Source organism: Vigna angularis, chromosome 2 (genome assembly GCF_016808095.1).
Source record: "Vigna angularis cultivar LongXiaoDou No.4 chromosome 2, ASM1680809v1, whole genome shotgun sequence".
Lineage (NCBI taxonomy): Eukaryota > Viridiplantae > Streptophyta > Magnoliopsida > Fabales > Fabaceae > Vigna > Vigna angularis.
Window position 1 is genome coordinate 43,683,929 of NC_068971.1, and position 70,459 is coordinate 43,754,387.

Genomic DNA, 70,459 nt, shown 5'->3' on the forward strand with positions numbered 1-70,459 from the left:
ATCATATAGGAGAGATCTTAAGAGGGAGGGTAGCTTTCCAAGATATGAGGAAACAAAGGAGAGAGAGCAAGAAAGGACACAAGATAAGTTCAAAAGCAAAGATAGAGAGCTAAAAAGGGAAAAAGAAAGCTCTAAAGGAAAAGAACAAAGAATTCCAAGAGAGCCACCTAGAGATACCAGGGGTAGGGAGACTAGATGTTTCAAATGTGGGGCCAGAGGACACTATTCAACTGAGTGTCACTTTAAAAAGTCAACCTATATCCTTGAACATAAAAGTAATAGTGAGGAGTCGTCCTCTAGTGTGTCTGAGTTGTCCTCATCTGAAGAGGAACATGAAGCTCCACCTTGCGATGAAGATCTTCTCATGGTTAGGAGACTCCTTGAGGCAAAGCATGTTGAGTTAGAACAAACTCAACGAGAAAACCTATTCCACACTCGCTGCAAAGTTCTTGATAAAACATGTTCTATGATTGTGGATAGTGGTTCTTGTTGTAATTGTTGTAGCACTAGAATGGTTGAAAAGCTAGGCTTAACTCCTACTCCTCATCCTAACCCTTACAAACTTCAATGGATAAAAGAGGATGAAGGAATAGTTGTTAAGGAACAAGTAAGTGTTCCCATTTCCATAGGCAAGTATGAAGACCAAATCATTTGTGATATTGTTCCAATGGAAGCGGGTCACATTTTACTTGGACGGCCTTGGCAATTTGACAAACAGGCTTTGCATGATGGAGTCACCAACAAGATCACCATTCAACATAAAGGCAAAAAGATTATCTTGAGTCCTCTTACACCATCACAAGTGCGAGAGGATCAAATAATACTTAAGAAGAAGTTGGATGGTGAGAAGAAACTTTACTCTAATAAAGTTTCCAAAGAGAAGAAGTTGAGTTTGGTTGAAAGTGCCTCAACCAATGAAGTTGTCCCACTACACACTTCCAAAAATCTTTTCCTTGGACAACCTCACTTTCTTCTCTATTGTAAGGAGGCACTTCTTTCCATAAATCATCCACTTGATTCTCATCCAAAGGGGTTACAAAAGCTTTTGAAAGAGTTTGATGATTTATTTCCTAAAGAGGTTCCAAGTGGTTTGCCACCTCTTCGGGGAATTGAACATCAAATTGATTTAATTCCAGGAGCCAGTCTTCCTAATAGGCCAGCCTATAGGACTAACCCCACATAAACCAAAGAGATAGAGAAGCAGGTTAATGATTTATTGGGAAAAGGGTGGATACAGAAAAGCCTTAGCCCTTGTGCGGTGCCAGTGTTGTTAGTACCTAAGAAAGATGGATCTTGGAGAATGTGTACAGATTGCAGAGGTATTAACAACATTACAGTCAAGTATAGGCACCCTATTCCTAGATTGGACGACATGCTAGATGAATTACATGGAGCAAACATGTTCACCAAGATTGATCTTAAAAGTGGGTATCATCAAATCCGAATTAAAGAAGGAGATGAATGGAAAACCGCTTTTAAGACCAAATTTGGCCTTTATGAATGGTTAGTCATGCCTTTTGGCTTAACCAATGCTCCTAGTACCTTCATGCGATTAATGAATCATGTCCTTCAGGAATACATAGGCAGCTTTGTTGTAGTCTACTTTGATGATATTTTAATTTATAGCAAAGGTCTTAAAGAACATCTTCATCATGTGAGGAAAGTATTGATTTTGCTTAGACAACACCATTTATTTGCCAACTTTGACAAATGTACCTTTTGTCAAGAAAGTGTTATTTTTCTAGGCTTCAAAGTTGGGAAAGAAGGAGTACATGTTGATCCTAGCAAAATCAAAGCTATCCAAGAATGGCCTATCCTCAAAACAGTGGGAGAAGTAAGAAGTTTTCTAGGTCTAGCAGGTTTCTATAGACGCTTTGTAGAAAAGTTTTCTACTATTGCTGCTCCCCTTAATGAACTTTTGAAGAAGGATGTGCCATTCAAATGGGATGAGAAACAAAGTCTAGCTTTTGAGACCTTAAAGCATAAGTTAACACATGCACCCATTCTACATTTACCTAATTTTTCCAAAGCTTTTCAAGTAGAATGTGATGCTTCTGGGGTAGGAATAGGCGCTGTTCTTATACAAGAAGGTCATCCAATAGCTTATTTTAGTGAAAAACTTAGGGGACCTACTTTGAACTATCCTACCTATGACAAAGAACTTTATGCCCTCATTCGAGCATTGAAAACTTGGGAGCATTACTTAGTGTCTCAAGAGTTTATAATAAACACTGACCATGAATCTCTCAAGTATCTTAAAGGGCAAGGAAAGTTGAACAAGCGACATGCAAAGTGGATTGAGTACCTTGAGCAGTTTCAATACGTCATCAAACATAAAAAGGGGAGTACTAATGTTGTTGCGGATGCTTTATCTAGACGACATGCATTGCTAGTTACTCTAGGATCCCAAATACTAGGTTTTGATGACATTAAACAACTTTATGAATCTGATCCTACCTTTGCATCCACTTATGCATCTTGTCTTAAGAAGCCATTCGATGGATTTTATATTTCTGAGGGGTATCTTTTTAATAAAGGAAAACTATGCATACCCCAAGGATCTATTCGAAAGCTTCTTATCAAAGAAAGTCATGGTGGAGGACTCATGGGCCATCATGGAGTTGATAAAACTCTTCATACTTTGAAAAGCAAATTTTATTGGCCACACATGAGAATAGATGTCCAAAAGCATTGTTCTAGTTGCATAGTTTGTTTACAAGCTAAGTCTAAAGTAATGCCTCATGGACTCTATCTTCCTCTTCCCATAGCTAGTACCCCTTGGGAAGACATTAGTATGGATTTTGTCTTAGGTCTACCAAGAACTCAAAAGGGCTTTGATTCTATCTTTGTGGTGGTTGATCGATTTAGTAAAATGGCTCATTTTATACCTTGCCACAAAGTAGATGATGCTAGCTATATAGCAAAACTCTTCTTTAAAGAAGTTGTTAAATTGCATGGTTTACCCAAAACTATAGTTTCTGATAGAGATGTTAAGTTTCTTAGCTACTTTTGGAAAACACTTTGGGCTAAGCTAGGAACTAAACTACTATTTTCTACTACATGTCACCCACAAACTGATGGGCAAACAGAAGTAGTAAATAGGTCTCTATCTACTCTATTACGGGTAATGTTGAAGGGCAATATTAAAAATTGGGATGATCATCTACCTCATATAGAGTTTGCTTATAATAGAGTAGTTCACAAAACTACTAAACTTTCTCCTTTTGAGGTTGTTTATGGTTTTAACCCTCTCACACCTCTTGATCTACTTCCCCTTCCAGAAACATCTTCTTTTCTTCATAAAGAAGGTCTTTCTAAAGCGGAGTTCATCAAAAAGTTGCATGAAAAGGTTAAAACACATATTGAAAAACAAACTCAAAAGTATTCTGAATACAACAACAAAAGGAGAAAACAAGTACTCTTAAAAGAAGGAGACTTAGTTTGGCTTCACTTGAGAAAGGATAGATTTCCTTCTCAACGCAAATCCAAATTAAGCCCTAGAGGTGATGGTCCTTTCAAAGTGATCAAGAAGATAAATGATAATGCATATCAGTTAGACCTTCCTGAAAGTTATGGCGTCAGTCTTACTTTTAACATTTGTGATCTAATTCCTTTCATAGGAGATGCCCAACAGGGTTCCCAAGATCTGGGGACAGATCTTTTTCAAGAGGGAGGGACTGATGGAGGACCATCCAAGCTCAACATAGGACCTTTAACAAGAGCCATGTCTAAGAGAATCCAAGAGGAAGAGGGAGCACTCACTACTTTGCTCTTATGGAGTATTAATTACTAAAATCTTCCTCCTCTTTAAATAACTTTACATTGTTTTGTAGGTCATTAAAATAAAGCTTGGCAAACACTTGGAGGAGTAACCAAGCAAGGAAAAGCAAAGGGTACAGCCCAGCGGCACCGCAGACAGCAACTCCATCTTCCTCTGCAGTTCTGCTTAGCTGGCAAACTTAGCTTGCTTCCCAAGCTTCCTTTCATTGCATCACGTGCCTTTAGAATAGCTTGCATAACACGTCTTAGAAGTTCTCCTTCATCTATAAATAGGGGGCTTCATCCTTTGTAAATTCAACTTTGAATTGATAATGAAATGCTGTTGAGATTTCTCCAGACATTCTTTCAGAGTTCAAACACTTTGTGCCTATTCTGCACATTCTCCTCTAGCTTCCTTCCCTCTTGGAAGGCTTTCGGAGCTTGAGATTCCTTGATCCACTCATACACCTTCATTGAAACACTCATCAAACACTTACCGTGCCTCATCGTCATCCAACTAATCGCTGCCTTCTCTGGTTTTGGAAGTACTCGTGATTGAATTGCAAGGATGCTTCCATCAAATAGGCTGCAAGTGGGTGTACAAAACGAAGTACAAAGCAGATGGCAGTATTGAGAGATACAAAGCCCGTTTAGTGGCTAAAGGTTATACGCAACAAGAGGGCATAGATTATCTGGACACATTTTCCCCTGTGGCCAAACTCACCACGGTCAGATTACTTATTGCTCTAGCAGCTTCCAACAGTTGGTTTCTACATCAACTGGATGTAGACAATGCCTTTCTGCACGGAGACCTTAATGAAGAGGTCTACATGGAACCACCCCCAGGACTAAACACATACAATGAAGGACAGGTTTGTAGGTTAACCAAGTCATTATATGGCTTAAAACAAGCCAGCAGGCAGTGGTTTGAAAAACTTTCTTCCTTCCTAATAACTGCCAAGTTTGTTCAATCTAAATCTGATCACTCTTTATTTACTAAGAAAACACCTACTAGCTTTACTGCCCTTCTTGTGTATGTAGACGATATTGTGTTAACAGGGAATTCCATGATGGAGATCAACCACATAAAGGAACTTCTCCATAACAGGTTCTGAATAAAGAACCTAGGAGAACTCAAATACTTCCTAGGATTGGAAGTAGCTAGATCTAAAAGAGGGATCCACCAATGCCAAAGGAAATACGCTCTAGATATACTAGAAGACACAGGAATGTTGGGTTGTAAGCCTTCATCTACTCCATTTCTTAGTGACACAAGTTCCTTATACAAATTGGACAGCTATCTAGATGATCCGGGCCCTTACAGAAGGCTAATAGGGAAGTTATTATACCTCACAAACACTAGACCTGACCTGTGCTTTTCAGTTAATTTACTCAGTCAATTTGTTCAATCACCTACTGATTACCACCTTCGGGCCATCCAACATATTCTCAGGTACATCAAATCTAAGCCATCTGAGGGGTTGTTTTTCCCTGCTGACTCTCCTATGCAACTAAAGGCATTCAGTGATTCAGACTGGGCCACATGTCCCAACACCAGAAGATCCATAATAGGATTCTGCATTTTTCTTGGATCTTCTCTCATTTCATGGAAATCTAAGAAGCAGAAAACTGTCTCCAGATCATCTACTGAGGCTGAATATAGAGCACTTGCAGCCACTTTATGCGAGATACAGTGGCTCAGTTATCTACTACATGACCTTCAAGTAGAAGAGTCAGGAATCATGACCCTATATTGCGACAACAAGTCAGCCAGACACATAGCTCACAATCAGAGCTTTCATGAACGGACCAAGCATATTGAGCTTGACTGTCATGTGGTTCGTGAAAAGGTACAGGAACAACTCCTAAACCTTCTTCCCGTGCGCTTCGACGAACAGTTAGCTGATATCTTCACAAAGTTCCCTCATCGCGTCAGATTCAGATCGATTATTCCCAAGCTTGGACTGACGACCATCCATCGTCCAGCTTGAGGGGAGGCTATTAGGATTGAAACTAATTCTTTACTGTCATAAAGACAGTAACCATTTCTGTTATACTAGGTTTTACTGTTAGTAGTTTAGTTGTTAGTTTGACAGAGCTCTATAAATAGAGCTCTCCCCTTTGTTTTCTTTATGGTTTTCAATATAGAAAGAAGATCACTATCATTTGTAAGAACTCTAAAAGTAATCACAGAATAATAAAAGACGGTATTTTTCTTACCTCTTACGTTGTGCTCGTTCCTTTTCCCTTCTACACCGTCGTCCATAGCTGCCTCTGCGACGCTCAGCTTACGCGGACGCCATCGTTGCTTCTACTTCTACTGGAACCTTCAAGAAGCTCTGTTCTCTCTCTTTTTGCTCTCATATCGCGCACATAAGACTGCTTGCGTGGCATCTGTGGTTTATTCTAAACCCCGTCAGTGGCAAACTAATATGGGCTGGGCCACATACCAAATGCAACAGTGCTGGGCCAGTTCTCTTAAGGTTTTTTTTTTTTTTTTTTTAAGTTTTGAGAATGAAAATTATTAAAAAATTATTAAAATACCCTTAACCTTAAAACTTAGAATCTATGATATATAAGTGTATTTTTGTCTACTAAAATCCGGTACACATTGCTAAAATGTACCAACTGAACAACAGACGTACGCGCATTAGTAAACCCATATATATATATATATATATATATATATATATATATATATATATATATATATATATATATATATATATATATATATATATATATATATATATATATTATAAAGAGTTGAAACATTTACAGGTAATATTTGATTGTTTTATTTTCCTTTTTTATTTTTTGAATGCCTATAATATGTGAAGCAAACATAGATGCATCTCATGTTTAAGAGAAAGGGAAAAATAATATAAAATATAATTTTTTTTATTAGGAAAGACGTAAGAGATTGATCCTCTTTGATGTATCAATTAACACTGTATTTAACATAAAATCCTAATGCTTAATATTTGCGGGTCTTTTTTATTTATTTACCACTCTTTTTTTTATTTTATTTAACATAAAATCCTAATGCTTATTCCTATATTGATCTGGTACAATTTTTTTTTAAAGGTAATGAGTATATCCGTATCCACGGATTAATAAAAAATTATGGCAAATGTTCAATATGAAAAGGAGTTATTATCTTTTTTTTAATATCAAATATTTAGAAATAAGTTTAATGAAAATCAAAATATCTATTAAATTTCTAAACATTAATAAAAGAAAATTGGAAAATATTTTTAAAAAATTTAAAAATATATATATTCAAATTAAAAAATATTTTAATTTTTTTATTTTAATTCTTTAAATTCTAATGAAATATGATTTTTATACCCTACAAAATTATAATACACAACAAAATCATACACAAAAATAAAATTTAAACTAATAATAAATTAAATTTAGTATAGATTTTTCATTTTTTTTAACTTCAATATATTTGTAAATGATAAATAAGATTCATGATAATCACATTAAATGATTATATTATAATAAATTAAATTTATTTATATAATTGCATTGATAAAATTATTGATGATAATGAGTTTTAGAAAATAAAAATAATTATGTAAAAAATATCAAAACAGTATTATACATGATAAAAACAAACAACAGATAAAAATATTTAAAAAAATGTAAAAATAATCAAATGTGTGTTTTTGAAACAATAAACCATTGAATGGAATGGTATAAAGTAAAACAAATGTACAATTAAGTGTATGATAAGATAAAAAAACATCTTAGAGATTTAAAAAAAATTTCAAGTATCAAACTACTTGAACTTCTAAAAATAATGAAAATGACAATTGTTTTATTACATCATAAGAATTCTTGAAATGAAACAAAATTAAGAATAAGAGAATAAAGAATATTTTTTATATTACTTTAGTAAATAAAAAATTATGCTATTGAACGTTTAAAATGAAAGTTAAAAATTTCTATGTAAGAAAAAATAAAAATATTCAAATTGAGATATAAAAAATATCTAATTGACATATCATTTCAATATAATAACACAAAAAGTTGTGACAAGAGGAAAAAGATCCAAAATATGTGAATAGTTTGATGATGACAAACAATTATAAAAAAAAAAAGTTTTTAAGTTAAAGAAAAAAATATTATAAAACAAAAGACTGAGAACAAAATATATATATATATATATATATATATATTATTTCAATATTCAATTAAAAAAAATTAGATATTATCCATTCAGTTAATAATATCAGAATTTTTCATATGGAATAAGTTCCAATAATACTTACCCAAATAGACATTCTAATTTGGATTGTTAAATGTTTCATGAGTTGAGTTTAACTATAAATTTTATCACAGTAAAACATATTCATCTTATCTATCTATCTAAACACACTTTGGTTGATCTTAATTATAATTGAGTCTTACATACTTATCTTCACTTGAATCAGATATCAAAATAAACTATCATTGTTAAAAAAAAATTATTGAAAAATATGAGAGATCACTTCCCTTTAGTATACGGAATTGCTCATATAAGAATGAGATGAATTTTGTAGTTCTTTAAATAAGCTTTTATAAAAATATCAAAAATAAACTATCAGTTACGTTAAACAAATATTTAAGATAAAAATTAAAGACTAGTTTATGTTGTGAGTTTTTACTTGTTGAAAACTGTGAAATTGAGATTGAGAAAAAAAAAAACCTTTGGAAATGGTGAATTTAGTGCTGATAATTGTTAACAAACACGCGCGATGGTTGTTAGCTCGGTCTCTGCCACCTCAGCACCATCATAGACATGGGTCCTCAGAGATGACTGTGTCGTCAAGCCACGGGACCCACACACCACAGACCCAGAATAAAATCAAAATAAATACCCAATGTTATCTGTTATTGAATTTTTGATAATTGAATAATAAAAAACAAATCCAATGAACTATAAACAATTTAAAACTTAAATTATTATTGAACTATATTGATTTTCGAATTTATTTTTAGAAACTAATTCAACCCGAGATCATCGTAATCGCAATGTCCCAATTAGCAAAATAAAAATTTTCATCTATAAATCACTGAATTAGAAGATGTAGTTATATTTACAAACTCAAATATATAGTTTTTAGTTTAAAGAAATAATAATCCATTTCCTTATAAAAATATTAATAGCATTCGATTTCAACTATTCTATAAAATTTTAAAAACCTTAACCATTTAAAAAATAGTAATCAAAAGACTGTAAAATTGTAAGAAGGAATTTTCCGGTGACCTGTTATGAAGGGAAAATAGTACAATAAAGAATGAAACGATATTATCATTACTTGGTAAGATGAGAGGCTTACCCTAATGCACTACACATGTAGCAATAGACAATCTTGTATACTAAGACAAATACATTAAATAAGACCGACTTTGATTTTCACTAAGTTCGTTGTAAAATTAATTATTAGTTACCTGAATCAAATCCAAAGGATGAAATTACTTTTTTTTCAAGAAAACTTTTATAGTACCAGATCTATTATATAGTTTACTAACTTTATAAATCCTTAAGTATTAATCTCTTTTATAAAATGCAGTTTTATATCAATGTTTACGAAATTTGGTTTATTAAAAAAAGTATATGATACTATTGTCATAACAATAAAATCTGACACTCTTAATTACTCAATTTAGTTACGACTTTTGTCACTACTTCAATCAAGGTAATGTGACAAGTAGTGTTTAATGCATTTTTTAAAACATTTTAGCAGTTGTTTTATGATTTGATTCATATGACTACTTAAATAAACGTATATAATTATACTATTATAATATTACTCGGATTAAATGGATTGGCTAGATTTTTATGTAATGAAATCGATGGTGTTTGAATTAGTTAAATATGATTAATGGGAATATTAATAATTATGATACAAATTTATAATAGGCAGTGTAGAAATTATAGAACGGAAAATAAATGATTATTTTAAATATCAGGCACGTCTTTTTGGTACATTATTTGTTGTATTATTTAGTGTAGAAGACTGCGAGCAACAGAGGAAAAGCGATGCCAACTTCTATCATGGTATTTATGTCCGTCTCCGTCTGAGTATAGTGAAACTTTGAGACTAACTCAGTTTCTTGGTTGGGTTGGGTTCCGCCATTTTTTATGGTTTCATCTCAGCAAAGCCTCGCATGCTAGAAAATGGAGGCTACTTTACTCTTTCTCTCCTTTCTCACGTTTATACTCTCATTCCCACTCCATTCACCTTTTTCTTCTGCTCAGATTATGCAAGGTATCTTTCTTACTTCATTTTGCTCTCTCATTGCCTTTTTTTACTTCATAACCTTTATATACGATGCAAATGGTGTCTTGTTTTACTACTTATCTTAGTTTTTTGTTCCCTGCCACCGCTTGTTAATGTTTCTGCCTTTTGTTCTCGTTTCTGTGTTGTGCCCTATGCTGCTCTTTAGCGGTTTTTCTTGTCATTATTTTTCTATATAAAAAAATGTCTTTTTGGTTTATTCTTCGAATCCGGGGTAGCAAAATTACCATCTTGTTTTAGAGGGAGATTTGTGATTATTGAAGCTTTTGTGAAGTGCTTACACAAACAATAAAATGGATTGCAAAAAAAGCTAAGATCTAAGCCTAAGGGATTTTGATTCATATCGGTTCAGTTGGATATGAGATCGGTTCTGATTAAGGTTTATGATGGTTTAATGAATTTTTTTTATCCTGTTGTTTTTTCAAGCTTATTCTAAGGTTTTGTTGTTCAGAATTTTTTTTTTTAGTTTGAACTTTTAATTGCTTTGATATTTATTTTTACTTGCAACTAATCTCTTGGATTTTCAGCAAAGTGTCTTTTATCCTATTTGTTTTGTTAATTCAATTAGTGTGTCAAGAGTTTGGAATTAATCTTGGTTGTAATGAATAACAAAAACATGTCATCTTAAGCAGGTTTTGTAAGTTTGGACTGTGGAGGTACAACAGAATTCACTGATGAAATTGATCTTCGGTGGACTCCTGATAATAAGCTTACTTATGGACAAACAAGTACTATATCAGTTGCAAATGAGACACGGAAGCAATACACGACACTCAGACACTTTCCTGCTGATTCGAGGAAATACTGTTACACACTTGATGTTGTGAGTAGGACGAGGTATCTGCTCAGGGCCTCTTTCTTGTATGGGAACTTTGACAATAATAATGTTTATCCAAAATTTGACATTTCTGTTGGGGCTACACACTGGTCTACCATTGTTATATCGGATGCCAACAGCATAGAAATGCGAGAGCTTATATTTCTGGCTTCAAGTCCTACAGTGAGTGTTTGTTTATCAAATGCAACAACCGGACAACCATTCATCTCTACGCTTGAACTTCGCCAATTCAATGGTTCAGTTTATTATACACAATTTGAGGAACACTTTTACCTTAGTGTCTCTGCAAGGATAAATTTTGGTGCAGAGAATGATGCTCCAATTAGGTACCTTAAGCCATTCTACATGTTACTTCATAAGATGTTCTGCTACAAGTTAATATTTGTGATGAATCTTTTGATAAGTGTGTGAGAGTTTTGCATGATCAATTAATGAACCATGAACCATGTTGTTCCAACTACTTGGAAAAATTTAAATACACGAGCTTGCATATTAATTTCCATATTTACTAGGTAAAATCTTAGTTATCAATTGACTGTAATTGTCTTCAACTCTTCATGACAAAAAAGTTATTTTATAGATTCCTTCTCTAACTTATGTACTTTATTAGATTTGTAGTGGCTATCTTATTTTGTGTTTTTTTTAAACAGTTTCCTGTGGTTTAATAAGTTTATAATTCCGCCCTTTCAGGTATCCTGATGACCCCTTTGATAGAATTTGGGAGTCGGATTCTATAAAGAAAGCTAATTATCTTGTTGATGTAGCTGCTGGAACCGAAAAAATTTCTACAGAAGCACCAATTGATGTGAACAGAGATGAAATGCCACCAGTGAAAGTGATGCAGACAGCTGTAGTGGGTACTAATGGATCTCTAACTTACCGATTAAACTTGGATGGTTTTCCTGGTACTGGTTGGGCATTCACCTATTTTGCTGAGATTGAAGATCTGGGTCCCAATGAGTCCAGAAAATTCAGGCTAGTACTTCCAGGCCAGCCTGATGTTAGTAAGGCAGTTGTAAATATTGAAGAAAACGCTCAAGGGAAATATCGTCTTTATGAACCAGGATATACCAATATATCCCTACCTTTTGTGCTCTCGTTTAGATTTGGCAAGACATATGATTCCTCTAGGGGACCTCTCCTAAACGCCATGGAGATAAACATGTATTTGGAGAAAAATGATGGTTCTCTAGATGGTTAGTTCCTTAATAAGAGGCTACCTTACTAAATGATGTGTTTCGTTACTAACTTTCAACTGTATCAAGTTATTCTTTGATAAGCATGCCTGTTGTGATGCAAGTGCTATTAGTTAGGTCTTGTTTATAGCATAAGAAAATTGTAATATATGTACTGTGTGGATTGAATGATTTGCAGGAGCAACTATCTCCAGCATACTTTCGCACTACTCTGAAGCAGACTGGGCCAAAGAAGGTGGTGATCCATGTCTACCTGTTCCATGGTCATGGGTTCGATGTAACTCTGATCCACAACCAAGAATAGTCTCAATGTAAAGGTTAATCTTTTTTTGGTTTTAATTTGGCCTGTGGATTCTCTCTTCTGCAAAAAATAAAAGGGAAAGAAAAAGTGCAGTTTTCTTCGTAAAAAGAATGTTGCTATATATCTTGAGACTTAAAAGAGAAGTATAATTGATCTTGTAATAGTAACTTTTTTTTTGGTTCTGGTGACAGCTTGTTATCCAATAGAAATTTGACTGGCAATATTCCTTTGGATATCACCAAATTGGTTGGTTTGGTTGAACTGTAAGTTTCATCTTAATTTCTAATATTTCTGGACTGGGTTGTTGATGTCTCATGTTTGGTGCGTTAAACTTGTATTGTGGTATTGATGTGATTTATTCTCGGATGCAGATGGCTTGATGGAAATATGTTGACTGGTCCATTACCTGATTTTATTGGGTGCATGGACTTAAAGATCATGTAATCATTGCTATCTTCCTTCCTGTTGTCATGTTATGTAGTAGTTAGCTAACTGAAACCTTTTTCTTTTGCAGTCATCTAGAAAACAATCAATTGACCGGTGTGCTCCCAACTTCTTTAGTGAACCTTCCAAACTTGAGGGAACTGTAAACACTCTAGACTTAAGATACTTTGATAAATCTAATTATGATCTTAAATAAAATACATATCTCTACTAAAAACGAGTATCATTTTGTTGATGAACATGCAGACTAAGTCACGTTAAGTTATTATGCTTTGGTTATTTGTTTTATTGAGTTTTTTATGAAATTCAAGTAATGCTTATGATATTTGCAGGTATGTGCAAAATAACTTGTTATCTGGAACAATACCATCAGATCTTCTTAGTAAGGATTTGGTTTTGAAGTGAGTATAATGTTAACTTTCTAACTTAAGATAAGAGCACTCAGTATTACCATATAAGAAAATGGAGGGAAATATTGACAGTTTAAATCTTATTGGATAGTAGATGAATTTTCCTATCCTGTTAATTGTTTTCTTTTATATGTTTACCTGTATCTGGTTTGTCTAATGTGTTGATATCTTTTACAACATTAAATGAACTTGGCTGCTTTTATAACCAGAAAAAGTAACAATCTAGGTTTGATCAATTAAGAGACTATTCAGGAGAAAAACCTAATTGAGTGCCTTTTTAATTTTTATTAATGTGTTGTTTTACACTATTGATTGCTTCTGATATGTAAATGTGCTAATACCCACATGCACTTTCTTCACCAACTTGTTTTTCTCTTTCACATTTACCGTTGTCCCTTTCTTTAGATATTTTTCATTCAATATGTTGGTTTCTGACTTTCAGACGGATATCGTGTTGCTTTGATTGCTTAGATAAACAGTTTCGTATCTGTCAGCTAATCTTAGTAAATATCGAATGCTACATTCTTTTTCAAGTTCAACTTGATATACTTAAATTTTGTATCCTTTTGGAATGCTATTACTTCAGATCTCTAGTTAATAATATGTTTCTTGTATCATAACAAATCTTTTATTCTTGTGTTGCAAATATTCTAATTCTCTCTTCGTTTATATTTGATAACCTCTACTTTTTTCCTGTCATCCTCGTAAGCTACTCTGGAAACCTCAATCTTCACAAAGAAAGCAAAATAAAGGGGCATATGTACGTAATTATTGGTTCATCAGTTGGGGCTTCTGTTCTACTTTTGGCTACTGTTATATCTTGCCTGTATATGCGCAAAGGCAAGAGAAAATATTATCAGCAAGGTAGAATCTAAACACAACCATTTATTGTGTCTGTTTGATCTTTGAGATGATAGATCATGATTTATACATTTACACTTTTCATAGACCGAGCTGATTCTCTCCCTGCTCAAAGGCTGGCTTCTTGGAAGAACGATGATCCTGCAGAAGCTGCTCACTGCTTCAGTTTTTCTGAAATTGAAAATGCTACAAATAACTTCGAGAAAAAAATTGGTGCCGGTGGTTTTGGAGTTGTCTACTACGGGAAGCTAAAAGATGGAAAAGAGATAGCAGTTAAAGTTTTAACCAGTAATTCCTATCAAGGCAAGCGAGAGTTCTCGAATGAGGTAACCTGCATTTAATTAACCTCTATAAGTATTCTAGCATTACTCTATCACTTATTGTTTTGCTTTCTGTGGCATGGCATTTCATTTTGTGATCTTTTGGTTTTTGCTTTGTATCATAGAAGTAAAACAGATTTATCAACAATTGAAATAATGCATGGACCGACAGAAAGTTGATGTAGCAAACCCTTGATAAATATAAATTGGTTGTGCTTTAATTAGCGGAAAGGTTTTTTATCTACTTCAGAAGAACTAAATGAATGGATATGCTGGTTGCTGCTCATACAATGATGTTCTTGAAGCAGTTTATTTTAAAAAAAATTGAAAGAAAAACCACTACCATTGCATTACTTCTATTACATATAATCTTACCTATCCAAAGAAAGGGTGGAGAGAAAATAAAAAATGAATTTGTAGTCTTCAGTTTTCTAATAATTTTCTCTATTTTTTGTTTGACATCTGAATAAAGGTGGTAACTTATATTCCATATTTTTCCCCTTTTTCTCTATCTTCTTTTCAGCCTTTTATTTTTTCTAAATAAAGCATTAAATACAAAAAAGTTGCTACTTTCTTACTAATTCTATCGTAATTGGTATGATGTTTTCCTTTGATCCAGGTAACTCTTCTTTCAAGAATACACCACAGAAATTTGGTACAGCTGCTTGGTTATTGTCGAGATGAAGAGAATAGTATGCTTGTCTATGAGTTCATGCATAATGGCACTCTCAAAGAACATCTTTATGGTAAGCCTGCATGACTTAAATCAAGGAGCAGAAATTCATATGTTCATTTGTGTCTAATATTTTCTTGTAGGTCCATTAGCCAATGGAAGAAGCATCAACTGGATTAAGCGTCTTGAGATTGCTGAAGATGCTGCCAAAGGTATTGTTAAGCTAGTGCTTTTAGAATATAAAACCACTTTTCCTCTAATTTTTCTGATTGAACGATCCTTCTCTTATGATCAATCACATGATGCTAAATGTATTATTCTCATGGTTGTTCAGGTATTGAATATCTTCATACGGGTTGTGTTCCTGTCGTTATTCATAGAGACTTAAAAAGCAGCAATATTCTTCTCGACAAGCACATGAAAGCCAAGGTTTCTGATTTCGGTCTTTCAAAACTTGCTGTTGATGGAGTCTCACATGTTTCAAGCATAGTTCGGGGAACAGTAGGATATCTTGATCCTGAGTAAGGCCTTTATCTATTTTAAGTGAATTTGTGTGTTCGAGCAAAAACTAAATTTATTGTTTCTTGATTTTGGCTTGCATGACTAACTTTTTCTTTGACAGGTACTATATTTCCCAACAGCTGACAGACAAGAGTGATGTTTATAGTTTTGGTGTAATTCTCCTTGAACTAATGTCTGGTCAAGAAGCAATATCAAATGAAAGCTTTGGTCTAAATTGCCGAAACATAGTCCAATGGGTAGGTTTTTATTTTTATGCATAAATAGAACCTTTGGAGTATAAAGGAACTACCATCCTTTGTAGTTTCTTTTTTCACTTAAATGATCTGTGTAGTATTTAATTTGCAACGCTGAAAAAGAAAATCATAATATGAACATGCAAAATCTATGTGTGAATTGATGACAGAATGAATTATCAACTAAATTTTCATGTGATGACTAACGACTGATCGGTTTTGGAGTCAACATAACTGAGATGTCAAAGTTTATAATAATGATGTCTAGCATAACCTTATTTGAAACCATAGACTAAATTTGGTTGTCTGCATGAAATTTTCACAGGCAAAATTACACATTGAGAGTGGAGATATACAAGGTATTATTGATCCCTTTTTGCAGAATGATTATGACCTACAATCAATGTGGAAAATAGCAGAGAAAGCATTGATGTGTGTTCAGCCTCATGGACATATGCGGCCATCAATTTCAGAAGTTCTAAAGGAGATCCAAGATGCCATATCTATTGAAAGACAGGCAGAAGCATTAAGAGAAGGGAACTCAGATGACATGTCCAAAAATTCTTTTCAGTCTTCCTTGAACATGGGTTCTATGGATCTAGTTGGAGCTGAGAGTTTCTTGTCAATTGATGAATCAGTTGCACAGCCAACAGCAAGATAGATATCTTTTGTAGACAAAATCAAGTTTTTCTTTTGTTAATTCTCGCCGTATGATTTTATCTTTTTTCTCTCTTTCATTCAATGTCTGATTGTGGAGAGGGATTGTCCTTATGTGGTTGGTTTAATGATTGGTGCACCCTACCAACCAAACGAACAGTCTTTGTATACTGCAGTTCTTGTGTTCCATATGTATACTGCAGTTGATTTTATTTTCCCCAATTTGACAATTTGAATTTGTTTTATTATTGCAGAAGTTCAAGTTTAGAAATTTTTAAATTATATAAATGTAAAACTCGACTTTTCTTTTTCTGGACCATGGTATTTGTTACTTTAAAGTAAAACTGAGTGGTTAAAAATAATTGTGCATAGGATTTGTGTCGAAGAAACTTTCATAATGGTGATATTTTAGAAATGGTAGTTAGATTAAAATATTACCAAGTTGTATAATTCTGTTTTGATGTGTCAAAAACAGATAGTGGGCTGAAGGTTATGTCTTGTCTTACTATAAAATAGTGGGTGGATTGACTAGATTACTTTTTTTTAAAATTGGTTAATGATATGTTAATATAGATTTTTAATGTGTTATTTTTTCATTGAATTTATAATATGCTAAATACAGTAATAAATAAATAATGAACCAAAGAAAAAATAACATTATGCTGTGTTAAAATATTATTAAATTTTTTTTTGTCAAAATATAAATTTCTTTTTAAAATATATATATATATATATATATATATATATATATATATATATATATATATATATATATATATATATATATATAATAGTCGAACCACTACAAGTCTAGATATAGTAATTAATGAAAGGTTTTTTTAAAGCAATAATTAATGAGAGTTATAACTGTAATTTCACATCTTGGTTTGTATTATGTATGTATATGGGAAGCATTAAAGAAAGACCTGCACAAGCAGGAAAAGGGCAGACGAGGAGAGTCTCCCAATACTCTGCATGGTCCCAATGGTCCAATCATGCACCTTTATAAAAAAAATAAAAAATTACTAAAACTATTTAAGAAAAATAATTTTTTTAAAATAATACTATTTTAATTTCAAATCAAAATAACACTAAACAGTGGGAAATCAATTTTTTAGAGATCAAATTTCCAACTTAACTCTTTTTCATTTCGAGAACCTAATAAACTTGTGTGTCCAAATAATTGTCAAATTATTTCATGGTTGAACTTTAAACAAAACTCACTTTATTCTCACGACATTAATAGGTTGAATGAAACTTAATCAATTTGATTCAGAGTTACACATAATGAGATTTATAAACAAATCAATGTAAAAATATAAAAAAAAAATACTTCTTCTCCTTTTATATATATATATTTTTGTGATTTAACTGTAACTAAAGGAAGATTTATGAAAATGTCTTTCATAAAGCTCTTTATATAATATATTAATAAAGTCGAAGTTGGGTCTAAAGACTTTATGAGATGTGACTCTTAATATTTTTATTTCACAATGTCCTACTTCAAACTTTGTTCGTAGGTACTAGGTATCTATCAAGCAATTTCAAAAAAAAATTAAAACACAATTAATCATCTCTTTCCTTTTTAATGTTTTAGTAGTTATGTACATTAAAAAATAAGTTTATACAAAGAAATGTTCCAATAATTCCCTATCACCAACTTCAAGTTATAAACAAATGATTAACTAAATTTATTATCTTTCAAGCATCGTGAATTATTTAATTAAGAAAATTAAAATCCTTATCCTATATTTTATAGTATACTATTATTATTAACAGTGTTTATAAATATTACTATCTCTTAAATCATTCTATTCAAGTTAATGGCATAAAGACTATACAAAATAATTAAAATCACATTTTTAATCTTACTCGTATTAACAAAAAAACTTATTTTCTTCACATATTTCAAACAAAGAATTCCTTATCTCTTTCCTTTCTCACATCAATATATTTTTATTTATTTTCCGTTCGTATAAAAAGTTACATTATTAATAAATAAATTATTACATTTTTATATTAAAAATTAAAATTTAGCAGGCTAATAATTTATACGGACCATTAAAACTATTATTAATCAAAAACTAATTAGTTTATTCTTCCACCTTTTCTTTTAAGTTTATAGTTTGAGTAAAAAAATGTAAGTCTACGTATTAATGAGACACATATTATGAGAAATGATTAATTGCTATAATAAATTATTTCATTGACTTGAGGAGTTGAATGGAGAAATTAAAAAAAAAGGAAAAAAAAAAAGGAAGGGTATGAGAAGAGAGAGAAATAAAAAGGGTGGAGGAAGGAGCGAAAAGCAAGTAAGGATAGTGTCTAGTGTCTGTTTGTTGTGTAATAAAAGAAAACGAACGGTGGTGATAGGCTTCAATCTAGATCTCAATCGTCTCCACCTTCCTTTCTTCTCCAGCGTCCGATTCCCTCACCGATCTCGCGCCAAATACAAACTAATTCATACCATCACAGGTATTCTTAACATTTCTCTTCACCAACATAACAACTCAACTCCTTCTCTCCAATTAGGGTTTCTTCTTTTTCAATTTCGCCATGTTTTTCACCGATTATTCCTCTCTCAAATCAGGGTTCAGGCGACTATGGCCGACGGTCCGTCCAGTCCAGGCGGCGGCAGCCACGAGAGCGGCGACCACAGTCCCCGCTCTAACGTGCGCGAGCAGGATAGGTACCTCCCTATCGCTAACATAAGCCGCATCATGAAGAAGGCCCTCCCCGCTAACGGGAAAATCGCCAAAGACGCCAAAGAGACTGTTCAGGAGTGCGTCTCGGAGTTCATCAGCTTCATCACCAGCGAGTTAGTGTTTCTTTTTCTTTTTTTTCTGATTCTCTTCCGTTTTTCTGTTATCACGTGCTTTAATTTTGAATCCGCTGAATTGTGTAGGGCCTCTGATAAGTGTCAGAGAGAGAAAAGAAAGACTATTAACGGGGACGATTTGCTCTGGGCAATGGCCACCCTTGGTTTCGAGGATTATATCGATCCCTTGAAGATTTACCTCACAAGATACAGAGAGGTGATTTTAATTTACCAATTTCATTTTTATTTTATTTTAAATGTTTGTCTGGTCCCCAGTCAAAAAACTTGTATACTGCGTGTTTTTATGTTTGGTTTATTGGGCTTTCCTAATGCTCGTTTTTGGTTTTTGCTGATTGGCATTTTTGTTATCATGGCTTTGTCTCATGGACGGTTCGGGGATGTTGCAGATGGAGGTAATTTTGAATCTGTCATCTAATGCTTGAATATTTGTTATGCTTTGTAATTTTTATTGTTGAGTCTCTTTGTTCATATCTCTATGTTACGGTTCTTCAATATGTTGTATTTCAGGGTGACACCAAGGGCTCCGCCAAGGGTGGAGACACCTCTGGTAAGAAAGATGTTCAACCGGGTCCTAGTGCTCAGGTAAAATGCAACCACGTTCCTGGAAGTTATGATTTATTGTGTTGCTCGAAGTATATATAAAACAAACTTAGATCTCATATTCGCTTTTTTTGTTGTGAAATCTGCAGCTTACTCATCAAGGTTCTTTTTCCCAAGGGGTTAGTTACACAAATTCTCAGGTAACTGTGCTCTCTTTGTTGCTGTATTATCTTCTTTCTTTGTGTTCTTCTGGGCTGTCAATGTTGAATGTTAAATGAAGGTGCTAAGGTGGTTGTTTGAACTCTAAATTGTAACTGCTGTAAATATCAAAGAATTTTCTGTTTCTGACGTGGAGTGTGAACATAAGAGATGTAATGAATTTGTGGCAAGCACCCTAATAGGATGTGTGACTTACTGCTATTTCCATTTGCAGAACTAAGTTTAGTCCCTATTCCTTGTAAAAACTTTTAAGTTTACTTTAGTTAAAATGATTCACACTATGCTGGCTCTAACACTACTTTGGATTGATATTAGAAAACACAGTTGCACTGCATATTGAAAACCTCCACCTTAGAATTAGTGCCAAATAACACTTGTCAATGCGTCAGCTACCTTCGGTTGGTAGCACAATCAATTCACCCATTAAAGTCTCTCGTAAAAAGTTGTTCTTATGCATATTTTTTTATTTAGGTTTAATAATTTTATCTCTTGATAATGTCTGCCACTTTTTTAAGCATATTTTTGGTTTATTTGGGGTTATTTATTGTGTGGTCCATCTTTAAAGGGTGGTCTCTCTCAGCTTGGTAGGACACTGAGTGTTGTTGGAAATTTTCCTCCTTAATGGATTTACAAAGTACACACAATAATAAATTTCATTTGTTGTGGTCCCTGGTTTCTTTAAAAGTCTTTTCACATAATGCATTAAGATTGAATAAAGTTTTTAGAATCCTGTGGTGGTGGTTGGCTGGAGGTTTCTTGTGATATAGGGTTTGTGCTACTGATCATTTTTGAAGTGTGTGAATGATGCTTTTGGCATCTGTATGTCATTTATGGATGGTCTGTGCTTAAATATAAATATGTTATTAATTATACGTTTTAGTCTTAAGCACGATAATTGATTTTGGCTTGGATATCAAAAGCTTTAATATCCTACTTTGGTGTTACTTGTTACTGAAGTATTATATTTAGGTTTTTCAAGCTACTTCCCTGAGCTCTTTTCAGGAACACGTGACATTCTTTTGTGGTTGTCTTAAAAGATCACGAAGTTTACCTTGTTTTCATGATAGGTAGCAAAGAATGCTAATGATCATGATTTTTAAATTCAAACTATTTCTAGCTGTGATTCTGGGCGAATGAAATAAAGTCAATGAAGTATTCTTAAGCTACAAAGTTTTCTAGTCTTTACATTGTGACTGATGTGAGAATTGGATTTTAACATCTGGGATGTGTCTTTTAATGTTGGTCCTAAATTTGGATTCCACTCAAGGTTATCAACTGATGATGACAGCCTATGGCACACAAAAATGATAACATATATGTAAAAGTGAAAATAACTGAATCATAGACTAAAAATCCAAGATAATATCAAGTGTCCAAAGAAATTGATTTTTGGTGCTTGACATTGTGCTATAAGTGGAAAAGAATTGGGAACATTATACGTTTAATTGATTAAAAAGCGTAGAACAACATGATTCTCAAAATCAAAAAACCAAGAACTAAATTCTGAAATTTTGAAAAGAAAAAACATAAAAACATTGAACACATGAAGAACAAGAACAGCTATAACTGAAAATTATTTTAGAGAAAAGGAAACATTTGAAGAAATGAAGAATGAGCTAATAAAAAGAAAGAAATGGCTAAAAGGGAAAAAGAAGGGGTGTTTTGCTACGGTGTTGTGCCATCGTGGGTGATGGAAGATATGGCAAATGGCAGCATAACAAATAGAGAAGGGTACCTTGCAAAGGAAAATAACTTATGGAAAATAGGTCCAAAGAGCCTCCATGTTATATTGCCTTATGGCAGTGCCATATCAAGTATTTATCAACATATATTTATTTTACTTCAACTCATTTATGACAACAATATTTTTTCCTTTGTTGCCCCTTTAATCGTTGACCAACTCAATGGAAGTACTAATTATCACACTTTACCTAAATCGACAATCGTAAAGAGGCCACATTGGAGGGACAACCTTGTGGCTGAAGTATCCTTAAGTGTAGTTATAGATAATGATGAGTATATGACACCATAAAATGACAAATGGTGAATGTCACCATACAATGGATATTAATGGATGGCAGATGGGCCCAAAAATGCCATGTTATAATATTATGGTGGTAGAATGACAAATAGTGAATGTAGCCTTACATTGTAAAATATCAGCTGGCAAATGGTAGAAAGATCCAAAACCTCCATATTATGGTGTTATGGTGATGGCTTGAGAATTATTTAAAGCATTTATTTCAGTTTGACCCTTCTATGACAACATTATCCATTCCCTTTGTTGCCCTTTTATCATTTCCTACTTCAATGGAAGTACAAATTGTCACACTATGTCTAAGTTGAGAATACCTAAAGATGGCATATTGGTGCGGGAATCTTATGGTTTATGCGTCCTTTAGTGTTATTGTCTATAATGGTAGGCAATGGAGATGGCACCATACAACGACAATAGTGGATACCCAGAACTATGGAAAATAATGGATGGCAAACGGTAGTAGGGTCGAAAAATAATGGATACCATAATGGTTATTTAACAACATTGATTTCGCTTCAACCCTTTCAAAATCATTATCCTTTCCCTTTTTGCCCTCTCCCACTAGCCAATTCAATGGAAGTATGTATTATTACAATATGCCTGAGTCAACAATCCCTAAATATGCCACATTCGGGTAAAGCTTGTGGCTTAAATGGCCCTTAGTGTAATTATAGATAATGGTAAGTGATGGAAGGTACGAAAGATGATGTATACAATGACAAACAAATAATAAATGGTACCTTGCAACGGAAAATAACATGAAAATGGTAGAATGTCTAAAAAGGACCATGTTATAGTGTTAGTGTTAAACAACATGGATTTCACTTTAACCCTTTTATGTCAACCTTATCCTTTCCCTTTGTCGCCCTTTCGTTGTTGGCTAACTGAATGTAAGTACAAATTATCATACTTTTCTTAATCTGACAATCTCATATGCCTCATTGGTGGACAACCTTGCGTCTCACCCTAGTATGATTATGGATAATGTGGGCGATGGAGAGTATGTATGGTACCATACAATGACAAATAGTGAATGTCATCATACAATGGAAAATAATGGATGACAAATGACAAACAATCCAAAAGCGTCACGTAGTGTTATGGTCGTGCCATAGTGGTTATCCAATAAAATTTGTTTCGCCTCAACTCTTCTATGACAGCATTATCTTTTCCCTGTTTCCATTTTGTGGTTGGCCAACTCAATGGAAGTACAAATTGTTACACTTTGCCTAAGTTGTCAATCCCTGAAGGTGCCACAGTGATGTTAGAACCTTATGGTTGAAGTGTCCCGTGGTGTAGTTAGGGATAATGGTGAGCAATGATAGATATTGCAGAAGACGTCATACAGTGATAAATAGTGAATGTCACTATATAATGGAAAACAATGGATGGCAAATGGCAGATAGGTCAAAAAAATGCCATGTTATTACTGTGATGCCATCATAACGGTTATTATTTAACAACGATTTCACATTCACTTTAATCGTTTTATCTCTTTGTTGCCCTTTCGATGCTGGCCCACTTAATGGAAGTACAAATCATCACAATCTGCCTAAGCGGACAATCCCTAAAGGTGCAACATTCGTGGGACAGCCTTGTGGCTTAAGGGTCTATTAAACCTCTCTATGCTTAATGAGGAACATATGATTGAGAATACATATTTATATTTGTTACGTTTGTTTTTTCCATGGTTTCAAGGTTTATGTCGTAATTTAAGGTATTGATGCTACCACGAGTAAAAGGACTCTTATAGATACGAATTTGATATTTACTTTTTTTTTTCTTTTTTCTTATTTTAAATATTCACAGGGTCAACATATGATGGTTCCAATGCAAGGCCCAGAATAGGTGTCAAGTCTATTAGCCCTCCTGTTCTAATGTACTATCTACGCCGGTTAGCAAGTGCTCACGACATATTGAATATCTTAATGTTATGTGAATACTGACAGACATAGGAGATGTTGGTTCTTGTGTCCAGATATATTTTTTTTTCAAAATTAAGGTTTGTATATTATCTTTGGAGTTGAATTATTATTATTTGAAAGTTGTTGTAAATCCGAGAGCCGTGTTGTCTGAATACATCAGGCGGGCTTGGCAAAGACTGAGATATTAGGACTGACTGTAAGCATAAATGGGAATATTCTTTTCCTTATTTCTATGTATAATAATGTATGAAGAAGAGTCGAGCTTCTTCTGTTATATTTGTTGATTTCGTCATGTGGTGTGACCCTTTTACTTCTCTAACACGATGTTGGTTTCATTCTACCATTTCTTTCTGATTCTATCTATTCCTTTTTAACAATAAATAAATCCGACCTAACTAATTTGCATTTTATTTTGTAATACACGTGAACCTTGTAATTTTATTTGTACAATGTCTCCTACTAATTCAAAAATTGCAGCTACGGGCACAACAATATAATACGATTAAAGCATTTGTTTCTTAGAACTTTGGATACATCTGGTTTTGATTCTACAAATCAAAAATATGTTTCAGTCTTCAAATTTTGAAATTAGGTTTAAAATAAAAATTTTACTGTTCCAAATTTAAAGCCAATTTACAGTTCCTCAAATTATAAATATACTTCGGAGTACTAAAGCATTGATTTTTCAAATTTGAGGAGTCAGTTCACGGTTTACTATAAATTCTAGGAATCAAACGTAAAAATTAACCACATAATTTCCTTACTATTTAGGTTTTGGAATCTAAACTCGGAACAATCAATAATGTTATCTGATATATTTAAAAAATAAGTGTTGTAGACAGTATAATACTGACTGCAAAAGTAATAATCTGTACTGAACTTGTCGAAATCTTGATCCTAATTAGTATAACACTTTCAATTTATTAATCTCTTTAAACTTCTTTAATGGTTAATGTGTTTAATTATTTATTTCATTAATCAACTACTTATCTTTTTAATAATTTTTTCAGAGTAAAAACTGACAATGATACTGCTGTATACAAATGCAATGGAAAACATTTGGTTTGGTTTGACAATTGATTATTTTAATTCAATTTCTCATTTGGTATGGGAGATACGAAATCATACAAGACATTATTCAATCACAATCATTTACAAAGTCATAGTTTTTTTTTTATGTTTGGATGAAAGAAATAATTAATACCTTAAAATTAAAGTTTTAAGAAAACTTTATTATTACAATCGTTAAAGAGTCGGTATGAGACCGATCACAATAGATTAAACAGATTTTTTATAATCTTAAAGATATTAAAAAAGATATTTTTGTTTTTAATAAAATAATAAAATGAATTCCAAGTATTTTGTATCTTAATATGTTTAAGGCTATAAATATAAAAATAATAAAATCCTAGACATATTCTCTGACGAGTTCTCCTAACTTTAAACTATAACCATTAATATAGTCATATTATCAAATGCAGTTTCAATTTATCTTGTTATTAGGATAAATTGGATGCTTTTAGAAAAGAATTGAACCTTTTAACAATTACAGAAGAATTTGAAACGAGATTCAGTTCTCACCTTAGTAATGATGTAATGATGGAATGGTAGCATTGTTACGCAATCTTGCACTTTGTACACCACGGGTGATAAGTTACCGCCCCCGTACATGACATGTCATATTTACAAATATTAGTAACACAAAATCCTAGTATGATAGGGGAGCTTCAGCGTAAGGAGAGAAAATGAACATGGCTCCTTCAATTTAACCCCTTGTCTTAAACGCTTGGCTTCGTGCATAAGAAGAGGATAATAACTGCAAAATGTTAAAAAGGATGCTTTGCTCATAAATTTTTGGATTTAGCTTTTTTAAAAGGAGATAAGCACCAACTTAAAATCATGGATTGAAAATTTAAGATTGTTATAAAACTTCAAAAGAAGTCCCAATAGACCTGAGAATTAAAATGCCATCATACGGTACCTGGTATATCTTTGGTCCTTTTTTGAGTAGATAACTAACACTGTTTAAGTTTTCGATGAAAGTGTCAATATCAGGTACTTTCAAGGAAATCCTATCTGCAAGGCTGTATAGTTCCTGAAAAGTAACATGGGTCTTTTATCAGTACATAAACTATCCAAAACAAAAGCAGCAGGATGAAAAATAAAAGCACGTACAGATACTGAAAAGCAATCCTTCTGTTCCAATTCCGATTGCTTATTGAGTGCATTTAGAAAGCGTTTTGCCTCTTTCTGTTGACTCATCCCACTACTTCGACCAAAATCCACGATTCCATGCTCATCAACATATTTATCATACAGGGACTCTTTCATGATTTCAACAACATCCTGCACCACAATTTCGTTACAAGAAATCAAGACACGAGAAATTCATGATAAGAATTTCTATTGCGACAATACCGTAATGTTCTATTGCGAACATACCCCCATCCCTCTAAATCCTTCCATTAATGGTTTTGCCTATAGTTTTCTCCAATCTCTCTACCTCTAATGACAAGGTTACCGTCTATATAATAACATTCCTAGTACTACCCCGTGTTCCCTCATCTAAAATAACATTCTCATCTCTATCACAACTGTCAAAGTTGTGTTAAGACAGACATATTCTACGGACTTGCATTTTACTTTATTAAACTAGACAGACCAAAACAGGACTAGTGCTAAAATGGGGAAAGACGTCAAGAATTATTTATGATCACAAAAATACCTACCAAGTTTAAGATAAGATTTATCGTATTTATATACATCTGGTTGTACTTTATAGTGGTGAGTGTTGAGTTTTAAAAGGACAAGAGAAAAAAATGGGAGTAACAACAATGAGAATGTTCTGATCTATGTATAAAAATATAAATATGTAAAAACAAAAATGAGACTAACTTCCGAAAAATTCTAGTAGTATACAAAATGCTTACACTTCCAGAATTTAGTTTCATAAAATTTTAATGCTTCGAGAATTTAATTTCTGGGAGTGTGTAAAAACAATTCTGAAACATATTTATGTAATTCTGGAAATAAAAAATGTTAAAATTTTACACATCTGTAGACTAAAATCTGAAATGGTATTTAACCCCATTTACAGGGGTACTTTTGAAAACGTGTGGGATGTGAAGTTAGAAAAAAAAAAAGGATAGCAAAAAGAAATACTATGTACATTATTAATGCTAACTTCCTAAGATATGAAAACTAACCGTTGCATCCTGGTCCGTTATTTCTACTCTCAAGTCCAGCCGAGCCCGAGCTTCAGCTAGCCGTACTAGACTTTCCAGCTGCCTAGCAGTTATAGGAGTACCGTCAGCCGAAGTATTATGATCCCTCAGTTTTAGGTAAAACTTTTGCAAAATTTCTGCAGCTGACTTTGTCATCCTAAGAATAAATAAAAAGGAGAAAAGGCAGAAAATAAATTCATGGTTCGGTGTTGAGAGGAGAGAAAAAAGTGATAAACTGAAAATCAGATGCGTATTGATTGATAAAAGAGATATAAATGCAAGAGGACAAAGGGCCTTTTATAGGCAACAAACTAATTATTCCCCAAACAAACTCCAAACTAATTTACTAATAAACTTCTAACTAACCATGTCTCTAATATCCCTCCAAAAGCTCGGAGGTGTTATAACACTTCCAGCTTTAACTGAACGATACAAGTATCAAAACAAGTCGAAAGAAAAATAGAGAATGTCAGAAATACAATGGCTGAATTTATCCAAAGTTTAACCACCTAATAAAGGTAGAATCATCAAAGCTTAACCACCACAGAAGGCAAAAGCTATCAAATCAACAAAGGCAACTCAAAGCTTAACCATTAAGCAGAAAACACAACTTAAGACTTAACCACTTAACAGAAGCAAACAAGATAAATGCTTAACTACCCTAGAGGCACTAGAAAACAAAAAATCCCCCTACTTAACAATCCATAGCAGAAGCTTACAACAGGACAAACCAATAAACCATAGCAGCCTAAGTCTTCAAAGACAACTTTTCCGCCATATTGAGAAATGGTTCAGCAAGGACTACCATTTGGATCCATTGGGAATTAGAAACTTAATTGCAACCAATGGAACCAAAACAGTGGCATGTACAATTTCTTGATTCACTTGTCCGTGCACTGTAGTAGAGATAAGTGTGGGGTAATGATATCAACCGAGATGCTTCCAAAATCAATATGAATCAAAACACCAAACATTTAGTGTACAAAACTCCCCAAACGGTTACAAGGCACCTTGAACAACTGAAGTATCACAAAAACCAAAAGTACATCTAAACTAAGTTTCCCGCAAGGAACCAACCAGTTAATACTGATCCAACTGATAATCAAAGTTGCAACTACAAGTCAAAACTGGGTGCGCAAAACTTGAACAACATACGTCTTTGAAACCTCTCCAAACAGGCAAAATTTAATCTTCACAAACCAGTCATGTAGAGAAAATCAAGATCGTACAGGAGGCAAAGGAACAACAGGAATTGCAAAAAGGATTTCACCAGCAAAGGCAGAACTTCTTTGATCAATTCGAGAGGCAGAATAATGTGGTTCTCCATGCTCCTTCGTCTTTCACTACAGTCGTCAATTTGATTGGACACGAATCTTGATTTGAAAGTGAGAAAAAGTCTTGCATTATTTGAACAAGATTTGGTCCAAATGGAACTTGAGAGAAAAAATTAAGATGACGTGAATATTGACCTAGGTAACATGGATGCAGACGTAAAGGATAAAAAACGACTGAAGTGCCTTCACCACCTTGGACTGAGAAACTAAATGGGTGAGGCAGAAATCAATGTTAAGGTTTAAAACAAAAGAGTGACGGGGAAAATGAGCAAACAGTGCTCAGGAAAGCAGAAAAAAATCTCCTTCAAGGTGGGTGGTATAGCTATGATACCATTTTAAAATTCATGGTTGAGTGATAAGAGAGAAAAAAGTGACAAACTGAAAATATGATGTGTATTTATGGATGAAAGAGGTAAATGTAAAACAAATACAAAGCCTTTATACAGGTAACAAAATAATTACTCTCCTAACAAATCTACTAATAAACTCCTAACTAATCATATCTCTAATATACTTAGACCAGAATCATAAAGAATACAAGACATCAAATCACCTGGGAAAGACATAACTCCTCGCATAAGCAATGTATTTGCGAAGAAGTTGACCAGGTAATGGAATAAAATCACCGTCTCTTAGTGGGTCAAGTCTCAATCTTGAAATTAAAGATCCAGATCTAGATCTAACATCCAAATCTCCTACAGGTTCCGCATTCTGTGATACAGTAGCTCTGGAATCAGATGTATCTGATTACGAACAATATTTACCGTTAGTAAATCTGGATTTACCAAAATGTAGAATGCTCTAGCATATTCGAAATTAATGCCAAATGGAGAGGTAGTAAAATAACCTCCACGTCGCTTTTTCAGTGCTGGTGAAAGTTGTCCATTCCCACCATGAAGCTGCGAGATACAATTGAAATATTAACCTTTAGAACCAAAAGAACAATATACGAAACACGAGATCAAATGAAAAATGATAAAACAAAAATATTGAATGGAGAATAAAATTGATAGAAAAGTGAAAACATGTCTACTGAGGGAGGATAGATTGCCGTACAGCAAGAACACTAAGATCTACCATGCAGAAATCCAATGTGATTTCAGTACGCCACGAGGCAAATGATATTTCCTTTCCCAAGATTCATATCACTCTTCGTGGTTTTCTATTGGTTCTACTGTACGTCATGTCATGTCTATAATACATCTGAAGTTTAAACTTATTTAATAATTTAATTCCCTTTTAGACAAGACTAGATTCTAGATAAAGAAAGAAGTCATGCGAGGGTGGAGTTAAACCTATAATAATTATGGAGAGACGAAAGTCATTTGATAATTCATATCCTCGACATAAGCAGAAGCTAGAAGCTATAATCTGGAGAAAACAGCATGTCTCATAATTACTGACTCGCACAGTCCCAAAAATTCACTATAGCATCATATATTGCAATAGAGTCTGGGAAAATAGCTGAAGTCAAGCAGAAGGTGGAATAAATCAATATGTACATACAAACAAACAAACAAATTGTATGGAGATAAAATAAAACATAATGTTAGGTTTCTGGGTATGCAACCTAACTAGAACAAACACTCGCACTAACGAACAAGAAATAACACCGTAAAAGAATAGTCTCTTTATTCAATTCAACAAGAGAACATGTACAAACAGTAACTTGGGAGCCTAATCCCCCTCAATCTAACGGGAGCCTAATCCCCCTCACAGGCCAATGTCCTGTCTTTACACAAAGAATACCAAAACTCCTTTCTAAGTATGAATAAAACTCTATTTATACAAGACCTCCCTTCCCGTCTTTCCTTAGCAGTTAGGATACTAACTCTGTATTAACTCTTCCTTCTCCTCTCATACACTCTCCACTCCCTAACATTCCTACCATTACACCCGGTTGCATAACAACCTTGTCCTCAAGGTTGGAACCGTGAAACCCACTGGCTACTGTCCTCCGATTCAGGTTTGGAGGCTTGGATGGTGGCAAATCATCCTCCAATGACTTCCATTCTTCCTGGATTGTATCAGCTTCCAGCAATCTGGTCACTTCTCCAAAATCATACGCCCTGATAAAATGGTCTTCGATGTCTTTCAATGCTTCAAGCAGCGCTCTCCCCCCTGCAGGTGTATCACGAACTGCAAGCCCCCTTTGATCCCCTTGGTTCTCGTGGCCACATCCACCTCCTTCACTATTTCAACACCACCAATCGCTTACTCCGCAACACCTTCACTGTTACTTTTATTATTATTATTCTTTTCAACACTCACCACTTTGTGCTCAACCTCTTCTCTTTTCACCCGTGGAAAAACTGGTTCATGAAAGACCCCTGAATTTTGCTCCAGAACCTTCTTCATCTCCTGTTGTTGCTTCCCCGTCAACCCTTGGCAGTCACTAGCTTCCTCTCTCCTTCCTATCACCCCAAATCCCACACCAAGGTCCACGCTTCTACTTCCTTTATTTTTAGCAAAGCTTCTGGCTCTACCAACCTTCTAGCTAATGTGGGATCCCCCTATGATTACCTTCTTCCCTCCTTGACTGAACACCATATTTAATTTCCCCCAGTCTAGAGTTACTTCTCCTATCTTAGCTAGCCACTCCACTCCCAGTATTACATCAACTCCCCCTAGTTCGAATAAGTGAAACCTCTATGCTATCTCGGTTTCCCCTATACTGGTCACGACTCTCTCAACACAGCCCTTGGTTTTCTTCCTATGCCCATTCCCCAAGCTCACCTGGTACGGTGGGGTATCCTTCATGGGTAAACCCATTTCCTCTACTAGTTCCTTGCCTATGAAATTGTGACTCGCGCCACTGTCGATCAAAATCAACATCGTTTGGTCCCCTATTAGACCGTGCAGCTTCATCGTTTTTGGCTGAGGAAGGCCTCCAGCCGAGAAAGCAAACAACTCCATCTGCTTCAGTCTAATTCTGTCTCAGCTCCTTAGTCTCCTCCTCTTCATCCTCCGCCAAAATAGTCATTCGTAGACTCCTTTCTGGGCAATGGTGGCCTGGACCGAACAGTCCCCCACACCTGAAACACCTTCCCTCCTTTCTCCGTTTCAGGAATTCTGAGTAAGGCAAATTCCTAGTGTTCCTCCCATCATTATCACTACCCTCCTTCCGTACTGACCCAACACTCTCGGCAACTACCGATCGGCCTGGGTTATAGCGATTTGTCTCGGACCGGTCGACAACTACCGATCGGCCTGGGTTATAGCGATTGGCCTCAGACCGCTCGACAATTACTGATCGGCTTGGGTTATAGCGATTGGCCTCGAACCGTGTCATCTCACTGCTCGTTCGTACCCACGACGATTGGTTCTTTGTCACGCTCCAGTTCCCAGCCTTTGCCTCGTCCTGGGCGTCCTCGACATCCCTTGCAATTCACATAGCCGCCGTCAATTCTTGCGGGTCATGGGGTCGGACTTGATTGCGGATGCCTTCTTGCAGTCCGACGAGAAAGTACCCCAACAACTGCTCTTCGGGTACTCCCTTCGTCTGTCCCACCAAGATTTCAAAATCTTGGACGTACTCTTCCACAGTCCCCGACTACTTAATGGCCGCCAACCTTTCAAAGGTTGTACCCCTATTCCTTCTCCAAATCGCACCACCATTGCTCCCTTCAGACCTTCCCAAGAACCATTTTTGGCTTTCTCCTTCCAGAATCTGAACCAGTAGTCAGCGCTACCCTCCATATTGATGTAGGCTAGGCGCACCTTTTCCTCCTATGCCACACCTTGCAACTCGAAGAATTTCTCAGCCCTGTTAATCCAATTCAACGGGTCGAGTCCCTCAAATACCGGTAACTCTACCCTTTTTCTCCAATTGGGTAGCCCTTCCTGGCGTTCGCCCTCTCTCCCTCCAAAGTCTTCTTCTCGCCTCCTCCTGTTCTCATTGGCGGACGCTTGGCTTTCGTCCGAGTGCCCTTCCTGGTTGCAGTTGCGTCCACCCAAGATTCTCATAACTTATTGCAGGTCTTGGCGTATCACTGTTGAGTCTTGACGCAGCACTGTTGTCTCTGCCTTCATCCCATCCACTGCGATTTCCATTGCTTCCAGTTGCCCTTCTACTACGTTTAATCTCTCGTCGATTCTCCCCTCCATTTCGCCTTTCTCCCCCAATTGGATCCGGCAGGTCGGACCAATTATTAGGTTCCTGGGTATGAAACCTAACTAGAACAAACACCCTCGCACTAACGAACAAGAAATAACAATGTAAAAGAATGGTTTCTTTATTCAATTCAACAAGAGAACATGTACAAACAGTAACTCGGGAGCCTAATCCCCCTCAATCTAACGGGAGCCTAATCCCCCTCACAGGCCAATGTCCTGTCTTTACACAAAGAATACCAAAACTCCCTTCTAAGTATGAATAGAACTCTATTTATACAAGACCTCCCTTCCCGCCTAACTCTGTATTAACTCTTCCTTCTCCTCTCATACACTCTCCACTCCCTAACATTCCTATCACATAACTAACTTGAAAATTCAATTTTTCATGAGAAAATACCAACGAAGACAAGTTAAACTTGGTCAGTAAGATGCTAGAGGAGGTGAACTCATGTTGATGGAGGAGCAGAAGAGACCTTCCTTGCGCGAGTAGCGGTTTTGTAAGTAACAGGTAAAGGAAAAGTTTGAGTTTCTACATAAGTGGGGGAGTGGAACACTAAAACTGGGGGGAAAAATCACAAAGAGTGTTGCCCAGTAAAACAACAACTACCATCGCCCATCATAATAGCAGTTTTTGGGTGGAACCACAATGCAATCACAACAGTCGATTGGATTGGAGGATTTCTGAGACACCAATATGGGAGCTATTTAACAACTCTTTCCCGGTATTTTACTCCATCTCCCAATCATTGAAAAAAATTTCATCAAATACATCAACAATCAATGGGATATGAATATGGTTGACAGCATGCATTTATGCACATGCAAGCACCTAGACAAAGTAAGAATACAGTATTCACTTACTGCCATAATGTGGTCCGAGAGTCGCTTGTCCAGAAGTTCATCGGGTTTGTCCAGCAGTATGAAAATTAAATCAAAACGAGACAGGAGAGCAGCACTCATTTTCAAATTTTCATTTACAGTTTTTGCTCGGCTGCAATAGGGGTATACCATTCACTTGGCTGGTATTACTTTGATAATAACTAATATAATACAAATTAAACAACCACAATAATCCCTATATGACTTGGACAATCTTCTACCCTTGAACTAGATTTTAAAAGTGAGTTTTAATGTTTGACAGCCCTTAGTCCAATTTTAAAACTTCATGATTGGTGTCTCTGATCCTAATTATAAAGGAGGCGGTGTATAAAGGAAAATTGCAAGAACAAGACAAAAATAGAAAATGTTACTTATAATGACCACCAGCGGGATTTGCAGCAGCTAAGACAGAAGTCCTGGATGATAAACTTGCTACTAACCCCGCCTTTGCGATAGATACACACTGTTGCTCCATCGCTTCCAGTAAAGCCTGTATTATCACCATATTTTTACAGTAAGGTTTAAAACATATTTACAGAAACTAGAAACAAGTAACCAGAGAACAAACCTGATGCTCTGAAGACATTTTATCAAACTCATCAATACAGCACAATCCACTGTCAGCCAACACCATAGCACCTATCATGAATTCCGACAACCATTCACAGAAAATACAAACTAATCTTTTGCAAGGGATCATAGCAAAATCAATTAGATAGCGAACAATATCCTTTCGTTATCTAGGATAGCACAAGAAAAAAAAAAAACGTGTTCCCCTTTTTTCACCTTACTAGCTAAGATAAACTAACCTACTATTTCTGCATAGCTTAAGAAAACAGGACAAGCACGAAAAACAAAACAAAGTCACCATTTAGACTACCGTGAAAGAAGCAGCCCATATACTGCTTGGCCAATCAATGACTAGATAATAAGGCCCAATATAATTGCTACACATTCTAAATTTCACATTTAGATATAGAAGCAAATATTTCAAAATATGGAACAAATAAGATCAACCTGAAGAACCAAACAATAAAACATGACTAAGAAAAACACAATTGTTTAAAGCTAACCTTTCCACCATTCATGATCAAAGTAACCTACTAATTCTGGAAATAGCACAGTACACATGGAGCCAGAAGATCAGAGTTGGATTGAGTTCCAACCATAAAAAGAATTTAAGAATATAATACCTGCTTCAAAAGCATAGTCACTTGTCATAGGATCCTTCACTACAGCTACTGTGAGGCCAGCTTTTGTTGTGGCATTACCACAGACATAGATGCCACGCGGAGAAACTGCTGCCGCAGCTTGTAGCAACTGGCTCTTACCTAGACCAGGATCACCTAGAAAATCAAAATTGCAATGTTAGCAGTTTGTTATATCACAACCATAATTTTTGAACATTTATATTTATTCATTGTGCCAGCTTCAAACTGAAGAAAACATTTTTTGACAAAAAACTCCTCTGCAAAAAAATATTTGGAAGATTTGATTTGATAGAAGGTAAGCATACCAACAATTATGACATGAATATCTCCCCTCACAGGAACCTTGTTCTGATCCATAGAATGCTTCCGCACACCACCAAATAATGACAGAGTTATCCCAGCTGTCAAAATAAGAACAAGTAATATTACAATGAGATTCAGGATTTAATTACCAATTTTGAAACTTTTTCCCCAAATAATACAAATGGATAATCATAAATAGCCTGAGTGACATTCTTACCATACAGTTTCTAACAATGCACATGTCAACCAATGGATCATGAGATAAAAGAGAACAAAATTATGTTGGACTAGTTAGATTGTGACGTTTTGAATGGGAGACATCAACAAGGTAATTCCAACAATTATAGATAGCATTGACACGTTACATTTTGTATTATCATTACGTTATACTATTTAGAAAACGGATACACCTTGCCTATCAATCCATATTTTTTAAAATTAAATGTACTTAAATATTTGGTTGAGTTTTCTTGTTGAAAATAAAACATGGTGAAGTAATGAAATATCTCTCATGGAGGAGTTATTAGCAATAATTATCAGTAATAAAAATTTGTGATTGAGGGATGATCTTTATCATCAATTAGAAGACAAAATGTCTGAAAAATGGATACATGAACAAAGAGTATATTCTTAGGAATCCTCACATCTAAGATTCTTCATCCATGTATTCGTTTGAGTCGGTCATCGAGGCAAACTTTCGGTTCTGATACCACTGATGAGTCTTTCAAGGAAAATTCACCAGGGACACAATACTAATGAAACTTGAGTTAAAGCCATGTAAAATAGTTGACACCATCTTTAACCTAAAACCTCAATGCAATGGATTTGTGAATCTTCTTCCTTATATGTTGTCCAATTTTCTCATTTTTACATAATGTTGGACTTAGACTCGTACTTTGAGTAACCATTATTAGTCCAAAAGTATAGATATTTACCTTTAACAAGCTCATGCCCATAGATGGATGGGCATATAGATTGAAGGATTTGGCGAAATAAATCTGAACCGTGTTCCCGTTTAAACTTTGCAACAAATTCTAAATCCTTTGAAGAAAATGAAAACAAATCAAACAGCTCAGCTGGCCTAGTTTTGGCATTAGAGTCCTGCAGATCCTGAGATGTGGACTGTGACTTTGAATTTTTTATGGATACAGCTTCAAGATACAGATAGTAAAATCCTTGGTTTCTGTTCTTTGACTTCCCTACATAAATACCAACAAGCATAAGTGAAATGGCCTGAAAATGAAGGAATTTGCTTCTTATGTTAAAGTAATTCAGATATTTAGAGCAGAGATAAGTCTTATCCGAACAAAATACTGAAAATAGCAACAAATGCTATAGGTTTTCAGACTCCTGCATCAACAGCAGCAGAATATTTGTATAAATTTATCCAATGAACAATTTTCTTTGGAATTTAAATTTGTAATGTTTGAAGAAATACATGTTTAGAATACTTCTCATGCGTCAGGTTTTGTCGACAGAAAAGCAGTTCAGTAGCCTTCGAGAATTAAGCAAAAAATTGGGCGATCCAACATCAGAGGGAAAGAAGAAACTCATGTTCTAAGGAAGAATATATAGCGGGGATGCTAAGACTGTGACTAATGGTGTTTCAAGACTTCATCTTTGACGGAAGCATTTTATTACCAGCGTCAGATTTCCAGGTCATATATAGGTCAAATATAACAGTTACGTTCATGAATTTGCATACAACAGTTTTAATACCAGTGAACACTGAACACAATTTAAAAAATGCATATTAAATAAAGTTTGGTTATCTATGCTCACGAACTTACATTTGATTTGTCTTCAACATCTAAGCAAGTCTTAAAACAGGGAACCATAAATGGTGGATAACAAAAACATGCAGGCTTAGGCTTAGGCATACCTCCTCCAATATCCATGTAATTGTTAATTCCTCTTATAATCCCAGTAACAGTAACCACATCTCCAGGTATGCATGCATCAACAAGATCTTGGCTAAGCTCGCATTCCACTGTTCGAGGTACCCGTCCTTCTTCATGGTCTTCATGTTTTAATAACTCTTGAACTCTATTGCGGCAGGTAAATCAAAACAGTGTTTTAAAAGACTGAAGTTCTAACAATGACTATGGGGAAAGTGATGTCAAATGTATGTGGAAGAATAGAGAAAACGTGTCAAGCACCAGACTCACCTTATTTTTTGGAAATCAATGGTTTGAGCAGTAGACCGCAACGGATTAAAGATTTTGCTCTTGCAGCCGTTCAAATTGCAAGTTGATGGTGGATAATACTTTCCATCGGGAAATATGCGTGAAATTGTTTGTCTACATTTACAGCATTCAAAAAACATTTGCACCACCAGCGGCCTGACAGTGCTGACTTTCACAGCAGTACCACGAACTGAGACCAGTTTGTCTGTAAAATCACCAAAAGATTATAAAATATCATAATGACTCTTTTTCCTATACAATGTGAAAGCTTCAACCATGGCAACCAACCACAAAATAAATAAATAAATAAAAATATAAAAACGACTATAATGATTTTCTAATATACCAATGTAAGCTGCTTTTAAGTTCTTCAGCGCAATCATAGTTTTAGGACAGTTATGAAGACGAACATCAACCTTTGCACCAAGCACCAGATTGTGATTCTCCCAGTTGGAAAGCAAAACCTGTTTCCAATTTATTATTTAAATAATATAAAACCCTGGCCAACATTAAACAAGCATTTATTTGCGCAACAACGGAAGTGACTTCGAGCATACCTTATGTACGGCAGCATTCATGCATGTGAGAGCAATTTTAGGTTTCTCCTCTAACATTTTATAAAATTCCTCATCATGATAAATCTGTTGGAACTGCTGAAAGTCAAGCGACAAGGTATTGTTTCCATAACCACTTTTCACCTGTTGGAACCCAAAAATTATCCCCAGGAGAACACACTGGCAAATAGAACACTGTATCCAACACTAGGAGTCAAGAAAGCTTTAAAATCCAAAAGAATAATGATTCTATTTGTTTGTCTCCTCCCCGTGTTTTCACAAATTAAAGTTATCAAACACTGATTTAACAAGGAAAATTTTACACTGTTTAACTAATCCTTACAAGCAAATAGTCTATCCATTGAGAGTGTAAAGAACTTTTCCAATGTAATCTAATCATAAACTGTCATGCATGGTAAGTTTGTTACCTTTTACATAACTAACTTAACAACGGTAAATACTGAGTTGTTTGTAGCAGTGCGTAGAAATCAAACCAAATCTTATTCTGTTTTTCTACTTTATTTATTCACCACCAGTGTCCATAAGATACTAAGAAACAAGTTTAATTCAGTAGAAACAGATGATTTTTCTGCTGTTCGTTAAACATTCATAGCTTGTTTTGACGACACATGTAGCAGTTAGACAATTCATTACGGCAAACGCAAATCAGAAACATGATCCAGGTCTGTTATTTAAAAATTGAATTCGCAAGTTCCGCAGTGAATGAATTGAACAAATATATTGCAATAATAACATGGAGGAAAAGATTTAAAGACGGAAGAGAGATTGCGAAACCTGAGAAACAAGGTTTTGTCCCACCAGTGAAGAAAAGAATGAAAAAAGAGAGGAAGCGAGACTGTTCCAGGTTTTCTCGACGGCGAAGAGCTGTTCAGGAAAGTAAAAGTCGAGTACTTCCATTAACCCGAATGGGTCCACGGATACGCATCCGATCCTCTGCACCGTCTCTTCTTCTGGTGTTCCGTGCATCCTGTCTTCGATTGCGTTCTTCGTCGCCTTTCTTTTATACGCAAAAGCTTTTGGTGAGAATGAGAAAGTTCATTTTTTTTCTTGGCGGGAAAATTAAAAAAATAAATATGCGGTGCCAAAAGCCTACAACAAACAATGTTATGGGCTTCTATATATATTAATAAAAAGTGAGTGACATGAATTTTTCTCTACAACTACATATCTCTTATTTATTTTTAACCTTCCTTTATTGTTTTCCAACTACAACCCTTACCATCTTTCCATGTTTGCACATATTTTATATTTATATCTCGAAAAACAATTGAATCTATTGTGATATGAAGTTAATCAATTTTGGATTTTATGGTTGAGATTGAAAATGTATAAGTACGAGTTCGTTGTTAAAATTGATTTTGCTTTTAGGTTTGAGAGAATGATGAATGGGAAATTAGTGTGGCTTTAGTAAGAGAGCACATAGAAGATATGTTGACATTAGAAACGAAGGCAAGTGTTAATTAAAGGCTTTGTCAACAAGTTTTTGATTATTTTTCTATTTCCATTAGGATGGTGCAGTAGTGTCAACTTAATCACTTTATCTATCTTTTTCCTTTCATCCTCATGGTAACCAGTATTTTTTATTTGCTTTAGAATCTTTAAATGTTACTCTTGTGTTTAAGTTGAGCTCATTACATTCATATAGACTTTATTGGAAATATTTTTGTGTGTCAAAACAATTTTGACAAAATGTCTTCCAAGTTTGAAATTTTGTCTACTTAAGAATTGATATAATTATTTAATTTAGTAATTAAATATGTATTGTTTTGTTGTTTTAAGATGTTTATAGAACAATTTTCTACTCTAGAGAAGGTGAAGAAGAAGTGAAGAATATCTCTAATTGTAGTTAATCAAATGCAGGAGAATCAAATGACATTCTTATTAACGTAGAAACTGAAAGTTCATTTCAAACAGAAAATAGCATTGTTGGAAAAATATGCACTTCAGTCGTATGAATCATTTTAAGAGACAAAAAAATATATGAAAGTGGAATGTCAGTTGCAATTATTGTAGCTCAAAAGTTTTAGGGGGCAAGACAAGGGACATCACACTCAATGACCCTAGACAACTCTAGACTAATTAATTATTGCACTTTATAATTCAATTAAATCCCAGACTTTACAAAAATAAAAAAACTCTTTTAGTTATTTTTATCAAACAATTGGTATGCACAAAAAAAAATGTAACATAAAGTATTTATAATTGTCAAAATTAGATTTCATCAACTTCATTATCATGAATTCACAAACATTTTAAATTCATATTTAAGTCCAAATAAACTCACCAACATACTTAAATCCTATCTCTAACAATTTTGAGTATGTGATAACTCATCAAATTCAATCTTCAACAAACAATCATGCATTAAGTTAAGAGTCTTAAGACTTAAGATTATCAGTGAATCATATTTTATCCTTAGATACGAGTCACATTAGGTATTCAATTTAAGTTTTAGGTTCAAGTCATATTTCCCAATCAATATATTAAGAATCACAAATTTTGAGTGATCAAGCCACAACAAGCATTAAACATATAAATCAAATACTAATTTTGAAATGAAAAAGCATATGTATTAACATCACAAAATGCAAAAGATTCAATTTATTACATCTAATATCAACAAATAAGAATAGCTTTCCATGATAGAGAACTTGGGGTTTTACAAATTGAAGAGATATGGAAGAAATGGAAACTAAAGAGAATATGTAAGTTTCTTCAAAGGTTCTTAGTAGTTGCTTCATGCTCCAATTACGCATGCCCTTCACATCAACACTTTCATTTCGTAACACATCTTCCTCTTTGACCCCAAAAGGGAAAAACCACCATGGATGATGGATGAAATCCAATAAGGGGGGAAAGCTTTATAACACTTTAAACAGTCTCCAAGATCATCTCCCAAGCATCCTGGTGATTCTATTCATGTAAAATTGAGGAATAATTGAAACTCTCGCAAAAATATGAGTAAATATCTACTTTCGCATATTAGAGCTGAGAGACTGATCCATTTGCTTCATTCTCATCTAACAAGACCTAAAAATTGATGCCTTTAACTTGTAACTTGTTAGACGAGCCATATTTTTGTCTGGTGACTCAAATACTACAAGTTTGGATTGTCATTTTCATCCAGTGAGAAACCAACTCACCCAACCACTTAGTCTGGAGCTCAATGGTGGTTTCTTTGTTGTTCAAGGATAATCAATGGTAGTATAACCCTATAGATGAGTCTTTTCTTCATGTTTGCAGCCTTGAGTGCGATTATAAAGTTTGTAAAGTGGAAATTTGTTTAAAAATCACTCTTTCTTATTTAATCATGTGGTAGCATGGCAACGTCCATGCATGGAGGAGCAATCCACCTCTCATTCATGTTGGGGTGAACGATAAAAGTGACTTTGATAACGACATCTCGACAAGGGACAAGTAAATAACTTGTGTATAGACATGGAAGAAAAGTAGTACAATGTCAATAGCATGACCATCGACACTGGTGATAATAGTGGAGATAAGTGGCGACACTACTATAACTTAATAGAGAGACTTGGTGTTTTCGCTAGGTTTTTTGTATGTTGTTGAAAAAAAAAATGAAGATATAAATACCAATAATGGTGGTAGTGGTAGTTAGTGCTCTATTTGGTGAATAAAGAAGACATATGTTGAAGGAGTGACTTAGGAATACATGAGTGAGATAAAAAATGAAAAAAAAATCTCAAAAAAAAATTTAAGAAAAAAAAAAGATTTTTTTAACATACGTGTCAACTAGATGGGCAGATCTTTTAATTTACGTATTATACATTTTAAAAAAACTATTAAAGATGTATTTAATGCAATACTAAAATATAAAATAAATTTGACATGAACTTTTCAAAAAGACTGAATTCCAATTTCAATCTATCTCGATTAACATTCTTCGTTGATATGGTTTCACAATTTTTTAAATAAATTAAAAACAAATGTAACTAACCACGTAAAAAAATAATATTAACTAATTTTAGTTAAAAAGAACATTGTCGATATTAATTCAAAAGAATGAATTTTAATTGAAAAAGTAACCTGATTATTACTCCTGATGATATTTGTTAATATTTAATATATAAGTGAATATTAAACTAAATTTTACACGTCAACATAATAAAAATAATTTATCAAAACATAAACTAAAAACTAGAAATAAATCACTGAGAATTTTTCAGAAACGGAAAAAATTACGAACCAGTGGATTTTATAAAATATATTAGGGATCGAGTGACGCTCTTACACTTTTAATTTTTATTTAATTTTAATATTTTCAAACGATCAAATTTTCTTTATTTCCACTGTTTGGTTAGAAGTGTTGAAGTGGAATCACTTTAGCCGCTTCTTCAAAGTTCAAAATTTCCAAAACCAAAACCTTTCACACACTCTCTCTATCTCTCTCTTCTTTCCCCTTCTCAATTCCTTCGATTAGGGATCGATGATTTCCGAACCGGCGAGTTCCCTGAGAAAGAGGGCCGCCCAAGACCGACGCCTCAGCATCATCGACGTTTCTTCCGCCGATGACTCGCTTCTCGAAGGAAACGCTCTCCATCACCATTCAGGTTATATTTCTTTTTCTCATTTGAGTACAAACGACACCGATTCTTCTGAATTATTTGCTCGTTGTATGCATCGAGATTCAAGATCATGTGAAACGCGTTCAAATCTTCCATTTCAGAAAATCAAGCGCACGGGGATTTGTTGTGCACCCCGAACTCGAAGAATTTCGAAGACGCCGCCATCAAAGTCCAGCAGTGGGAGCACGAGCCTCACTCCAATGGCGCGTACGGAAGCGAAAAACCTAAGAAAAATAGCAAATGCAATTTGCGCAAGAGTTTGGCCTGGGACAGTGCCTTTTTCACCAGCGCCGGTATTTTTGTACTTTTGTTATTTTGTTGGATGTTGAGTAGTTTTTTGTGTTTGATTAATACGTGTTTTCCAGGGGTTTTGGATGCTGAGGAGTTGTCTAGTATAATTGAAGGCGTTGAGAAGGATGAGAAGCATGAATTACCTGATATACAAGAGGATGTGTACAAGTCGTGTGAGTCCATATCTACTTTAGCGAGTGATAGTTTGACTTTTGAGAGTGCGGAGGTGGACGGTGATTTGTTTGAGGATGTAAGAGCTTCAATTCAGAAATCTAACCGAAAGTCCAGCCCTGCTGGTGCGAACACCAAAGTCCCATCTTCTCCTGCGGTTCCAGGGTTCCAAACTCATGACTGTATGTCTATGTCTGCACTCTCTGTATTCACTATTCTGCGTAGATCCTTGCAATCTTTTTGCTAATTGGGAAGAGCATCCCTAAAGTGTAATTTTTGTTAACTAGTTTTCAAAATTAGGAGTTTGTTTTTCATTAACATTATTTGAAAGAATTTTAGTTATAGTTGAAACTAAAAATTGGTTTGAGGGGCATCGAATGAGTGGATAAACATTTCAAATGCTTGTTTATCTTGCCTATGTGCATTCTGAACTTCCATGAGTTCTAGAACTTATTTATTCGACTCATCTTATATTTTGTGGGCTGTTGGTTTATACTCAACTGGTCAGATTATTAACTTCTGGGTTTTGTTTTCAGCTTCAAAAAAAGTTGTCATGGTTTCTCGCAACAAGGTAAATCGCATTTGATATAGAGACTAGAAAGTCTTTATAATGTTATGTCTATGTTTGAATGACTCTCACAAATACATGAATAGAAATGTTTTTAATGTATAAAAAGTGGGCTGGTTAAGCTGTAAGTTGGTTGTTTATTTGAATTAAATAATTGAGTGTAATGTGTCCCTAATCCCTTCCCAGAGGTGCCTATTACCAATGCTGGACATAGGTACTGCAGAGAAATGTGCATGATTTTACACACAAAACCATAGAAAGGGAGATGTCAATTTCCCATGGGAAATGGAGATATCTATTCCCTATGGGAAGTGGAGGGGACCTCTACTCGTGCATGGTGGTGAATAGGGAACAATATTTCATGTCCGAAATAGTTTACTCTACTTGCCTCTCATAGCCCCATTTGGTAAATTACAAAATCTGTAGTAACATTTGTATTTATATTTTAGATGAAGGCCCCACCTGGTTCTAAGAATCTAAGTTCAGGCACGCAAGGATTTGGGAAGACAACGAAAAAGAATAATCCTATTTTTCCACAACTTCCACAGGTATGCATCTATAAATAAAACCAATGAAGAGAACTGTTCGCTTTTCTAGTTTGCTTGCTAATGTTACGCATGCTTGTCCAATGAAATATTGAGTGGCTATAAACCTGACTATTTTTCGTATTTTGAAGAAGCCTGCCGCTTCAAGGAGAGAGTCGTCTATTTTAAGGCAATCAAAGGTACTACTACCAAAGCCTAGTTTAAGTTCCACAACTTCGTCTAAGAGAGAATCCCTTGGCAATCTACATATTAAAGCTGAAAGGGACAAGGCAAAACGAATAATTGGTGGTTAGAACTTGCTTTAGTTTTTTTTTTTTTTCATTTCTCATTTTGGTAAAATGGTTGTCATTTTCTGAATTGTGGTTAAATTTTGTTTTCATTTGGTCTCTTCAGCTAGAGTCAGTTCAGTGACAAAAACATCTGTTATTGGAGGTTCTCGAGGTATTGTGCCTAAGCCCACACTACCATCCAAATTATCTTCGGGACTGACAGTGCCAACCAGGACTAAATCAATGGCTTCCACATCTTCCGGTAACAATTTATCTGACAATATTGGTAAATTTTCTTTTATTTACTTAAAAACTTATACAGGTCAACGTCATCTTGCCCAGCTGTTAGAACGCCTTCAAGAATAGCTCCAAGAAATAAAGCTGAACCTGAGATTTCTAGTCTTTCAAGCATGATGTCTGCAACAAAGCTTTCTTCTAGTATTTCACCTGCTAGTTCTATCAGTGACTGGTCTTCGTCAGAATCATCTTCAACTATTTCGATGGCTAAACGTGTATGTAATAGTTCAAGGTCCAGCATCGATAGTGGCTCAAGCAGGAAGGTTTTATTGGATGCTGATGCAGATCTAGGTACACATTCACACATTCCTCAGAATGATCTAAGCTTAGAAAGGCAAGAGGATCAGCATCGTGGGTTAACTAGTCAAAAGGAAAGGACAACTCCTGGAGTGGCAGTTCTTCCTCCAGCTCCCAAGAAACCTTCAGGCCTTCGTCTGCCTTCGCCAAAAATTGGTTTCTTTGATGGGGTGAGTTTTGTTTTTTCTATATTTGATAGTTAGAATCTGTGTTGGTTAGTGGTTTGTACCATTTTCATGGAAAAGTTTATAGATTTCATGTCATTAGGACTTTGGCCCCACCCTATTTTACTGCTCTTCCAGGTGCAATATGTGCTTCTGCGAATTATGATAATTTACTTATCGCATTCCTTTTGCCATATCTCTATTACTCTGCATATGTTGAGTTGGTATCATAATGTTGTGCAGGTGAAGCCCTTAGTGCGCACGCCACGTGGGGGAACGCAACCACGCTCTGTTGTACCTTGTAACTTGCCAAAACATGGAGCTCTAAGTCCAAATGAAGGCCAACACAAAACAGAACTTGGAAAGCTTCATGATTCTAAATCTATCGTGTCAATTGAAAATACAAAATCCATTAACCAGCAAGCTCCACATCCAAATTCTTTTCTTGAATCGCCAGATGTTGCAATCAAGACATCTAATGGTGCGCAGAATAAAAGCTCTTCCGACTTGCCATTGGGTGCTGATGAAAATACATCACTCATCCATGATTTGCTACCACTTAAAGGTGTCAATAACCAGGCAAATGCTCATCATGATGGTCAAATTGATAGTTTGAGCAAACAAGTGGGACATATGGAGGACATACATTTTGAGACACGGGAAAAGTTTAACCGTGATTCCCTTTCTTTATTGCATATCAGCTCCCAAGATGACTCTATTGGTCTAGAGTTATCTAATCACGTAGAGATTATTGATCCTAAGAAAGAGGAATTACTGAAGAGTTCTTCTACTTCATGTCTCCCTGTCTCCCCAACCAATTTTGATGTGTCCGCTTTAGAGAGGAGTCCCTTTGTCGTCAAGGATTCCTTTTGCAATATGGATGGCGTTGTCTTGACAGAATCAACAGTTTCAGAAACAAAATCGACGACCAACTTGCCTGTGCCGGATAGCATTAATATGAAGGAAAACAACTAAACCAGTGACATTGTGTAATTTGAAACCATATATTTGCAGTTACTTCTCTGTGCTAAAAGTGCGACTATAGAAGTCTTGATCTCTATCCAAATCATGAAATGAAAGTCTTTTATAATTTTTGTACACCTTTTACTTTAATGTGACGGTTATTCTTGATCTCTTACCCGTATCGTTTTGAATATAACTTCTTTAAGCATTGTTATATATAAACTTTGTAGAAACCAACATCATAAAAGGAAAGTGCCTTAAAATTTGTTTCAAGTGCTGTAAACTTGTGCTATAATTGGTGTATAGACTAAGCCAACAAAACATTCCATTAAGCATATCAAATGGAATAACACGTGTGACAATAAATTCACAAAAATAAGTCGTACTTTTAAATAATTGCTTTTTATATTAAAGTTCATTGAAATTTTAATAAACACCAGATTCACAAACACCACATTTGAATTTGAACACGTCATAACCTGGTGGTATATGTTGATCTTCATTGGTAAATAAAACTAAAAAATATGTTCAAAAATTACTAGCTCCATAACAAAAAGGATCAATTAAACATATTTCTACCCAAAAGACTGGAAAAATAAAAAACCTGAGTCCCAATAGCATGCAGTAAAATAGCTTGATAATTTGGATAAAAGGAAAAGAGGCTACCCTAGACTATACTGCCTTTTCAAATTCAGAAAAAGGTTTTCAGAATTTCAATTTTTTTTACATTCTAAATTAAATATTTCGAAGATATTTTTGAATTAAATATTCTAAAGCTTTTTTTAGCTGGAAATATTTTCAAAATATTTGTTCCGGAGATTAAAAAAAAATTATGTCTTTGGTGAGTGATGAACCCGCATGTTTATTTTTATTTCTTATTTGGATTATCCATTAGTTGGACCAAATTTTTCTCCCTTCTTTTTGTGTCTTCAAGTTATGTCTTTGTTTGATGCTCAACGGAAACAGACAAATAAAACCAGAACGAAGAAACCCAAACCAGGTTTGAAAGAGAAACGACAACAAAGGAGGTGCAGTTCTGTGGGGGGATGTAAAGAAAGGAGGTGCAGTATTGTGTGGGGATGTAAAGGGATGAGGGAGGTGCGGCAAAAAGTTGGGTTTAAGTTCTTTTGTTATTACTCAATGCTAAAACAGGCACAAGAAAGTACAGAAAGGAAAAAAGAAAATCGCTGTACACGAACTAACAGCTTGGAAATTTATCTCGTTAGTTAGAACTTCATAACTGTTAGATTGAATATTAAAAAATTATTTGCATTTTGATAACACATTCAATTTCATTTCCTACCAATTTTAATTTTCATATTATGTAAACATATTCAATTTCATTTCCTACCAATTTTAATTTTCATATTATTTAAAAAATATTTAAAATAAATACAATCGCAATTATACAAGAAGAAATCCAATTATAAACACTTCATCTTAATACACATGAAAAAGAGATGAAAATAGCGCTTACACAAAAGAGTACATGTCCCTTAACTAGACTCGTTTCACTTAATCTTAGTTGATAGTAAGATAATTAAGCATAGTTATGGTCAATTAACAGTTGGGATTGGAATTACTAAATTATGATCAAACATACGGACATCACTAATCATTTGATGACTAAGAATAATAATTATTTTACTCATTTTATGACTAAGAATAATAATTATTTTTCTCAGTCTGGTTTTTCATATGATTTAGTACACACAAGCAAACCTCTAACCTCAAAATCATATGATTGAACACAAATCTCTAAAAGAACATAAAAGAAAACAATAATTTTCATGATCTAAAATTAAAATTGACTAGCATTAAAACTAAACTTAAATTTACTAAGTTCTTCCAGTAAGAACCTAAATACATCCAAAAAATAAGACAGGAAACTCAAATATTATATTACTGATAGTTAATTTATAAGAAAACGGATAAAAAACATTTAAACAAGGGGTGATAGGAATTTCCCTTAGTCATAATCGATTCACCAATTTAAACTCTAAGGAAATCTTTAGAAAAGATAAAAAAATTATAATTAAGTAAACAAAAGTTAACTAAATGCAGCTTAAAAAACATTTGGGAAAAACTGAATTTCAATTTAGCATATTTTAAAGATAAAAAAAACCTTAATAGTGATTATATATTCAAATGAATTTTAACGGAAGAAGTAAATATGAACTAAATTAAGTTGAGAATATTTGCCATTAGAGATACAAAACCGTCCACAAAACTCAATCAGCTTAATGTAGCAAAATTCATAATTTCTTAATATAAAAAAAAGGAGACGATCCAAAGCTTTATGACCTTGGCTTCTCCTTCTTCTCCTTGAAAAGAGCCAGGAGAGACACCCCAGAAACCTTTACAACCTTGAATCTGACACCAGGAATATCTCCCACGGCGTGACCTTTTCGTCCAAATCCAGCAATCAAAACCTCATCCTACAACCATCAACAAAACCCATATCATATCCCTGAAGAATGAAAATAGAGAAATAATGCGGATAAAAAGATCGATTAATTACTTACATTTTCTTCGATGTAATTTAAACAACCATCGTTTGGCACAAAGGCAGCGATCTTCTTGCCATTCTTGATGAGCTGAACCCTGGCACATTTACGAATGGCAGAGTTGGGCTGCTTAGCCTCAATACCTCTGAAAATAAAACAACATACAATTTGTTAGTATTAGATAATATAATTAAATAAGTACTCAATGATATATAGAACCAGTTAAAAAGATCTTACATCTTTTCAAGAACAATTCCCTTGGCATGGGAAGAACCTGCGAAAGGCTTTTTCCATTCATTGCCAAGATGAGACTTTTTGTATGATTTGTCAGCCCACCTTTGTCTCCTACGGTGGGACTTCAGCTTGCGGGCAGCTCCCATTCCACGTGTTTTCCTGTAAAAGGAAATTAAGAAGATTTATTATTATCTCTTATGTACACACAATTACAAAATTGCTAGCCATCATAAACAAGAGGATCGGTACAATCCATAATATCGACTCTCAGAATAAAGTGACAACATTGTTAACAAAACAAATAAACAGCATTAATTTGATATTATAACACTACAACAACATTGGCTTTACCCACTACACTACTGATCTTAAAACAACGAACAGATACAAATCTGCAAGACTATATCATGAATGAAAAAACTTCCAATAATTTAATCTCAAAAAGATAACATAATGGATTTTGTTAGCGAAAACAAATAAAAGGAATTCAATCTGCCTTCAAACACCTAAGCCACCATAACTGGTCTACTCCAATATGCAATTATTCCTAATACAATGAACATATAAAATTGAATTACAGTGCTCAACGCACAAATGAAACATCAACCACAATATAGTTAGAGATTCAACGGTTCCAAAACAATGGAATGTACAATGCTAAGACATTAACCAACTCATACATAACAACCCCACCATGACCCACACTAGAAAAATAAATAGTTCACACGCGGTAGAAACCCTGAGAAGATTTGACTGTACATAGATCTAAACAACCAACAACACATCTACGAACTCAACCATACAGACCACATCATACAAACAACTTAATGAAACAAAAAAAGAGTTCATAAAAAGGCAACTTATCATAAGTTCTTAAAAATCGAGAAACAAGAGATTAACGGCGGTGCGAAATTCCAAAGAGAACACAAATATAAAAACTATAAACAACATGTAGCAATAGAGGAAATTTTGCAATGACAACAATTTGTTTAGGGAACAAAGGATGATAAGTGATATAGTTGTTGAAAACAAAAAATGTTGCATTACCCCATGGTGGTGAAGGTTTGGTTCTGCGCAGGTAGAGATTTAGGAACTCGGAGAAGATGGAGCCGTAGAAGCAGCCGCAGTGCAAAACCCTAATCCTATAAATGGAGTGTGGTGGTGTTTATATAAAGATTTAACGGCGTTGTGACAGGGCCTATATTTCTGAACAATTAGGTTTATGTCAATAAGTTTGGGCCCAGACTTATTTGGGTTCTGGACTGGTATTGTTAAAGCCCATTTTACTTTGCATTAGCATCAAATTGTGACCCATCCAATTATTCTCACACACATCGACAAGTTTGTTTGTAGAATATTTGTGAATATCCTATCTTATCTCAATCTTAATCTCAATTAGCGCGTGAACGAGTACGATACATTAATGGAAATAATTTATTAATTTTCAAAATTATAGTTTATAATTAATTAATTTTAAAAGTTACTACTAATAAAATAAGTAAATAAAATGATTAATAACTATGTTAAAATTATTAAATTTTCAAACTAAAAGATTCATACAAAAATAGAAAACCCACATGTATTTAATTTTGTATTTTTGTAATATATATGCATGCAATTAGTCATTTAAATTCTTCTTTTATTATGTAATTAGTCATTAATTTTTTTATTTATATATATATATATATATATATATATATATATATATATATATATATATTTGTTAACTTATATAACCTCTTAAAATGTGATAAAAAAATCCCTATTAAAAAAAAGACTTACTTTAAACATGGTATTTTAATAATTTTTATTTTTAATTTAAAATAAAAAATAAAATAAAAAATTTGAAATTATTTAAATACCCTTTATCTTAAAACTTAAAATCAGGATACTTTTGTCAATTAAAATTTGATATACTTTAAGAGGTTATCTAAATTAGTAAACCCCATATATATATATATTCCTATAATTAAACATTTAAATTGTTCTTGAATGAATTTTTGTTTTTGAATAAATTAATACTTCAAAATACGTGGGCAAAATGAAATTATTATAGTAACTATTATTATTATTATTATAAAAAATAATGTTTAAAATTTTTGTCTAATTCAACCATGATGACACTTATTTTTAAAGTTACTATGTATCAGTTAAACATCCATTTGTAGAGGAAGTTGTCCAGTATATTCAAATGGAGTCTTGACATTGAAGATTTTACCAGCTAAGGGAGTATCAAACAAAAGGTAGGTTGAAGAACTTCATTGTAAATCTTGAAAGTTATTTGGAATGTATTGAAATAAATAGCATACTTAATTAGATACAGCGGCATCTTTAAATCAGCTTTTAAACTCAACTGACACAAGTACATCTTTAAGTTCAAAGTGTGATGATATAATGATGTTCTCTAACTACACTTTTAGTATTTCTTTTTCTGTGACGAGTGGCATAAGAAGATTTTCTTTATGAAACATACAAGGTTCATTTCAAAGACATGAAGAAACTTGCACTGGAGGAAAACATGTTCACAAACATATGATTCTAACACATGAAGCTCCTATTCTATGTTTCGAGGAATTTCAAAGGAAATAGCTATAGAACTTACAGTTTCGGGTCAATCTTAACTCATTCATGGAATCAATATTCTTTTATTTATTCACTAATAAGTGAGTTAAAAAAATCTCTAAAGAGCATGCTTCTTGCAAGGTTGATTTGCTTACTCGTGCTGGAAGTTTCTATGAAGCAGAGAATTTTATGAAGAAATCAGGGGATTTGATCCTCATATTACTGTATGAAAAACTCTTCTTTCTTTCAGTAAAACTCGTCCGGACTGCAAAAAATACATTAACACATGTTCTTCTCACAAGACAGTTCTTCTCCGAAGAGGTTAGACATTAACATTTGGTACGCATTCACCAATAGTGATAATCCTTCCAAAATCTATACTAATTTTTTGGTGAGTCTGTCACAGTTAATTTTAAAAGTAACATCTTCTTGCATGGTTTATTTGCTTGCTCGTGCTGGATGCTTCTATGAAGCAGAGAATTTTATGGAGAAATCAGGAGATTTGACCCTCATATTACTGCATGAAAAACTTTTCTTGCTTTCAGTAAAACTCGTCCGGACTGCAAAAAATACACTAACACATGTTCTTCTCAGAAGACAGTTCTCCTCCGAAGAGGTTAGACATTAACATTTGGTACGCATTCACCAATAGTGATAATCCTTCCAAAATCTATACTAATTTTTTGGTGAGTATGTCACAGTTAATTTTAAAAGTAACATCTTATCATTGTTTTCCTTTTATATTGGAGTAGTAGTGATTAAGGGTAGAAAAAAAAATGCATTAATTGGAGTTAACTATTAGAAATCTGAATTGAATTGTTTAAAATTGGTTTGACAAAAACTAAATTAAGTTAAATTTTTTATAGTAAGAGTGAATATAATCAAATTGATTTACTCAAAGTTGTTTCTAACTTAATTAAACTATTTAGATTGTTTGAATTGTTACCTATGGACATATTTTAAAGTATATATTCAAACATAATAAGTTATAGTTCGATTCATTTGAAACAATTATATTTAGGAGCGATTCGGTTTTTAGAAAGTAAACTAATATAACAAGTTTTTGTACAATTCAATTAAGTATAATTTACTTCCGTAGAAATATTATTTTAAAATTCCTAACAGTAGTTGGCTGTGTTTTTTGAGTGAATTACAAATAACTAGGTTTGACAGAAGTGCATATATTTCGTGACTATTATGACTTTCCGACGACCGCTGGTTTTTGCATCAATTATTAGTTGTATTGTAACTATTAATTAATTGTCATTCCAATCACAGTTGAACATTTACATTCAATTCCTTTTTTATTAGAGATTACATACTAAACTACTTAATTTCTCATCTGCCAAAACGATCAAACCGATTGGCTAACCAGTTCAGTCATAAATCGGACAGCAGACCATTTTAGTTACCTTAAAACGAGACTTGCGAAATACTAATTTAACTAATGACAAATTGATTCATTATTTGTTTTTCTGCTTACATTTGTCCAGAGAGCCGTGGGTTAAGTGGGGACGTTTCTCTAAGAAGTTAGAAACTATTTGATCCTGAAATAAAATTATGCAGGCCTCCTATGTAACAAAAAAATGTACAACAAATTAACTCATTCTACAAACTGGGTGTAATATGAGTTAATTAAACTTTTGGGGATGGGTAAAAAAGAAATCTTAACACCAAGCTGCCTGGCCTGTTAAGACATAAATATTACCGGAAATTTCTGGGTTCAACTCCTTTTCTCATTCTATGTTGTTATAGGTCTGGTTTTGTTGAGATTGAATCTCTTTTGGGCCGGTGCTTCTTCCACTTCTTTTTTTGCAACTCCATGAGCCAGGGCGGAACTTCACAGCCCGATGCTGCCATTAGATTAGCAACATTCCGCAACAATGGAATGTCTTCCTCTGTGTACAACGTAATAGCTTCTCCACTCCTTCCTGCTCTGCCAGAACGACCTAATGAACGAATATTTTAGCAAATAATAAAAATTCGTGGATATAGGAACTATAATCCCTATAAATATCTTTTCTCAAATCTTAAACAACTTTAGTATAGCTGCACATACCAATTCTGTGGACGTATGCGGAGGCAGAATCAGGGAAATCATAATTGATCACACAGTTCACTCCTTTGAAATCCATGCCCCGGGCAACCACATCAGTAGCAATCAAAACCCATGTTTTTCCAGCTCTGAAGTTGTCGACAGCATTTCCTCGCTTCATAGAAATGTATGAGATCAGAATTCATAAATCACAAAATACTGCTAAATGAAAAGGTATGCTTTAGATTTGGAGTACATATGTTGACGATAAAAAATATATATATATATATTAACAAATAAGGAACATTATACTTGACATCTTCATTCAAATATTAAAAACCAGACCCTGGTCACACACTTATCAGTTTTCTATTCATTTTGATGTTTTTCGGAGAGGAGGGGGAATGTTGCAGATTCTCTATGTATTTTCAAATAAACATATGTTGTTAGAACTACCTCTTGTTCAGACAAATCAGAATGAATGACATCAACTCTAATGTTGTCAAATTCAAGTTCACCGTACAACTCCTTGGCTCGTTCCTTGCTTTGGAGAAAGACCAATACTGGAGGATTTAGACTCTACAAGACGTTACAGAATATAAGTCAGAAATAAAGCAACTAAAAAATACCAATATAGCTGATAGGAGGGACTACAATATTATATGCATTTTGCAAGTTCCAAAGCCAAGCGAAGGTAACTGATATATAATTAAACATTCCAAGTCTATATTATGTTCATGACACATTATGTAACACCAAACCCAGAATAAACAAAAAGCTTAATTGTATGCGTGTAGCGTATAATCAGTAAAACAAATGAGACTACAAAAAAATAACAATAGAAAAATATATATTAATAGTAAATAGTAGGGACTTTCTTTTAAAACACACCAAAACCAATTATAGTTTAATTGTGAGACACAACCCCTCGACGCATATGAAAGTTATGAAAGTTACACTGACAAGAATTATTATCTAAAGAATTAGTTTAGCCATTTACCTCTGCAAAACTTTGACGAATTGCAAGAAGTTTTCCTTCTTCACTTCCAGTAAAAATCAATTTTTGCTTTATCGTTTCAGAAGCCATATTCCTGATTCAAATAAAAGAACTAGACATTATCTACAAAATAATGTAAACGAAAACTGCATTAAGGATATACTCAGGAGCATCATTTTTGCAAATATTTTGCATTGAACTTACTTTCTGCCAACAATTACACGAACAGCATCATGCATAAGTTCTCGAGCTCGATCTTCAACAAAATCAGGTAAAGTAGCACTAAAAAGCGAGCGAATGATTGAGGGGTTGGAGCATGCCTTGAGAACAGAATCAATCTGCTTGAATAATTCGGGTTCAAACAGCTTATCCGATTCATCCAGGACAAGATACTCCACTCTGAAGCACCCAAAGTAGTTGGAAGAAATGAAAAAAATCAATACAACGACCTATTTAATAAATCACATCAGATATCTGCTACTAACTTTGTAGACACAATCTCAAGATGCATCTAAAAGAATCTGGCAAAATTTTATAATGCTTGAGCATTATAATCAATAAAGTCGAGCTACACTTGTAGCACTCCAACCATGCCGCTTTAATAGAAGCACAATTGAAAAGAATGGATATGAACAGGAAAACTAACCCCCCAAGATTATCATACGTGCAATTGATTAATAATTAATTAATCATAGCTCAATCAATTATTAGGATAAAAAACTGCAATATAATGAGAGTAAGAGAGCAACAATAAACCAACTATTATAAGCATTCAAGGTAAATATTTGCTGATAAAAGACACTTATACGGCAATCATCATACCTGCTGAGATCAATCTTCTTCTTCTTGATAGCCAACCGCAATCGCAGTGGTGTGGATATTAGTATATCACATGGAAACTTTGAAAAATCAGCATTTCTTAAGAGATTTTTAGTCATTAACTTAATTCCAAATTTTTTTCTTTTGGCAAGTTTTTTGCACTCTCGAAATATTTGAGCAGATAATTCACGGGTATGACAAAGGATAACAGCTCGAATGCCACCCTTTTCTGGGTCCTGTAAAACATAAAATACATATATTATATGAACCGAGTACACAGAAAATCGAGAACTGCAAACCGGGTTGGAGAAAATAAGCAAAATACCTTAAGCTTCATAAGCATTGGACATACAAATGCAAGGGTTTTCCCAGAACCAGTTGGTGCACACGCAAAGCATTCACGACCCTATCACAAATAATAGAAGAAATACAGCAGTTTAAAACAATATACAGTTAATACCTATCCCAAAGACAATAGAAACTACTTATGAATCATGACCGAACTTCAGTAACAGTTTTCTGAAGATAGAAAACCAAATGAAAAATACTTATACTACAAGTAACTTAACATAATTCGTACAGCTAAAAGTACTGGAATAGTCTGCCTTTGAATAGGCGTTGGTTCTCTGAATCCAAGCTCCTTCAGGTTGCGCAACAAATACGATGGACACTTATATCTGCAAACAATTCATTAATATTCTGAATCGTCCCTCTCTAGCAAACCAAATACCAGAAGAAGCAAAAAGAATGCAGGATATTATTCAGATATGGACAACATAATATTCTCACGAAAGATACCTTGATTTCAATTCGTCAAAGCTTTGAAGAGGAGACGGTACATTATAACCGGAAACATGAATGTTGTGCTGCTTTCGGAATATTGCGTCCCGCTGAAAACATGTTCAATATATGAAACGATTGCACAAACTTACTAACATTTGTAATTACACAAATTGCACAAAACAGAAAAGGAACCTCGAATTGTCGATTTTGTTCCTTCTTATTCTTCTTCTTACTTAACTCAATAGACTCCTGATCAGCTTGAACTTCGCCACTGGACTGCGCCACAGATGCGGAATTTCTAAATACATTGAATCCTTCAACATTTTCTTTTATGCGTTTACGAAAACAAAGCAACAGTGAGATACGTTGAATACAAGAGCCGGAATAGTGTAAAACAAAGCAAGATGATGTGAATACCAGAAGAGTTTCCCTTGCGCTTCCTCTTCTTCGTGGACGCTGTTTTCTCTTCTACTGCTTCCCTCGTTTTTGCGCTTCCGTCTCTGACAACGCTCCAAATCTTCGCCGAATCAGTATCGTTATCTTTTTTCTTTTCATAATAAACGAAAAATAACAGTTATTAATTGTATGTGGTGTAAAAGTCAATAAGCGTATGTGATGAAGATAGACAGAAAGGTACCTGGAATCTGGCGATATCGGCGCCGAACTTCTTTCTGTTGAAACGAATGCCGGAAAACAGAAACGAAGAGTCGTTGGCCATTGGAGATGGAACAAACAAATGATACAGGGGTTTCTTTAATCAAGCACGATCTTGCAGTTCCTTCTTCAACCTCACTGCGGCCTGTATTTTTCAAAATAGTTATATTATAAGAATAAAATAGTCATAAAAGATTGAATTTTGGTATTTTTTTAAGAATAAAATAAAGATAATATCAAATGAATGTATATTTGTTTGTCAAAAATATCAATTATCTTTTTTTTACTATTTTATTATTTGTTGTTAACGAAAAGAAATAAAAAGAATTTAATCAGTCTTAAAACAACAAAGCCACCACAACAGTCCTACTCCGCTATGCATTTGTTCCTAATACAATGATACAAAATCGAATTACGCTACTCTGGTAAATGCAATACCAAATGCACAAAAAGATGCCTTCGGAACATCAACCACAATATAGTTAGAGGTTGAAAGTTTCGAGCACAAATGGAATGCACAATACTAAGGTATGAACCAACTCATACATAACCACCCCACCATGACCCACATTAGAAAAAAACATAGTTTCCACGCAGGAGAAACCCTGAGAAGATTTAATGGACACTCTGGCCATATACTTCACATGTAATGGCCAAAAATGGGTGGAAAGAAGTGCAATTGAAGCTAAGATGACTTGAAAATTTAGTTTAATTTTAATACCATGCAAGCGTGAAGGTTTTTCTGAGTAAATAGTGTAGAAATGTTTTACATAATGATCGTCCGATCATAAAGCCTTTATGCACGATAAATTTGTTAACTCTTAATATATATATATATATATATATATATATATATATATATACACATTTTGGGAAACGAGCATGAACTGATGAATTGAAATTTAATGTATGTTCAATGATCAAAGAAAGAGACATTGATCTCTCTCGCTTTTTCTTTTCAGAAGTAAATTATAATTTTCCATTTATATAATTAGAGAGAATGTCAGTGCATTTTTTTTAATAAGTTCACGAGTATTTCCAAACTTTCATCACACTCTCATAAAATAAGTAAAACCTTATTAAATATTGTTTTTGTCAGTGATCAAACTCGGACCATATATACATGTTTATGTGATTAGAAGTATTTTGACAAAATTAGACTAAAGTTTTTTAACAGGTTAAATTAATTTTTGTTTTAGCTAATTTATAAAAAAAATTATGGGTTGTTTCAAAATTAACATATAAGAAAATCGTCTAATTTTTTTTTTCCTTTCTCAAAATTCTTCTTAAGAATATTGAAACTTTCACTCTACTATATATCTTGCAAGCACCCATTGATCATAACGTGTGGTAAAAACAAGAAAAGGAAGCTTTCATGTAATTAGCATCACATGGGACTTGCTAGAAATCAACAATGACGAGGCACTTGGAAGAGGATGAAATTCTGGGTCAAAGACTCAAATATCTCTATATTTGTATGTAAAATTGAAAAGAAGTTGGGTTCAAGTAGTGCTGAGTTATCCATTTATTTAACTGTTAGGGTGGTCTTGGTGTGGTATTATAGATAGTATAATTACTTTTTAATGCTATCGAGAAATGAAGAGACAAAAAATTGATTGCCATAATCCTAGCACAGACTTGGACTTGATAGAAAACTTTAGCAAGAAGGATGCAATGGCTTAGAACACAATGCATGTGTAAATTCTAAAGTTTTCTCATCTCCTTTTCTTGTGTATCATATTATCATTACACTTTTCGAGGTAGAAATAACGAATCAATCCATGTCCTAGATTAATGAACAAAATATGTCTCCTTCAAACATCATCACAAGTTGAATGCGGCCTATTCATAGATTAATCAATTGTTAATGTTTGGGATGACTTGATTTCCCAAATATAAGGATTTAGTTTAATTTGAATAATTAGTTATAAGTGCAGACTACTATAATCTAGATAACAATATGAAGTTAATGAGTCCGCCAAGAAGCATTTTCTAGATGAAATGACATTTGAGAATAATTAGTGAGAAGATTTGACTGTACATAGATCTAAACAACCAACTACACATCTATGAACTCAACCACAAAGACCACATCATACAAACACCTTAATTAAACAAAAAAAAAATCATAAAAAGGCAACTTATCATATGTTCTTAAAAATTGAGAAACAAGAGTATTAATGATATAGTTGTTGAAAACAAAAAGGTTGCATTACCCCATGGTGGTGAAGGTTTGGTTCTGCGCAGGTAGAAGATGGAGCCGTAGAAGCAGCCGCCGCAGTTGAGGGTGGTGGTGTTTATTAACGGCGTTGAGTCAGGGCCTATATTTCTGGACAATTAGGTTTATGTCAATAAGTTTGGGCCCAGACTTATTTGGGTTCTGGACCGGTGTTGTTAAAGCCCATTTTTTTCCGTTTTGGAACTGTGGGTTATATATCCTTTGAATTAAGTCAATTTAAGAAGTCTGGAAAGAGCATTCTTCAGGGTTCTTAAAATTTTGAATAATGGGAAGACACAAGAGATGTGGCGTATTCCTTACGCGTATCAAGATACCATTATCATGGAGAAGAACTTTTTCTTTATTCAGCTCAATCACAGATTTTAAGAAAGAAGCAAAGTAAAGAGAAATAAAACTAAAAAATCAAATCGGTTGATATACTTCCTAGATGTAAAGACCAGAGTAGAAACTAACGGAACATCAGTAAATAATAAGGGAAGGAAGTGGCAGCAATCATGAAAGCAAAATGCTTTGGTTTTCACTCACTTGGGATAAAGTTTGTTAGGGTTTATATTTGTATCATCTAAAATCATGTTGAAATATGACCCAAGATGGTTTTAAGTAAAGACTTAGATGTTCAAATGCAATAAATTCAGATAATTAATATATTGGATAAAAATATTTACACTGACTTCTATTAATTTGGTTTTAGAATAAAAATACTCAAAATAAATCACCACGTTTCCAAAATTTAAACATAAAAAGTCTAAACAAACGTAACTTTTGATGAATTCGATTTTATAAAATTAATTTAATTCAAAATAAATTTTACAGGTACTTTTCCAGATAATAAAGTTATGATGCTACAAAAAGTGTTAAGAGTTCCCTAATAATAAGTGTAAATACGAATCCTTTATAAGTTGAAAACCTCCCAGAGAAGGTGTTATCTTATCAAGTTGAACATAAATTCTAGAGGGGCATTTATTATATAACTGTATTATAGATATACTCAGAAGTTCGAACACGTTTTAGGTATCTTTTGTGGATTTATTATAAGTCTTTAAAGTATACATAATTAATAAACTACAATGATTTTTTTTTAACGAAAATCATTTCCAAGACACATGTTTAGTCACTTACTGTTACTAAAACAAAATCAATTATGATAATTTTAATTGGACTTTTGGATTATTACTCAAAATTACCATTCGCAGCTATAAAGAATACTCACAAATATTGAAGATGATTAATTACTTTTTTATGTGAAATTAGGAGAAATAAATATTGTCTTGACAAGTATATTTGGTGTTTGAATTAATTTGAAAAGTGGGGATAATTAATGTACAGCTGTTTAAAGAAATAAAAAAGTATTCCCTCACGAATGCTCCTTTTAGAAATATCCTTTTATCCGTATAACATTTTTGCTTGCAAATAAAAACTCCTACTTTTACTCCTTTTCAAACAAAAATAAGAAATACTTCTTTTTAATATATATTCAATTTTATATGATTTTGTATTAGAAAAAAAATGGACTAATGTATAGAAATTGCCTCTGGGTAGTCTCCTACAGTATATGCCTAAGGATGCATATATAGTTCTTCATCCTGATATGAAAACATGAACTCCACAAAAAATTGTTTAGGAACTTATTATATAGTTCAGCATTGTGATGTTAAAGTTGCAAAGAGAAAACGTTTATTTTATTCTCATTTTTGGTTCAGACAAAAAGGTTTTCAAGACTCATGTGCAACATGTTGAATCTAACTGATAATCCCCTGAAGCCTGAATGTTTTGTTTTATTATAATAAATTCAAGTTGAAATTCTGTATCTGACAATGCCATTATCCAATGAGTTGGATCTTCCATCATAGTACTTAAATGAGCTGGAAGTCCCCACTTCAACCACCGATTCATGAAATATGGATATGCTCAATCCTCACCCCAAAAAAAGAAAAGATAAAAGGAGTTGAAAATATGAGAGATTAATAAAAAGAAGTGCATGCTAATACAGACCTTTTCTGTTCAACAGCATAAGATGGGTAAGGCAATAAATAAAATAAGCTACAACAACACTGTTCAGTGATGCCGACCACATTCACAGATGTATTATTCGTTTAAGGTTGTTTTATATTTCAATTTTCAAAGCAAAACATTGTAGCATCAAAGAAATTAGGCAATGAAATTGAATTTACATTTATATCACAACTAAGAATCAAGAATGAGGAACTTTGACCAGAATGATACTTGTCCTTGGATGGGGAAGCACAGAAAGGATTCGGGCAGTTCATTTGTCCTTTCTGTCATTTGGCCATGAATCGCATATCTTCCCCTCAGGGCAGATAGAGCAAAGTGAATGAAGATACAAATTGATAAATATAGTAAGTAAAACAATTATCACCCCAAATCAAAATCCTCCAAGAAACTTTAGGATACACATAAAAATAGGGAAAATAAATAAATGGAACACTCAATTTAAATGAACTCCTTTTGTGCTATTCCTTCAGTGATATATTTCAATTCCAATTCAACAGTTTCCATCCTTTTTCCTGTATGGTCAACTGTCCACAACTTTGTCCACAGATAACTCCGCATTTAAGCTGATTTCTACCTTTGGTGGACCTGAATGGCGCCTTGGCCTGGAAGGTGAAGCTGGGAAAGATAGCCGCTTCTTTGCAGTCCCAAAGGATCCTTTCTCAGTTTTTCCATTTTCTGGGGCTAATGGACTTTGTGTCCTGGATTTGGCTTTTGCAGATTGAGTTGGCACCATGTAGCTTGGAATTGCTGGAGAGCTGGCAAGGCTCTCATCGTCTCTCACCGATGAACCTGCGATCGAGTGCCTCCGGAACCGATCTGACTGGACACTCACCAAGCTTTTAGAGTCCTCGTCTGTAATCCAGCTGCCCCTTGGACTTGCCTTCTTTGATTTCTTAGCAGATGCCGAAACTCGCTTGGAAGGAGTGAACTGAAAGCTTGGTGAGCCAGGATTTTGGCTGGCTGTTGGAGAGTGCTTCTCAGAATTGAGCTGAAAACGAGCAAATGACTTGCTGATTTCTCCACCAGTAATGCCGCGGCTTGAGCTTTTCACGGATCCATGATCATTTAACTCTTTATCCACCTGGCTACGGTTCTCTAATGGTCGGGCTGCCATCCATCGTTCCAACCAGCTCCAACCCCAGGCAGGATTTGTTGGATCCATGAACATAGGATTTAAAGATCTAGATGAGTTCTTCCAGTTTTGCTGCCAAGTTTTGTTTTAAACAGAATATTAAACCCTTAATTTTTTTTTTAAAATTGAGAAACTTGCCCTCATGATTGTAAATTATATCACGGGAAGACACTCTATGCTTTCCATCAAAATATACCAAGCACATTACATAACATGACACTTCATTTCAGCAAGTAAATACCAGAATAACTTATTGCAGCAGCTTAAAAAATTATTAGCATATCATTGGTTCGTAAATGTGGCAGCCAGAGAGGATAGTGCTGAGATTTAAGAGGAGGATATGGCTTTGAAGATGGTGACAAGACTAATGCACTCAACAAGATTAAGTTTCAGCTTCAAGAGATAAGGAAACAATGAAGAGTGTAGACAATTGTACAACTAGGATGCTTGATTTCTCATTTTAGTGTTTATAATATATGATATATTTTAAAGATTTATCAGTTTATATTAAATTTTTCATCCATTTTCTCACATGTGTAAATTGATGAGATAGATAGAAAAACCTGATGAGTGAATGCATAAGCCAATGCTCTTTCTCTCCTCATAGCAGCCTCATACTTGCTTAGTAACTTGGCCTCGATTTGTTCTTTTGATTGTAGGCTGTCATCCCATTCCTCTCCCATCTATTATGATAATCGGTAGCAAGTTAAAAACAACATTCCAAACACAACATACAAAAATGTAAAAAATGATTAGCTTTTCAAAATAAATTAGGAAATGAAACCCAGACCCGCAAACTCTCAAGCTCTCTTGCATGTTTCTGTAAGAGCTGTCTCTGCAGAGCCTGATTCTCCTCCAACATTCTGATCCTCCTGGAACGAATCTGAGACTGCAAGCGAGACAGTGTCTGCATAGATCGGAGGGTACTCGTGGCTTGGCGTTTTACAACCGACCCTTCCATCAGTAATTTCAGCCTGACCAGTCCCCTTAAAGCCCGCAATGCTCTTCTTGCCTAAATGATTTCAAAAGAAATTCTAGTTTGAAAAGTAATTCAAATAACAATTTCTTTGTGTGGCTACAATTCATTGATACTGTCAGCTTTATAGCTGTGTGTAAGAACACATTCAACTAAGATACTGTACAGATCCAAATTTAAAGAGTTAAATTTTTATGTTACAGTAAAACTTTTAATCATATAGTAAACAGGAAATTGATACAATATTCTTGTGACAAAAGCTTTTCTCTTGTAGCAAAATTTTAAAAATAATCTACTTTCTTTATCTCACACCCTTAGCTTGGATTTAACACATTTATCATTAGAACTGAACTAACACGATACCACTGGTATAGAAAATGCTAAGTAACGATGTAATGTTACTCAGAATTTTTTTCTTGACCAATGTCAACCCTCCCTTTGTAGAACCTAATGATAATTTAGAAAAAAGAAAAGGAGAGGAACGCATTCATTTAGTATGGTTGAGTTAAAGGTTCATTTGGTTCCCAACCAAATGAATTAAAGGTGGAGTTGCACTAAAAAGATATGTTCTTTATAAGGCTCAATAAGAATATGAATGACATTTTATTACAAAACAATGAGTTCATAACCCATATTTGAAAATAAAAGAGTTAAAAATGCATTTCCTTAAGTTCTTTCGGTGGTATTCTTTAATCAACGTAAGAGTTTCATATCACTAAAACACATAATTATGGTTTACATTAAAGGTCAACATAGATTACAAGACAAAATTTCAACTTTGATTGAAAAACACCACCAAAGTTTTGTACTTCAATAAATCCTTTCTACTTGAGATTTGATAGCACTGTAGAGTTATTTGTATTGTATCATCTCTAAAACATATACAAGCGAGTTTTATGTAGGATTTTTATGGAAAGAAAACTACTCTCATTAAATAGTTAAATGAATGGTAAAAAAGAGTGAGAGGGGAGAAATTAATGAAGTAAATTTATAGTTCGCTAAACGAAAATTGCAACCCATACCAAGTATCCCCGAAAAGCTGTTTGAATTTTGATTGCTGCCACTTCATCATTTGGTTTACCAGCAAAACGAGGAATTCGAGCAGCTTCAACCCTAACAGTTTCTATCTGAACAGGAGGAACAGGTACCTCGGCTTCAACGGCAGTTACAACTTCAACAACATGATCATGACTGATTTCATTTTCAATATCAGTTAATTTAATCTCTTCTGGCAGAGGAACAGATGGTGGCGGTGGCAGCTTATCAGCTTCTGAGTATGAGACAGAAGTCTGTAATTTTTGCTTCCCAAACCATTTCTTCTTAGATTTACTTGATTTCTGCAAAATTGAGTGATACAAATATAAGAAATATCCCAGAAAGTTGAGAAAAGTTGAATTAACTTTCATCCAAACCTGATCTTTCTTCTCCTTTGAGTCGGGGCTGAGAGCTTTCTTCACGCTTGAAAACCAATTTCCCTTCCTCCCCATTTTCTTGGCATTCCTCAATCTGATCCTTCACACTAAAAGGAAAAAAAGAGAGTAAATTTAAAGATCTGAAACCTCACTAACCAAAAGAATTTATTTCCTAACCAATGACATCTGCTGTTATCATTAAATGTCATTATTAGATAGTAAATTTGACACTAAAAAAGAGGAAGAGTCTCAATAATTGCGCAAGCCTCCTTCACAGCATAATTATTCTTTTCCTTGTTTTAAGAAACGGAAAAGAACAAACCTTCTGCAAGAGAAAGTTGTCGTGAAAATAAAATAACAAGGAATTAACGGTAAGAAATGAAAAAAAAAAAATAACAAGCTTTATGGTAAAAAGCCATTCAAATTTCCTAATAATACTACTCAATTCTGAATAAATTCTATCTGGGGTATCCCATAAATGAAATCCAATCACGTCACGTAGAACCAACGAAGAGGTCTCTAAACCTCGTTCACCAGAAAAGAGAACAACTGAATCAACTCCCTCTCTTGCATTTCCCACAAAAATGACGGGTGAATTCAGATTCAAGCGGTTTAATGAGCAGGAACATACCTGTGGTGAAAGAAATTGCGGGAACAGAACAGAATACGAGGGAATTGCAGAGAAAATGGAAAGTGGGAAAGTGTAAGATGGGATAAGAAAACAGAGACGGAGTTGAAATTTCGGAGGGTCCAATGAAGATGTAAAACGGCAGTACCTGAAGTGAAACAAAGTGACAGATCTCAAATATGTTGTTTCTTCTGACTCTGTTTCTCCCAGAAAAAAAAAGAAAAAAAAAAGATTAGAACTTTAAGTTCAGAGTTGCTTGCAGCAGCAAACCCTCTTTCTCTTTCTCTTCTTGTGAAGAGGGAAATCAGATCTTGCCAAATGCTATTACAGGATAGTTTGAATTACAGGAGCAGCTGTTTCTGCTGATATTGAGAATTTGAGACCTTGCCACTTGGGTTGGTAACAGTGGGCCCTCCTAAGCTTTACCATCTTCAAACAATCAAAATCAAAAATTAACCTAATCAAGGATAATTCTGCTCTAAATCAATTTCATAATATTGGAAAATGTCAATGAATAAAATAAGTTATGTATAGGAGAAAATATATATATATATGTCGAAAATTGTGTATACAAATTTATAATATATATGTCATTACTCACGAGTGAATCATGTTGGTGATGATGACCAATGTGGTGCTCACATTTCGCATTCATGTCTTCTAATTCTTGAATTTTTTTTAAAAATTTCCAATCTTTTTCATGTAATATATTTATTTGTTAGCATTAAGTATAACTACAAAATATATCTTCTCTCGGTTGATATGCTCTTTCTTCAGTTTCTTTCTTGCATTTATTGGTTCATTTACTTTGTAACTAGACAACTAATGTTTATCACTGTTACTAATGACGAAATAATTAATATTTTTCAAAACGAACTTATGTTTTGAGAAGTTGGTAAACTGGTTAAATCCAGTGACCATTTTTCAAAACAATCACTCTCATTCTTAATATATTCTTCTTGGTAACAATGACATTTCTATTTAGATTTTAAAAGTTGTATATGTTTGTTTAGTTATAAAAGTTCATTTAAAAATAAATTTTATTGATTAAAATTAGCCAGCAAATTATTAAAAAATTGTAATAGATATATGGGATTTAACAAGGCTGCAAAGCTTTTGAAAGTGTTTTTGGTTATAGTAGATTGCATATATCAAATAAATACAAATATTAAATTGAGTTTGAAATTATAAAAGATAATTACAGTGTTATTTATTGTTTGATCGATTAACTCTGCGACTCGTAAGAGGTTGAACTTTATATTATATTGCACTAACATGAAATTTAGCAATACGATCTGTAACAACATTGAACATTAACTTGTTGAAAGTTTGTGATACGTTTAACCTTTCTAAAGACTATTTTTTTTGTTTGTTGAGAAAACTGTGTTTTTTCCTCTTTTGTGGTTGTAGCAAACCAATATATGAATAGGGAACTCAAATGTCATGCATAAAAAATAGTAGACGCGCATTTTTTTATTTATTATTTCTTTTGATTTTATAGTTTTGATAGATTATAACTAATAGAAAAATAAATAATGCGTCTACCTAATTGTTGAATACACTTGTCTATATGGCAATAAAGAAGAATAGGTGTTATGAATGTATGAACCTAATTAAGTAATGTAACCACTAGATTGTACCCAAAAGCAGAGGTTGTAGGTGCAAATAGTAAGCGGCTCTAATTCAAAGTTTCACCTATACAATTTGTAAACTAGTAAAGAAAAAAAAATGTGTCCATTTAATCCTTTATGATATTTTTTTCACCTATATATTTATAAAAAAAATAGTGGAAATTTAAGTATAATATTAGTTAAAAATAAAAAAAACTTGTGTTTAATTGAAATATAAAAATCTCACAAACTTATTATTTTAAAGTATTTCATTGAAATATAGTAAATTCTTTTATATATAAATTAAGCTTGTATTTAATTGATATAGTATCTTTTTAGTGAAATTTAAAAACACTCATTAATAACTTTGAGAATTTTTTTGAGTTTTATTAGTGTAAATATATATCTCAAACAAGATACGAGTGTGTTAGTTATAACATTGCACAAGTCGATGCACATAATATTTAGTATTCGTTATTTAGAATTAAGACTACTCATATATCTAATCTTATTCGGCCTTTTAATTATTGTCTTCGACCCAATAGGGTGTTTTAGTTATTGGTGTTTTTTCTAATCTCTATGTTTTTCATTATTTTAAAAAAGAATCATTATCTTTATCGTATTCTAGTTTAGTAGATTTCATTGTTTATACAAAATTAAATCCTAAAATTAGATAACGAACCTAAAAGTCATATTTTACATTCAATTATTTTAAACAACATTTCATATCATAGTATTAAAACATTTATCTTTGATAATTTTTTTCTTAAGAGATTCATTACATATGATTAATATATATATATATATATATATATATATATATTATCTTTTTGTGTATTCTTTTAAATAGAAATCAATGTCTATTATTTCATTAAAAGGATTTATTGCATTTTCATGTTCCCCTCACTTTCCTTACATTATAATGGAAGAGTTTATATACATTTTTTAGTATGAGTAGTTTATTCGTTGATGGCATAGCTTCTTGAACAAAAACTCCTATATCTAGCTACATGTCTAAACAATTCCATAAATTGTGTACCAAAAATGACTAAGTGACATCCTTTTTCATAGTTCTTGAATTGTATAAATTGCAAACGTATTAATGCAAAAAATGAGCTTTATTTGATTAAAGTAAGTTGAGCAAGTCAACTTCGTTTTAACATCATGGTAGGAAGAACGTTTTGAACATAAATGCTTACGAAAATGTGACAACTTATTAAAACAGGGTATGAAATTATGGCATTAGGAGAGTGATAGGATTCGTCACCATTTCATAATATTTATTATTATCACCTTTTAGTGGTAAAAGGTTTTTTTCTTGTTAATTTAATAGGCATCTCCTATTTATGCATTCATTTTATAGGCATAAAATTGTACCGATTTAATTAAAGAGTTGTTGTGAAATGTAAGATGGTAACTTATATTCAGTACAATAATTTATACTTTTATACTTTTAATTGTATTTAGAAAATAATCCATCCTTAATTTAATAATAATAATATACTCTTGCTATTATTACCGTTGTTAAGAGCACTATTTTATTTGGGTATAAATAATGAAACACGTGAATCGCATTAAAGGTGGATGTGTAGTCACGTGAACAAGCATTAGAAAGCTATATTCATATTTCAATTCTCTTTATTTTATTTTATTTTATTTATTTATCCAATTAATTTATTTGCTTCAATTTGTGTATATATCATACTATGAAATGCATCATTAATTAAAATCCCTCGTATCTAAAAGTTAACTCATTCATTAATCATTCTCCAACTTAGTACTTCTTAAACACCATTTGTAATTGCAAAAAAGTTATTTTTTTTTGTTTTTTTGTTTTTCCTAATAGTCATGTACATTCTTTTCTAATTTAAACACAATGTTAAAATATATAAAATTGATGATGCAAATTGAATATTTCAAAATAACTTTTACGTTTTATTAAAGTAAGTATTGGATTTTTAACATATGAATTTCATTTCTGATTTTTTACATAGAATGAAAATCAATTCATGTTTATAAAATAGCTTTACCATTACGATTTGAAAATTTCAAGTATATTTTAAAGTTCAGAATTTTCAATAATATATTAACAATAATTTCTTGAATCTTCATCGAATAATCTGTTTTTTTTATACACATAATTATTCTTCAATGATTGTTTTTACATTAGTTTCTATATGTATCTTATAATTGCTTCAATTGCACTGTTTTATAATTGAAAGTTTTCATCACTCATTAGAGATGACAGAATGGATGGTAGATGTTAAAAAATCATACCCCACAGCAACTACCATTGTGATATTTTTGGATACACAACAATATTTTCAACATGATCAAATAGAACAAAATATAACATTCTTTAACCAAAATCATGTGACAATATTTGTTATAGTATTAGGATAAGATACAAATATCTCGTGACAACTTTACCCAATATTTCTTTAAAAAAAATAAAAAACATGCAAAGAACAAAAAATAATTTTTTATCTATTAGAAGTAAATGATAGAAAAAATTCTCAAAGATAAAAGAACTTAATAGCTATTAATTGTAATGATTTTAAATAAACTTTCTTACATAACAAAAGAAAGGTTTTCGTCCTGAGGTTCGTCCTACATTGGGTGTTACATCTCCAATGTCTCATATCCAATTTTTTCAAAAATTTTAACTTTAATAAATATCTTTTTATTTTCTTCTCTTTCATATTTAATACATTTTAACAACACTTTAATAATAATCTAATTTAATTTAAAACTCAAATATTATTTAATATAATTTTATATTTTAATAATTATTAAAATATGATTTATATTATAATAATTATATTAAAAAAATAAAAATAAAAATAATAAAAACAAAAATAAAATAATAAAATAATAAAATAACAATAATAATATAAAATTTGATTTAATATATTCAAATATATTAGGTTATATTAAAATATTAAGATGAATTAAATAATTATTAAATTTTAAATAAAAACAAAATTTTTTAGAAACTTGTTTATCGGATATAAAAAATTCGTAAAATATGCTAACAGATTTTTTTTTATTTAAAATTTAATAAATATTTAATTTAATTTAAAATTATAATATTATTTATTATATTTTTATATTTTAATAATTATTAAAATATAATATATATTTTTATAATAGTTTTATTAAAAAAATAAAAATATTAATAACTAAAATAAGTGTAATAATAAAGAAAATAAAAATAATATTCAAAATCACATGTATTTAAATATATTAAAATATTAAATTAAATTAAATAATTATTAAAATTTAAATAAAAAAAATTAGAAAGATTTGTTAATTGGATATAGAAATATGTTAACTTATGGTACGAATATGGATATCTGGTAATTAATTGTTTTTAAAATTTTATAATTTAAATTTTAATAATTATTTAATTTATTTTAATATTTTAATATAATTTAATATATTTGAATATATTAAATCAAATTTTATATTATTATTATGATTTTATTTTTTATTTTTTATTTTAATTTTTAAGTTAATTATTTTATTTTTATTTTTTTAATACAACTATTATTATAGTATAAATTTATATTAAATAATATTTTAATTTTAAATTAAATTAGATTATTATTAAGGTGATGCATAGTGTCTTTAGTAAGAAAATAAAAAAGATATTTATTAAAGTGTCTTTAGTAAGAAAGAGAATAAAATAAAAAGATATTTATTAAAGTTAAAAAGGAAATTTTTGAAAATGTTGAAGTTGCAAAATGAAATGTTAGAATGTTAAAAATGAAAATTTTTTGAGAAACAGGATGAGATGTTGGAGGTG

The 70,459-nt window shown here is 33.2% G+C and overlaps 7 protein-coding genes across 12 annotated transcripts; 3 read left to right on the plus strand and 4 right to left on the minus strand.

The window, feature by feature from the left end:
- Positions 1 to 9,765: 9,765 nt before the first annotated feature.
- Positions 9,766 to 16,829, plus strand: LOC108329453 (probable LRR receptor-like serine/threonine-protein kinase At1g67720). Of its 2 annotated transcripts, none has more exons than XM_052872699.1 (15): positions 9,766 to 10,025; positions 10,688 to 11,219; positions 11,584 to 12,089; positions 12,268 to 12,400; positions 12,582 to 12,653; positions 12,762 to 12,830; positions 12,905 to 12,976; positions 13,167 to 13,235; positions 13,954 to 14,108; positions 14,193 to 14,431; positions 15,045 to 15,171; positions 15,242 to 15,310; positions 15,433 to 15,619; positions 15,721 to 15,856; positions 16,179 to 16,829. In XM_052872699.1, the coding sequence occupies exons 1-15, from the start codon at positions 9,935 to 9,937 to the stop codon at positions 16,512 to 16,514; spliced, it is 2,793 nt and encodes a 930-aa protein (XP_052728659.1). In that variant the 5' UTR covers positions 9,766 to 9,934; the 3' UTR covers positions 16,515 to 16,829. The 2 variants fall into 2 exon arrangements, with proteins under 2 accessions (XP_052728659.1, XP_052728660.1); XM_052872700.1 differs by having other exon boundaries at positions 15,251 to 15,310.
- A 1,961-nt stretch (positions 16,830 to 18,790) lies between these two features.
- Positions 18,791 to 24,363, plus strand: LOC108329241 (nuclear transcription factor Y subunit B-10). The gene is made up of 7 exons (XM_017563367.2): positions 18,791 to 18,985; positions 19,101 to 19,328; positions 19,416 to 19,545; positions 19,736 to 19,741; positions 19,857 to 19,931; positions 20,039 to 20,089; positions 23,956 to 24,363. Exons 2-7 carry the CDS (start codon positions 19,114 to 19,116, stop codon positions 23,992 to 23,994), a joined length of 516 nt encoding a protein of 171 aa, XP_017418856.1. The 5' UTR covers positions 18,791 to 18,985; positions 19,101 to 19,113; the 3' UTR covers positions 23,995 to 24,363.
- Positions 24,364 to 25,566: 1,203 nt separating this feature from the next.
- On the minus strand, positions 25,567 to 38,880 carry LOC108329384 (probable DNA helicase MCM8). The gene is made up of 17 exons (XM_017563559.2): positions 38,674 to 38,880; positions 37,882 to 38,022; positions 37,671 to 37,788; positions 37,307 to 37,529; positions 37,021 to 37,184; positions 36,074 to 36,337; positions 35,141 to 35,236; positions 34,818 to 34,970; positions 34,193 to 34,263; positions 33,996 to 34,114; positions 33,607 to 33,736; positions 29,477 to 29,528; positions 29,183 to 29,372; positions 27,278 to 27,452; positions 26,247 to 26,417; positions 26,053 to 26,166; positions 25,567 to 25,887 (listed from the first exon to the last, which is right to left on the minus strand). The coding sequence occupies exons 1-17, from the start codon at positions 38,863 to 38,865 to the stop codon at positions 25,837 to 25,839; spliced, it is 2,424 nt and encodes an 807-aa protein (XP_017419048.2). The 5' UTR covers positions 38,866 to 38,880; the 3' UTR covers positions 25,567 to 25,836.
- Positions 38,881 to 42,207: 3,327 nt separating this feature from the next.
- LOC108326998 (uncharacterized) lies at positions 42,208 to 46,187 on the plus strand. Of its 3 annotated transcripts, none has more exons than XM_052872701.1 (9): positions 42,208 to 42,470; positions 42,587 to 42,778; positions 42,851 to 43,129; positions 43,484 to 43,518; positions 43,965 to 44,063; positions 44,192 to 44,345; positions 44,454 to 44,591; positions 44,672 to 45,093; positions 45,331 to 46,187. In XM_052872701.1, the coding sequence occupies exons 1-9, from the start codon at positions 42,347 to 42,349 to the stop codon at positions 46,060 to 46,062; spliced, it is 2,175 nt and encodes a 724-aa protein (XP_052728661.1). In that variant the 5' UTR covers positions 42,208 to 42,346; the 3' UTR covers positions 46,063 to 46,187. The 3 variants fall into 3 exon arrangements, with proteins under 3 accessions (XP_052728661.1, XP_017416134.2, XP_017416133.2); XM_017560645.2 differs by having other exon boundaries at positions 42,209 to 42,470; positions 44,195 to 44,348; XM_017560644.2 differs by having other exon boundaries at positions 42,210 to 42,470; positions 44,192 to 44,348.
- Positions 46,188 to 48,224: 2,037 nt separating this feature from the next.
- Positions 48,225 to 49,996, minus strand: LOC108328004 (40S ribosomal protein S23). Its single transcript, XM_017561771.2, has 4 exons — positions 49,839 to 49,996; positions 48,795 to 48,950; positions 48,576 to 48,702; positions 48,225 to 48,488 (listed from the first exon to the last, which is right to left on the minus strand). Exons 1-4 carry the CDS (start codon positions 49,841 to 49,843, stop codon positions 48,348 to 48,350), a joined length of 429 nt encoding a protein of 142 aa, XP_017417260.1. The 5' UTR covers positions 49,844 to 49,996; the 3' UTR covers positions 48,225 to 48,347.
- Positions 49,997 to 52,761: 2,765 nt separating this feature from the next.
- Positions 52,762 to 59,039, minus strand: LOC108328983 (DEAD-box ATP-dependent RNA helicase 57). Its single transcript, XM_017562930.2, has 13 exons — positions 58,858 to 59,039; positions 56,625 to 56,786; positions 56,405 to 56,534; positions 56,180 to 56,313; positions 56,003 to 56,094; positions 55,785 to 55,881; positions 55,530 to 55,610; positions 55,208 to 55,440; positions 54,590 to 54,784; positions 54,389 to 54,479; positions 53,845 to 53,967; positions 53,413 to 53,563; positions 52,762 to 53,302 (listed from the first exon to the last, which is right to left on the minus strand). The coding sequence occupies exons 2-13, from the start codon at positions 56,703 to 56,705 to the stop codon at positions 53,103 to 53,105; spliced, it is 1,608 nt and encodes a 535-aa protein (XP_017418419.1). The 5' UTR covers positions 56,706 to 56,786; positions 58,858 to 59,039; the 3' UTR covers positions 52,762 to 53,102.
- Positions 59,040 to 61,068: 2,029 nt separating this feature from the next.
- Positions 61,069 to 65,407, minus strand: LOC108328984 (protein IQ-DOMAIN 2). 3 transcript variants are annotated; one of them, XM_017562933.2, is made up of 6 exons: positions 65,190 to 65,407; positions 64,414 to 64,520; positions 64,024 to 64,338; positions 62,816 to 63,037; positions 62,589 to 62,708; positions 61,069 to 62,097 (listed from the first exon to the last, which is right to left on the minus strand). In XM_017562933.2, exons 2-6 carry the CDS (start codon positions 64,486 to 64,488, stop codon positions 61,414 to 61,416), a joined length of 1,416 nt encoding a protein of 471 aa, XP_017418422.1. In that variant the 5' UTR covers positions 64,489 to 64,520; positions 65,190 to 65,407; the 3' UTR covers positions 61,069 to 61,413. The 3 variants fall into 3 exon arrangements, with proteins under 3 accessions (XP_017418422.1, XP_017418420.1, XP_017418421.1); XM_017562931.2 differs by having other exon boundaries at positions 65,045 to 65,407; XM_017562932.2 differs by lacking the exon at positions 65,190 to 65,407 and having other exon boundaries at positions 64,414 to 65,026.
- Positions 65,408 to 70,459: the final 5,052 nt, after the last annotated feature.

Bases quoted from the DNA above. Each gene is read 5' to 3' on its own strand.
- LOC108328983 (XM_017562930.2), bottom strand. From the start codon at position 56,705: ATGGCCAACGACTCTTCGTTTCTGTTTTCCGGCATTCGTTTCAACAGA. The intron at 56,095-56,179 runs GTTCCTTTTCTG...ACATGTTTTCAG, and splicing joins AACAAAATCGACAATTCGAG to CGGGACGCAATATTCCGAAA. The intron at 55,441-55,529 runs GTATTTTGCTTA...TATGTTTTACAG, and splicing joins CAATGCTTATGAAGCTTAAG to GACCCAGAAAAGGGTGGCAT.
- LOC108326998 (XM_017560644.2), top strand. From the start codon at position 42,347: ATGATTTCCGAACCGGCGAGTTCCCTGAGAAAGAGGGCCGCCCAAGAC. The intron at 44,064-44,191 runs GTATGCATCTAT...CGTATTTTGAAG, and splicing joins TTTTTCCACAACTTCCACAG to AAGCCTGCCGCTTCAAGGAG. The intron at 44,349-44,453 runs GTTAGAACTTGC...TGGTCTCTTCAG, and splicing joins GGCAAAACGAATAATTGGTG to CTAGAGTCAGTTCAGTGACA.
- LOC108329241 (XM_017563367.2), top strand. From the start codon at position 19,114: ATGGCCGACGGTCCGTCCAGTCCAGGCGGCGGCAGCCACGAGAGCGGC. The intron at 19,932-20,038 runs GTAAAATGCAAC...TGAAATCTGCAG, and splicing joins AACCGGGTCCTAGTGCTCAG to CTTACTCATCAAGGTTCTTT. The intron at 20,090-23,955 runs GTAACTGTGCTC...AAATATTCACAG, and splicing joins TTAGTTACACAAATTCTCAG to GGTCAACATATGATGGTTCC.
- LOC108329453 (XM_052872699.1), top strand. From the start codon at position 9,935: ATGGAGGCTACTTTACTCTTTCTCTCCTTTCTCACGTTTATACTCTCA. The intron at 12,831-12,904 runs GTAATCATTGCT...TTTCTTTTGCAG, and splicing joins TGCATGGACTTAAAGATCAT to TCATCTAGAAAACAATCAAT. The intron at 14,109-14,192 runs GTAGAATCTAAA...CACTTTTCATAG, and splicing joins GAGAAAATATTATCAGCAAG to ACCGAGCTGATTCTCTCCCT.
- LOC108328004 (XM_017561771.2), bottom strand. The intron at 48,703-48,794 runs GTAAGATCTTTT...TTTTATTTTCAG, and splicing joins GGAATTGTTCTTGAAAAGAT to AGGTATTGAGGCTAAGCAGC. The intron at 48,489-48,575 runs GTAAGTAATTAA...TGATGGTTGTAG, and splicing joins TAAATTACATCGAAGAAAAT to GATGAGGTTTTGATTGCTGG.
- LOC108328984 (XM_017562933.2), bottom strand. From the start codon at position 64,488: ATGGGGAGGAAGGGAAATTGGTTTTCAAGCGTGAAGAAAGCTCTCAGC. The intron at 62,709-62,815 runs GTCTGGGTTTCA...TTATCATAATAG, and splicing joins GAGAGCTTGAGAGTTTGCGG to ATGGGAGAGGAATGGGATGA. The intron at 62,098-62,588 runs GTTTTTCTATCT...AAAACTTGGCAG, and splicing joins CTTATGCATTCACTCATCAG to CAAAACTGGAAGAACTCATC.
- LOC108329384 (XM_017563559.2), bottom strand. From the start codon at position 38,865: ATGCACGGAACACCAGAAGAAGAGACGGTGCAGAGGATCGGATGCGTA. The intron at 37,789-37,881 runs GTATGCTCGAAG...AATTGGAAACAG, and splicing joins TGAATGCTGCCGTACATAAG to GTTTTGCTTTCCAACTGGGA. The intron at 37,185-37,306 runs GTGAGTCTGGTG...CTGCCGCAATAG, and splicing joins ATTGATTTCCAAAAAATAAG to AGTTCAAGAGTTATTAAAAC.